The 65,435-nt window shown below is 36.4% G+C and overlaps 3 protein-coding genes across 7 annotated transcripts; 2 read left to right on the top strand and 1 right to left on the bottom strand.

The window, feature by feature from the left end:
• Positions 1-7,119: 7,119 nt before the first annotated feature.
• LOC128681865 (uncharacterized protein) lies at positions 7,120-50,927 on the bottom strand. 5 transcript variants are annotated; one of them, XM_053766133.2, is made up of 28 exons: positions 50,739-50,927; positions 39,444-39,718; positions 38,841-38,965; positions 37,508-37,657; positions 34,184-34,216; positions 33,409-33,585; positions 32,691-32,798; positions 31,511-31,645; positions 31,035-31,211; positions 29,677-29,828; positions 29,380-29,482; positions 28,887-28,994; positions 28,046-28,251; positions 26,982-27,148; positions 26,578-26,654; positions 25,689-25,829; positions 23,657-23,821; positions 23,327-23,470; positions 22,313-22,482; positions 21,951-22,090; positions 20,993-21,152; positions 15,218-15,263; positions 14,088-14,193; positions 12,734-12,815; positions 11,214-11,304; positions 10,210-10,387; positions 9,592-9,734; positions 7,120-8,341 (listed from the first exon to the last, which is right to left on the bottom strand). In XM_053766133.2, the coding sequence occupies exons 2-27, from the start codon at positions 39,709-39,711 to the stop codon at positions 9,631-9,633; spliced, it is 3,513 nt and encodes a 1,170-aa protein (XP_053622108.1). In that variant the 5' UTR covers positions 39,712-39,718; positions 50,739-50,927; the 3' UTR covers positions 7,120-8,341; positions 9,592-9,630. The 5 variants fall into 5 exon arrangements, with proteins under 5 accessions (XP_053622108.1, XP_053622106.1, XP_053622105.1 ...); XM_053766131.2 differs by having other exon boundaries at positions 7,120-9,734; positions 50,662-50,927; XM_053766130.2 differs by having other exon boundaries at positions 7,120-9,734.
• On the top strand, positions 17,247-20,741 carry LOC128681866 (uncharacterized). The gene is made up of 2 exons (XM_053766136.2): positions 17,247-18,048; positions 19,165-20,741. The coding sequence occupies exons 1-2, from the start codon at positions 17,854-17,856 to the stop codon at positions 20,362-20,364; spliced, it is 1,395 nt and encodes a 464-aa protein (XP_053622111.1). The 5' UTR covers positions 17,247-17,853; the 3' UTR covers positions 20,365-20,741.
• A 3,075-nt stretch (positions 50,928-54,002) lies between the features above and the next one.
• On the top strand, positions 54,003-64,755 carry ND-49 (NADH dehydrogenase (ubiquinone) 49 kDa subunit). The gene is made up of 11 exons (XM_053766129.1): positions 54,003-54,162; positions 54,650-54,765; positions 55,377-55,486; positions 55,964-56,165; positions 56,915-57,102; positions 58,282-58,445; positions 59,930-60,049; positions 61,695-61,824; positions 62,736-62,881; positions 63,536-63,707; positions 64,308-64,755. Exons 1-10 carry the CDS (start codon positions 54,068-54,070, stop codon positions 63,663-63,665), a joined length of 1,401 nt encoding a protein of 466 aa, XP_053622104.1. The 5' UTR covers positions 54,003-54,067; the 3' UTR covers positions 63,666-63,707; positions 64,308-64,755.
• The last annotated feature ends 680 nt before the right edge of the window (positions 64,756-65,435 follow it).

The raw sequence follows: 65,435 nt of genomic DNA, 5'->3' as shown, positions 1-65,435 counted from the left end.
TTCGGTTGCGATTGTTGACCGTGAACTACCAAGGCTATGTGTCACTGTCATCTTACGACATCCACCACAACTCACAGATAAGATCATGTGTTTGCCGGCTGTTAGTGCTGTGTGTAGCGCATTTTTTTAATAATAAATAAACTATTTTTATATGGTGTCTTCTCCATAGTCGTATTCCCATAGCCGAGGTTCGCCGTGGTCGTAGTCATTACTTTACACAACAAATTTCTTGGCACTATTAATAGAGCGATTTGCTATTGCCATTTTCATTTCGTACACAAGTTAATAATCAACCAGTGTGCAGGTTTCCTCACGATTTTTCCTTCACCGGAAGCAAGTGGTGGTCTATGAAAACTACCATAGATGAGTTAGATCAATCAAAATGACTCATGTATGGTAGTTCTTGGCACGAATATACTTGGAACCTAGTACCATTCTATCCACAAACACCATTACACCACCGTCGCTTCTTATATGGTGTACTGTACTGACTTCATAAATTCTTTATTACAATTTGAAAAATATATAAAATAAAAATATATTTATAAAATAACTTTATAAATTGTAGGTGACACTCGCCACTTCACTCGCCCAATGTGAACATAGACGCTGACAAGTTACATACCCGTGCAATGTGATGCGTGCGAATTATAGTTAGCTACAAGTACAAGTACTTACTGGGCGATAGACAGTATGTTATTAAAATTTCTGAGGTGGTCTCAATACGGTATTTAGTTCAAGCTGCTATATTATGGCAAGTAACTAACTATATATAGGCTGAGTCGTGGCCATTACGTGGAATGAAATTCGCACAACAACTTTCTTGGCAATATGTGATATTACTTTCATCTCTGCATCGACGGCAACCAGGTTGCGAAGCCGCGAAGCCCGGGGAGAGCTAAAAAACTTTATAATTTTTACGATGGTTTGAGTTTATTTTTATAATTTTATTATTTTTTGAAATTGACTTTCTAACCAAATTTACATCTTCATATCATATGATCCAGCGCCATTGTTACCAGTCTATGAATTATCACAATGATCTTAAAGTTAGACATATTATGAAGAATGTAATTAAACACAAAATAGAATTGACAATAAAACACAAAAACCTTCCTCAGGAATCACTCTATCTATTAAAAAAACTCGTATCGAAATCCGTTGCGTAGTTTTAAAGATCTAAGCATACATAGGGACAGACAGCGGGAAGCGACTTTGTTATATGTGAATGACGTCGACCACATATTTTTTGTTCGCTCATCCGTCCTAATATTTGCGTGGCCTGTACTGTTATCAGTCTTTGTCTATTATTATCCCAATTTTTTTATTGTAAAACAATGTGTAAAACATTATATTCTATAGGAAATACATTTATGTTTATATATTAGGTGTGTTTTTTATTTATTTAACATTTATTTAAGCAAGTTACTTATCCTACTAATATCCATATAAGCATCTGAATTATAACCTAGCGTACCAGCTTCGCTGGTAAAACCGAAATAAATTATACACGTAAACCTTCCTTAAGAATCACACGATCTGTTGGTGAAAACCATACAAAAACCCGTCTAGTAGTATTTGAGTTTATCGCCTACAGACAGACTCGACCGGAGGACTCATTTTATAATTTGACATTTATGGATGATAAAGTCTGTTTCAGCTAAAGTTCTGAAACGATTTTTATGAAAATTGGTATATATATAGTTAAAGAGTCGAGTTCAAATATGGTCTACTTATTTTAAATTACTTTCTCGAGGGAAAAGAAATTAAGGGTTAAATTTGTATAACTAAAAGTACCCTATACATTTTGCCGCGGCCGGAGATTTACTACACGTTTATAAAACTTCAAGACGTGGGTCCTCAGACCAATTTTGATAGAATTTGGCACACGGGCAGATCAAAACCTGGAATAGCACATAGTGTACTTTTCATTCCGAATTTCCCATGGGGGCAAAGCTCTAGGGCGCAGTTAGTACATAATAGTTTACGATAGTTTGTTTTACCTTTTTTAATTATAATAATATTTAAGTATTTTGCAAGTTTAATATATTTTGTAAGTTTTATATACTTTTTGCGTTGCATAATTTATTTTTCTGTTTGTCCTAATAGTTATAGCTGGGAGATAATGTTTATATTTGTTTACAAGAATTTTTTTACTTGGAACAAAAAAGTTTAATATATAAATAATAGTTTATACTTACGTATTTTTTGTTTACAAATGGTTTTTCCAACGAATTTGGAGTCATAACAAAATGTACACGTTATCTTTATAGCAAATTATTGTAACAATGAGAGGAGATAAACAAAAATAATAATAAATACTTCCTATGGGAGTTCATTTCATTCATAAAAAAAAATTATCTATCGTGCAATTGAGGCGCTCTCTACGATAACGATGCATTCGATGCCACCAATATTCATTATTAATATTGTATTATTAATATTGTTCAATATTCATTATTAATATTGTTCACAGTCAATCATTTTCAGTGGCATCTCAGCTCCGAAAGGAACAGGGAGCATGCGAAGATATGTTGGAGAAAGCGATACGTAAAGCTCATCTCAAATGCCTTTAGGCGACTTGACAGTGTCTCGACTAATACTATAATACTATCTACTCAACCAATCTTGAAATTTTGCAAACATGTAGGTAGTTTGAAGAATGGAGAATGATATAGGGTACCTTTTAATTAAAAAAATAACTGCTTCCTTTGGAAAATCATGCGGGTGAAGCCGCGGGCAATAAAGGGAATAGGTAAACCTCTTTTTTTAGTGGAGGTCGGTTGACATATAAATAACATAGTCACAGTCAAAATTTTAGTTTGGTCGTTGTTATTATTCAGATACATAAAACATGAGGACACTGGTCTAATTTTCTGAACAACTAGAACGATTGATTAAAGAAGTTAGTTTCTTGATCCTACGTCTAAAAATATGCTTGAAATCAGTAGTATAATATGCTTTATGACAAGGCGGGAAAGATGTAGCACATTTTGGACGTGTTGTCGTATAGAGTGCAGAGTTCAGTATTATACCTATAAACACTTTAATTTAAAGTGTCTCGATGTCTGTCTAGCATTCGGCCAATTCAACTACACGTTTTTCTACATGTAAAACTCTGAAAGTAGTTTATGAAACGATGGTGGTTCAGTGGTTAAGACCGTCCGCCTGTGATCGAAAGGTCCCAGGTTGTGTACCAATCTGACTCATGTATAGTAATATTCATAGACTTCCACTTGGTTCCGATGAATAAAAACGTCGTGAAGAAACCAGCCCACTGGTTGACGGTTTTAGTTCACTAGTGTGTATGCAATAGATAAAATTAATAATGTCTTTTCTATCTAATGGTGTATGCGAATTGCGATTACCTGCCACTAGATATCGGTAGATAGACATAAAATTTATTATATCTTTTACGACATCTACCGATGTTCGTTGACATTCTTATGTCGAAACTTCATACAATTTTAATCCACACAGTCGCCGAACTCAGACTGACGCCGCCGACGCGAATACGTGAACATTGCGCAGTTAGTATGAGTGTTTTTTTTTAATTCACCGCAATAAAAAACCTGCAATGTGTGCCGAATTAGCTAAAGTTTGGCACACTGTTCGACGACATTGTGGAGCTGGCATAGCGTTGTTTTGCGTTGCTTTTAGTTTTTATTATTTAAAAGAAGTTGATTGAACCGTGATGTGGCGTTAGTGAGCACAGAGCCTCTGAAACAAAAAATAACAGTACAAAAGGGTTCCAACTCAATGCAATTTATCAGAATACCCCGCTTCTGGCTTCCGAATGAATCCTATCTTATCGGCCCTTTGGACAATTGTTACAGCGATGTATGATAACAGACAGACAACATAGCAGCGTGTGGCTCCCGCCCTAGAATAGAATTCCGTGATCTATGGATGGCTTCATTCATAATCTAGATTGACTCCTGTGAGCTTGTGTGTGTTTTTTTTACATGTAACCACATCTTGGTAATATTCTTGTTGTCTAAAGGATATTTTGTCTCTACTCAGGGGAGTGAAGGATAAAATAGGATTAAGTATTTGGTTTGATGTAAGCAGGCAGCTCACAGAAGCTTGCGACTTTCCCCCTTCAGATGACTCTAATTTGGTAATAGAGTTCTCATAATGTTTTCCGGTATTTCAACGAATTTTGAAAATTAACTACCTATATAGTCTTGAAATCTGGGATCCATTTTGTCAGTCATTGACTTTGTGAAAAAAAATAACAAGGTTATAAAATGATGACCTCACGACCCTGTCGTGATAAAACCCCAATTATTATTTCGTCAGTACCTAGCTAAATACGATCAAAAAATTAATTCACAATGGCGAAATAATTTGGAATGTTTTTTTTTTACAAAAATGACTTTTTTGTTTAGCATCTTTGCCATGAACTGTTATTGTCGTCAGAGACATCTTGTTGCATTCAACGCGTGTCAAAAAATCTGTGGAGTTCCCTCGTCGGGAGCCGATCCTGGATGCAGCGTCATGTATACTCTACATAACCTCCCGTGGATATCGTATGAGGCGATTAAGGGATTCGAATAGCCTTGACAAATGATAGACAGCAACATTATTCCTAAACTATATCTTGCCTATATCACAGATTAAATAATACAGATTAAATAATACGCCTATATTACTATATCTCGGGTTTTAAGCAACGAATCTCGATGAAACCTATTACCAGATTTTAAGTTGGATCTTCCGCTATACAACTGTAAAAACAGCATCAAATTACATCCAGTAGTTTCTGCGTGATATGCGAACAAACATACAGACAGATAAAAATTAGAAAAAATATTGTTTTGGCTTTTATTAGTCCTAATAATCCTATAAAAAATATCCCATAATTTAACTTTTATACAACATCGATATCAAGTTAACTTTTGAGTACACTTTTGAGTTAATATTTTGAGTACACTTTCAGGAACTCAAAATATTAACTCTACCATCATTATACATTTATGAAACTGTTTTATTTGTAAAAAATAACATTAACTTGTTTCGTCGAGTAGAGTCAACGTCGCTCAGACAAACTGCATTTATTGCCAACGAACACTGTATTTCTCCATAGAAGTGTGTATACAATGGCTCCTAAACTGTTCAATAAATTGCCTAGAAATCTAAGAAATACAAATAACTTACATACCTTTAAGAGAGAACTATCAAAGCTACTTATCAAAAAAGCTTATTATTCTGTTACTGAATATCTAAAGGACAATTTCAATTAATTTAATTATGTATTTGATCTTTTAATGTATACCTACCTGACAATTAGATAAATTATGTAGACACTTTATAGAATAAATTATTGTATAAATATTATGTACCTAACTTCAGTTGTAAAACCTATGACAAAAATTTCGTATGCCTTATGGCGGGACATAGAGAAGCTCATTCCAATGTATCATACATATTATGTAACCTGTGTTCACGAAATAAACGAATTGAATCGAATTGAACTTTTATTGAGTTTGCTCTTTCTTTTTACTTTTTGGACTCGTCCAAACGCTCCATGCGATTGGACGAGTCCAAAGAATTAAATCGTGCCACTCTAGTAATATCTTAATGAAAAAAGCTATAGCTACTTGTACGATAGCTACCTTAATTATTGCGTAGCTATAAACTGATAAAAATTTGTTTAAAAAAAAATGTTTTTTTTTTACGATGGTTGAGTTATTTTTTATAGTTTTATTATTTTTTTGAAATGGACTTTCCATGATGATCCAGTAGCATCGTTACATTTTATAACGATTTAACTATCTATTTTATCTAGAGCATACATATTTTGTACAATTTTCTGACCTTGTCACATATATTACGAATTTGGTTACTTCGTATTTTAACCAGGTAACTAAAATGTCTTGGTTTCGGGCCCTGCTAAAATAAAAACATACTTACCTACATACTTAGGCGCCATATTGTATACTCGCGGATATTATTCTCTTATTATCTTAACAAATCTAGACAAAACATTTTTATAACTGCACGACTATAACCAGATTCCAGTTAAATCTAATTAGGTACACATATCTTCAGATAATTTTGACCTTTGACTGAAGATAAGTCGATGCTGAGACCAATTTGTTGTTTCCTATATTATTGCAGTCTGATTATTTGAAATACACATGTTTTTTGCTGAGTACTTGGAGGTTAAAAATTAGTAACGTATAAAGTACTTTTCTTCTTCTTCATAGTCGTATTCCACATGGCTGAGGGTCGTGGTCATTACTTGGAATGAAACAAACACAACAACTTTCTTGGCATTATTAATGGAGTGGTTTGCCATTCCCTTCTCCATTCCACACACAAGTCAATAATAACCAACAACAGTGTGCAGGTTTCCTCACGATGTTTTCCTTCACCGGAAGCAAGTGGTGGTCGATGAAAACCACTATATATGAGTCAGATTTGTATACAAAACTCATGTGGCACGAGTAGGATTCGAACCCGTTTCCTTTCGATCCACAGGCGGGCGTCTTAACCATTATACCACCACCGCTTCGTAAAGTAGGTACTAACAATATTCAAATAAAAAAAGGCTCCGGCAAAAGCTAAATGTTTAAGCACTGTCCTTGGTCCTGAGCATATATAAAAGAAATATATATAAAATCTATAGTCCTGTGTCCGTCATAGGCAGGAGCACATACATTCTCACAAACTTTCGCATTTGTAATACGCGTATTAGTAGGATATGTTGTCGTCTGTTGACTGTTACCAGATCAGATGGTGGTAAAGCAGTGATGAAACATTCTACAACGGTGGTGACAAATTAACATCATTTGATTATTTAATTTGTAATGAAACCGGGAATATAAAGTCTAGATGCTAAAGTTGGTGGAAGACTAAAGGGCTTGGCTCGACACCATTGTATTATCCCACTCGACGCTCGAGGTAGTGACCGCTCGATCAATGTTGTATTTTTTAAGTGAGGGTAACTGCACCGGACACTTATCTAAGGAACGCAAATCTGTACGCGCATACCGGACATTGTGATATTGTTATTTAGATTTATTTGTGTTGTTCTCATGTGAAGTGAATTCTTAATGAGAATAAATATCTTAAACCTTAGATTATATACTAGATTCAAAATAAAACACAATAATATTTTAACAATATTTTCATTTCACGAAAATAATGAGTATTACAACATTTTCAATTGGTAGGTACGTTACTTATATTAGAAATTTTACTAGCCTATTCTAAGAACCAAATAGGTATTTAATTAACTTTACAGACCTATTCGTAAGAATTACATGATTATAAATAATTTTACATAAACTTACAATAAAACATATGAGACAAAATAATTCAAATATATATTTTCATATCTTTATGTGTTATTAGGAAATCTAATATCACATGAGGACAAACATTTACTAAAAGTAAGTATTTGTGAATTTCACACCACAAAATAGGAAAGTCTGCCACACTGATCCAGAATGTTAAGATCGTAAATCGAAGCATTTTATGCGAGGTATACTTACTCGTACATATCATATCCACACAACCGTAAGCGATAAATCGTAGTGATTAGGTATATCCTCTTTGGGAAGCGAGGGTGGATAGCTCCTCCGAGGCTGAAATGTCGATTTACGATCAAGGTATATATAAATTATAATATTCTTACGTAAAAAGTAGAGTTACGTTTTATATAAGAATATAATAAGCATTCTAATCGTGGCTCTAATCGTGGCTACCATGAAACATACAAAAAAACCAAGCACGTTGCTTTCAGCTTATGTATACGTTCGTGTTTGTATGTTTCATGGTAGGACTTGTGTTTGTCTTGGCCGATTAAATTACTGGCCACTTATTAGTTAATTAGACGAAGATTTTACTTTTTTGTTATCGAACACATTTAAGTTTTGTTTATTTTATTTTACGCTCTAGAGCATAAAATCATATTTTCAGCGGCTTACATCCAATTATAATATCAAACTTAGAACTTGAGAAGCGTGGATTAGTATTTTTTAATAATAAAATACTATAATTGTCTACTTTCCATATAGTGAAATCTATCGAAATACCAAATCATAAGAACACGATTCTTAAAAACCTTAAAAAAATACAATATCCTACAGATTTGTTGTCATTGTAATTATAATATCATTAACTTTATATGCTTATGTTACGGACCAATTAATTATTAGATAGCGGCTTTGCTATTAATGAATCGACACGAGCTAGCTCGTGTCTCTGTCTTTTGCTAAAATAAATAACCAGTTCGAAGTTCCTTGAGATATTGCCTTGACATTAAGAATATTATTAAGGCAATCAATCCAGTTCTCATTTTAGTTATGTTAGATCGTCGATTCTGTCCAAACTGAAAAACAAATTAAATCGTAACTAGGTGAAAAAATTTTGGTTTTAATTCCTCTGCACTTTATAATAGGTGACGAGCATGATATTGTTTGTTAGATAGTTTTGTTTGTAAAATCTTTATTGCACAACGAAAAAACATACAAAGATAAACGGGAAAATAAATGAATATAACATGTTTTATAATTATTTTTATTACCTTCATTTTAACTCCCGACGACATCAAGTTTAAAGTGTCTGTGTATCTGTATGTTTGTCCGTGGCATCGTAGCAACCAAACGACTGAACCGATTTTGATCTAGTTTTTTAATACAACTTACTTCGATTGTGCCTAAAAATATCTTTGCAGCCTTATATATCTAAGAACATAGTAGTAAAGTTTTCATACATTGTGTACATACACACAATGTATGAAAACTTTTATGCATGGGTTAGATTGGTATACAAAGTCATGTGGCACGAGTAGGATTTGAACCTGGGACCTTTCAATCACAGGCGTAAGAACTGCACCACTACCGCTTCAGTAAGTTACCCATCAGACTGATTTCTCATAAAAGTATACTTACATATATAGGTAGTTACTTATAATACAAGAGACATTAAGATAAATTGTGTTAGATTGGAAATATAAATTTGTTTAGTATAAAGTTTAAAACTAACGTAAAGTTATTCGACTAAAGTTTTCATTTACATTAAATTTATGAGATTCCTTACTAAGCGTCATTTAAATATGCAATTACTCTGAAATGAAGTATCTTATTCGGTTACTTAGTTTTTAGTACCAAATTGCAAAAACTTTGCTTGCGCGTTCTAGAAAATTCAAGTGCCACCTATTCATGTGATCGTAGTTGTGTGGTATGTAGATGTGGCTAGTGCTACTCAATGAGACGGAGTACGGAGTCAACTAATCCCATTGTGGTGCAGTTGTGTGATTGGTCGACTGCATATCACTGGTCTCTATAGTCGAATGCGAGTTGCAACCAGACACTAAAGATGTGTGTAGTGTCAGAGTAACGTCTAGTGTCTGGATGTAGCGAGTGACATAGTGTCAGGAATATGATATACAGGTGTGTCTGTAGTGCTTGAGTATGGTTAGTGTCACTGTGTGGCTACTGTCAAAGTGTATACATTATTGGCTAGTGTCAGGAATGTGATACAGACGTGTCTAACGCCGAGTGTGGTTAGTGTCACTGTGTGGCTACTGTCAAAGTGTATTATAGACATGGAAATTAGTAGATACTTCGGAATATCTACTAATTCTGTGTGTCTGCTTTCAGAGTATGACGTTTAGTGTCAGAGCGTGCCCCGCGGCGAGACGGGTCGCTGCGCGACGGCGACGTGCGCGTCGAGCCCGTCCGACGCGCGCGACGCGCGCCGCAGCGCCGCGCCCTGTCTCTCTGGAACCAAACACAATACTGACATAGCGCGGTCCCATTGCTGTGTTGACTGGCGTCCGTCGATGGAAAACGCGGAATATTTTTACTCTAGTAGAATACTGTCCCTATACTATGCCACTAGATGGCGTAATTAGTGCAAACAAAGAATTCAGATAATAATTAAACTGAATGTACCTAACTAATTATTTTGATACACGTTTATTGAAGCTAGTAAATACAATAAGAAACTGGTTTCCTTAAAGTATGTTTTATATTTCTACATAACGACATGACGTTAATGAAATAGTCTACCTGTGTCTGCATGTCTGTCCTTTCTTATTTATCTAAAGCTCTAAGATAGCGTAAAAAACTCTTAAAATAATTAACGGTTTTTTTTTACATTTAGTCCTCGCTTGGCATCACAGCCCCGAATGCTACCACTAGAAGGTGAGAGGGAGAAAACGAGAAAGAGATCGATGAAGACAAAATTCCTTACCACCAGGCTCACTCTTCTGCGTGATAAGTTGTCTATATTCCGTAGACAATCTTCTCCTGCCGTGTTCGTACTTCGCTTCCTTCGCCAATAGGGCTTCCCTCTGCATCTGCGTGCGCAGTTCTGAAGGCACGTCAGGAATGAAGAGTTGCATGAGACCAGTCAGCCCGAACACCACGTGCTGTGAAAGAAGTTACTTTTTTATGCCACTGGGCAAACAGCTCATCTGAATATTTTTTTCTCTCAACAAACTAATTGATGACTTAAATAAATAAATAAATATATTTGGACAAATTACACAGATTGAGCTAGCCCCAAAGTAAGTTCTAGACTTGTGTTATGGGATACTAACTCAATGATACTATATTTTATAACAAATACTTATAGATAAACATCGAAGACCCGGGCCAATCAGAAAAAGATCATTTTACATCATGACCCGACCGGGAATGGAACCCGGGGCCTCTCGGTTCAGAAGCTAGCACTTTACCAATGCGCCCCCGAGGTCGTCAATGTAGTGTAAATCGTCAACTTAAATAAAGAGAAACAAAAATTGATTAAATTGTTTTCTAATACACTACTACATTAATATTAAATTATCATAATTATTTATTGGGTGTACGTAGTATGTTGCAAAGATGTAGTGAAACAGGTATTGCTAATTTCGATTCTTCATAGTCGTATTTTCATCATGGATGATTACATGGAATGAAAAAAACACAACGACTTTCTTGGCAATATTAAGTATTTTATAAATTTTCCGCTACCTTCTCCATTGGACACACAAGTTAATAATCAACTAGAGTGCAGATTTCCTCATAATGTTTTCCTTCACCGGAAGCTAGTGGTGGTCTATGAAAACTATATAGTCAGATCGGTATGCAAACTCATGTGGCACAAGTTGGATTCGAACCTAGGACCTTTCGATCCACAGGCGTCTTAAACATTACACCACCACCGCTTCTAATTGCGATAAGTGAATATAAAAAAGCTACAGAAAATACAACCTCAAAAACAACGACGAATGCCAGCCTGGCAGCGAACACGTGCCAGTAATGAGGGGAAAGGCCGTAGGGATCCGAGTGGTCCGGGGGGTTCCTGGAATAATAAATAAATATATTAGGACAAATCACACAAATTGAGCTAGCCCCAAAGTAAGTTCGTGACTTGTGTTATGGGATACTAACTCAACGATACCATATTTTATAACAAATACATATATAGATAAACATCCAAGACCCGGGCAAATCATAAAAAAGTCGTATTTCCTCATGTCTGAGGGTCGTGGTCCTTACGTGGAAACACACACACAACTTTCTTGGCACTATTAATGGAATGGTATGCCATTGCCTTCTCCATTGCACACAAAAGTTAATAATCAACCATTGTGCAGGTTTCCTCACGATGTTTTCATTCTGATAGGTTTCATTCTTCTCCTGCCGTGTTCGTACTTCGCTTCCTTCGCCAATAGGGCTTCCCTCTGCATCTGCGTGCGCAGTTCTGAAGGCACGTTATAACATTTAGTAACGAGGAATGAAATTCTGATATATTTTTAACATTTATCATAATATTTTTAACATAATTATAACATTCTTGTTATCTCACGACGCGACTACGATATAAAACCTCGATAGCTCGTCTGACTGCTGACGTCTCGCAGGTGCGGCCGATCCTTAAATCAATTTTTTTTCATTTTAAGACTTTTAATTGTACTGGGGCTTAGGGTATCTCAGCCGTGAATGAAACCGTAAATAATCACGGATGAGAGAAAGAGGGAGATGTTTAAACGCTACCGAGCTCACTGGAATTTGGATCGGTATCACAATCAACTATTAAAGTTAGATCCCCTTCGGGTAACGACTTCTTAGATATTTCAAAGGTCTTCGTTGGCTGACTTCAGTGCCACTTGCATTAAGCCATTTCGATCTTATATAGCATTTTGGAACCTTAGCTTGGAAGCACAGAAGGTATATAATGTGATTACATTACATAGTATACAAAAAGTTGCTTTTTGTTTGTCCCTATGCATGCTTAGATCTTTAAAACTATGCAGCTGATTTTATGGCGAGATTTTATAACAGATAGAGAGATTCAAGAGGAAGGTTTACATGTATATAACATGGTTAATATTGCACCAGTACGAAGCCGGGGCAGGTCGCTAGTATAATATAATAAATAGTTGTATAATTTCATTTATAGCGAAGTATTTCTGGAGCTAATGGACTTAATGAGAAGATAGTATATACAGTTGCAATAAATCGGTGTGATTACAGGGTAATGAGACAAAACACCCTAGGCTGTGGCCGAGGAACAACGCATGAAGGGCACTCATGTGTTGTTCCTCGGCTATTTTGTCTCATTACCCTGTAATCACACCGATTTATTGCAAACTACTATACATGAGTCAGATTGGTATACAAACTCACGAGGCACGAGTAGGATTCGAGCCTGGGACCTTTCGATCCACAGGAAACCTACATAACATCAAAATCACCTGCTTGACAGCCGTCTGTGGCAGCTTAGTTACCTGTAGCCACGGTACGCGCACGTGGGGGGATCAACTTCGCTGTCAGCGCCCCAGTCTTCTCTGTAATCTGATGTGTTGAACACTGAAATGTTTATGATGTGAGCTTGAATATTGATGCCAGCTCCACACTGTCGTCGAACAGTTTGCCAAACTTTGGTGGATTGGGTGTACATTGCTTGTTTTTCCATTCCACATGTCGCCAAACTCAGACACAATATAAGTGCTTATATTTACCGCAATGAAAAACTAGCAATGTATACCGAATCCGCCAAAGTTTGGCGAACTGTTCGATGTCAGTGGGTAGCTGGTATAAAACTAGTTGTCGGCGACTAAACCGATTTTGATGCCCCACGAACTTAAAAATTCTATTAGCATATCCTACATACCTTTTAAATTACATCAAAATCGGACCAACGGTTCCAAAGTTACAAACAAACATACATACATACAAAAAATATATTTTTGCCCCAAGTAGAAGTTTAGACCTTGCTCGCTCGGTCAGTTATGACCATGGTAACATCAGTCATTTGCTACAAAGTCCAAAGCATTTATTGCAAAATCTGTGTTAATACATACAAGAAAGGTAAATTTATGTGAAGAGTTTCAACAGATTGCCCTTTCATGCATGCAATATGTTTCAATAACAACATTAATTAATTAATTTATTTAAGTAGGTATCTCTCAAGAAAACTTACAATTAATTTTTGAACAAAAAATAAACGCTAAAATAAACAATTGTAAAGCCATTCGTTTACACTTTTAAATTTTCCATTCACAACATATTTCTTGTTTCGAGTTTCGACACATAATCTTAAAAATTAAATAGGTACGGCAAACTACTTAATTTATATTTTTTTAATCATCACATCACATCTTAATAAAATTACATTTACATAACTTAATGAATGTTTTTTAAGGAGAAAGAAAGAAAGAAAAATAGAAACTATAAACGCAAAATTTGGGCAGTAGCTTTAGGTTATTACGTAATATTCCGATAAGAAAGCAATTTTCAAAATTCGACCCTATGGGGGTAAAAATTGGGGGTAAACTTTGTATGAAAATCTTTACTGATGTACTTGAAACTTGGCACAAATGCTATGCAACAAAAATAATGAAATGCGTGTTTCAGGATTTTTTAAATTTGACCTTTACGGTAGTTAAATGAGGGTGAAAATAAATAACTAATAATCCCATTCAAACAGCTCAGCGGTAAACACCATTGAATTCACGTTGTTACTGTTGATGATTTGAATCCTGAACTTAATTTTGAAAGTTTTATTATGGTTTTACCCGAGCGAAGCTGGGACGTGCTGCTAGTATAGCATATAGATCTGAATACAATTTACAAACGTACAGGACAATGAGTGGTCGATGTATCCAGCCAGCGTGTTGTCAGGAGAGTACACGTACTTGTACACCATGCGTGGAATGAAATCGCTGGTGTAGGCTATCACGAATGCCTGGAAATCAAAGTAGACGCAGATTTTTTAACAACTTAAGCCCTGTTTCACCTCTAGCTGATAAAGTATCCGATAGCCTGTGTCGAAGAGATGCAGTTAAAAATTGTTTTTCACAAGTGTTGCTAAATGGCAAATAAATTGAAGTAGATTTATGGAGTGATTAAATTTATCTGTCAGATGACAATAATAATTATGATATTTCATCAGAAAGTGACGAAATATTTCCTTATCGGCCTACTTCCATCCATACTAATATTAAAAAGAGAAAAGATTTTTATTTTTGTTTATCTATACCATATATAGTGTTATTATAAAGAGGTAAGGGTTTGTGACTTTGTGAGTTTGTGTATGTTTGGGGCGGATAATCCCCGAAACTACCAAACCGATTTCAAAAATTATTTCACCATTAGAAAGGTACATTATCCAAGATTTGCTATATTTAATCTCAGACCATGGGACTAAAGTCCCGGGCAACATCTAGTATTGAATAAACTCAAAAACTACTGGACCAATTTAGATAAAAGGCACAGAGATAAACGAAGCGTTCAGTGGTAACATTGGCAACTTTTTAAATTATATACCCGAGCAAAGCCGAGACGGGCTACTAACAAAAAATAAAATCAAGACGTAACCACTTATTCCTGAACTTGGAACCTACTTCCACTCAAGCAGTCGTTACCAGGTCGGTTAATTTCTTTTGGACAAAAGAGTTATTATTGGATTTTCTATTTATTGATTACTAGCTGTCGTCTGCGGCTCCGTCCGCGGCAAAAAGCCTATGACACTCTCCAATTCTCCAACTATCCCCGCACCAAAAATCACCTTAATTCGTTGTTACTTTATGATATGAATGACGGAAAAACAAACACACTTTCACATTTATAATGTTAGCATGTTTTGTTGAATGTTGAGTGTTACCGGAAAAATTAAGAAATAGGTACACAAAAATCACTACATGTCTGAGGTTAAAGGTTAATTATGTAATGGTGTCAAAGAGGGGTCACCAGATATATCTATGACTTACATTAGAGACCACAGCGGCGTACGTAATGCCCCTTAAAATTCCATACCTGTAAGCAAATATCAAAGTTAGTATTTGAATAGTACATTATTTCTAGAGGTACGGGTTCCTCATGGTCACGCTTGTGGCCAACTACGACCTGAGGGTCGTGGTTCATGGATTAAAGTGGACATGAAAGTGGAAAAAGATCCATCAGTGGATCTTCAAGATGGATTTTAGTGGACGTAGGGGTTATTAAATAGAATGGATAGACACACGCAATTTTCTTCGCATATTTTGTCTTTTCTTCTTGTAACTACTCGCGTGTTGCATCCTCTGCAACCGTCGATTCGGAAATACTTTAAATTTTACTGATTTAAATTTTACAGATTTGGCTCTGATTTTATTGCCGCCTCAGATTCGGCTGTGATTGTGAGATCGACCGCCTGTCTAACGCAACCCTCTTTCTGGAATTCTGTAAATCTTCTTCGTTTAGAATAGAAATAGCAGAGAAATCATATCAATTTAGACCAGTAAGTAGACTTGTTATTTGCCTTAATGTCTTCTATAGTGCGGCAGGAGGGATAGTTCAACATAACGATAGATGAGATATAGATTTAATTGTTCTGCAATTATACTATTTATTACCTCGATGAGAAACTCCAATTCTGTTTTCTCGCCATCTTCCATAGTAAACATTCTCTGTTTCTCTCTCCTCTGAATGTTTTCCCGATTGCTTTTTCAAACGTTGGGCCTCTGGGGGTACCAACAATAAATTTAACAGATATGGAACCCTGCTGAAGGAAAACATCACGAGGTAACCTGTCTATCAACCAATGTCCTTACATGATTATAAAACAAAGTCCGCAGCCGCTTCTGTCTGTCTGATCGTGATAAACTCAAAAACTGATACATGGATCTTCATGCGGTTTTCACCAATAAATAGTGTGATTCCAAAGGAAGGATTTGATGTATAATTTGTTATGTTTTAATGATATTTATGTATATTTTAATGATTTCTTATCCCAGCACAAATTGCCGGGATTTCAAAAATAATAACTGGCATATTTGGCACAATATTTGTAGTAGTCCACTTCGACTTGGAAAATCTTTCATGTAGCCTATATGACTGATGGCGAAAACGAAACCATAGCGCGTTTCAAAATCGAAAATCACCATCTAGCGAAACAAAATTGAGGAAATGCACTCCATCTATCGAAAATACGAAGAAAGCGGCGAATATTTTTAATTGCAACTTTTTCACGCCGGCTATGTACTATATCGGAAAACTATGCAAATGGTGGCGTTTACGACATACATTTCTGGTTTTTCCTTGCGGTGATAAAAAGCTGTCATAGAAAACTAAGCAATGTGCCTTCAATCGCTTTGACATCTGTCTAATTATGGCGATAGTGCAGAGGTATCATATGCAATGCGATGACAACACTGTGACAATTACCAAATGTTATATTTATTTTCTAATAAATAAACAAATAACTATGTCTTTGCGGTAAATAAAAGTTCTCATACAAACTTCTATGTATACTAGATGAGAGAGAGAGAATGATAAGACTCGCCTGTGGATCGAAAGGTTCGAATCCTACTCGCGCCTCGACACATACTTAATAGTAGTTTTCATCGACCACCACTTGCTTCCGGTGAAAGAAAACATCGTGACGAAACCTGCACACTGGTTGATTATTAACTTGTGCGTGAAATGGAGAAGGCAATTGCAAACCGCTCCATTAATAGTGGCAAGAAAGTTGTGTTGTATGTGTTTCATTTCAAGTAATTACCATGATCCTCAGCCATGAGGAATGCGACTGTGAAGAAAATAGAAACTACGCAACGTCACGTCGGCGCGGCACGTGTCTGAGTTCGGCGATAGTAGAAACACGATACCGACTGAGACATAATAACCTATAAAGTTGTGTAAGCAACAACAAAATAAGGAGACGTCCGGTCGTAAAATCGATTTATTCCAGTCTGATACTACTAAGTTTTGATCCCAGTGGGATCACGATTATTTTATTTTTTTTTTTATTCCCGTCGGATACCACTTGCATAATATACCAGTGGGATCAACTTTTTTTAATTTATTATATATTCCATTCTGATCCTACTAGTGGTTTAAACATATTTTTAGTACAGCCAGTAACATAATTTCTACTATCATAATGATACTAATTTAAAAAAAGTAATAATAGCCATACATGCAGCTTTTTTACCTGCGAACGTAGTAGGCGCGCTTGTCCATCCAATCAGAGACAAGTATAACTAATATTTCCAGGAATTGTTTCATACTTAGAGCTAGTTGACCTTGAGAAAGGGGTTATCTTTATTCTAATTGCCAGTCGTCATTTTGCTTTCCAATGTGAAATTATGTGCATCTCATTGTACGTGACGTGTTGAAGTGAATTACTAGACAGTAAGTACGCATCTTGTAATATTAAACGATTGCTATAGATTTATTAAATTCTATTTTCATTTACAAAGTTTTATTGTTATAGAACAGTTAAGGCATGGCAGAGAATAGTTATATTTCGTTTATAGAAAAGATTAACGTTTATTTCAACACATCAATTTTATTATCATCATTATCCTAGAACTTTATGTTTTTAATTGATGTATAATAATGAAAATGTTATTCGTTTTAGGAAATGTCAGAAGGTAATAGCAAGCCCTCTACCTCTAATAACTCTGGTGGTGAGTTCACAATTATACAGAGGAACGGTGGTGCAGTTTTGTTGCGGGCTGGTTACCAATATACTAAGAAAATAACATTCAAAAGTGGATGTATTACGTGGAGATGCGTGAATTGGCGCAAAAAGTGCCCGGCATATATAAATATAAAGGTATGAGCTACTTTATATCCACATAAAATAACGAACTGACTTGCTTTAATTTTTTGGCTCATTCATTGATTCATTTTGACGACCTGAGTAGCGTAGTGGTCACCATGGCGGGTTTGCTATGCACGGGTCCCGGGTTCGATCCCCGGCCGGGCAGAAAATGAAATGATGAATTTTACTATCTGTGATGGGTCTGGGTGTTACTATGTATAATGTGTATATGTCGCAGTCATCTGGTTGAATCTGCTTTTTGATTAAATGACTAGCTCCTTTATTGAATGACGATATTCAATTGAATCACTAGGCTAAACGTTGATAGAACAAGCGTCACTCAACGTCCAACTAGTTAGCTGATTGTAACATAGCTCTTTGAACAGGGCGGACGTAAAATCAGTCAGGTGATTCAAATTTAGTTCATTTTTTTCCCACTGCAGCGCTAGTAGTCACCAAAACAAATGTGGCGTCAAACAGCTTGCACAGAAAGCACTGTATTGAAATTCTTTTCGATTAAATTAGCGTTAAAGTGCCTTATTTGTGATATCATAAATAAGGTGTGCCATATTATCCTGCAACATATCATGTCCTCATTTTTGTTATGTAAAGTAAGGTTACCTTTTTAATTTTACGAAATTAGCGAACTTATGTTCACCCTAATCAAATATTACAAAGTCGTACAGATTCTATTTAACGAGATATTTTATAATTAACTTATTTTTATTTAAAGTAAGGTTAACTTTTAAGTTGCGAACTCATGGTCATCCTAACCAAACATTACAAAATGGGCTATATCCCATTCAACGACTTCGCTAAATGACGTTCAGTCAAGACGTTAAACGTTACACGACTTGACGAATTGTCCTTTAGTCATTCAATTGAATATCGTCATTCAATATAGGAGCTAGTCATTCAATCAAATAGTAGATTCAACCAGATGACTGCGACATATATACAACAAAAAAAACTATTATAAATAGTAGGAATATCCGTTAATCTAGCACGCATAACATAAGCATTTAGTTGCTTAGCTTGGGGCTAGATGGCGCTGTGTGGATTAGTCTAACAGTATTATTATTATTCATTAAAGTGTGTAATCTAACTTGAAGTTTTTTTTTTCATCAGGAAAACAACATTATAAAAGAAAAAAGTCACCAATGTAAGCCGGACGAAATAAAAAATGTAGTAGATCAAAAATTACATGAATGCCGAGAAAAGGTTCTATCTTCGAATTTTTCACCAATACCCAATATTTACAACAACTTTATGTCAGAATTCGAAAATGCAGGCTTGGATCTCTTAAAAAAGCTTCCGTCATTCGGAAACATTAAATCTTCTTTATATAATGCCAGAAATAAGAAAGCCGGAGTGACAAAAATACAATGCAATTTGCCTGAAGAAGTTATAGTTCCTTTGCAGTTCAAGGAATTTGTTCTTGCCGACTACTATAATGAATCTTCCGAAACTCGAATTATAGTTTTTGCTGATAGCGAAGTCCTGGAACAAATTAAACATATCAAGATTTATTTTAGTGACGGAACTTTTGAGTGCTGCCCAAAACCATTTGTACAACTTTATTCTATACACGGCGATCTCGGAAGCAATGAAGAGCACACAAGAATAGTGCCTTTAATGTACGTGTTGCTGAATAGAAAAACTGAAGAAATTTACACAACACTTTTTCAAGTATTAAAGGAACATATTCCAGATTGGGAACCGTTGATATATGTGACAGATTATGAACAAGCGGCTATGAATGCCATATCAAAAGTTTTCCCTTCAGTCGAAGTAAAAGGATGTTACTTTCATTTTTCACACAACGTGTGGAAGAAGGCTAAAGCGCTAAATTTAACTAAAGAAAAGAGACTCCGAAAACATGTAGCGCTCTCAGCTCTCCTGCCGCTGCTACCTCGAGAATTCATCTCAGACGGGTGGTGCTATTTAATGGAAGACAGTCCTGAATCTAATGAAATTCAACAATTCAACGATTATATGGTGACACAATGGCTGGAAGACGAAAATTTTGTCAACATTTGGTGTGTTCATAATCAACGTCACCGCACAACCAATGCTGTAGAATCTTGGCATAAAAAACTAAACAGTACTCTGCCAAAGAAACCCAATTTATTTCAACTCTTAAAAGTTTTAAAAGATGATGCCAGTCTTCAAAAGGTTAACATTAAAAAGCATAATTTTGAGCTGCCGAACCCGAAGCGAAGACTAACCAAAGTGATTGCTAACGACAACTGGTTTAAACACGTAACTAATGAACTTTTGTCAGGTAAAATCACAGTTGGTCACTGCCTGGAAAAGTTAAGATTATGATTTCTTTTTATTTTATTTCCTTATTTTGTAAATTTTTATATACAGATTATATGAATGACTTATCTATATTTTTAGTTAAGATAACAAGTTGATTTGAAGCTAGTCGTTGTAATTAATATTTGATAGTTTTAATTTAAATGTAAAGTGTTTTCTGTGATGATTTATTTTTCTATGATATCTGTGATAATTGTTGTAAATAAATGAATGTTGATTTTTAACGAATGACTTTTTTCCTGACTGTACATACCCCTTTTTTAACTTTGCAAGAATGTAGTAGGATCCGTTGGGACGTACAAACTGCAAGTGGGATCAGACGAGAAATTGTTAATAATACTCACGGTAGGAGGATCACAAATAGTGGTATCCGACTGGAAATTACCGTAAAATCACAGCCAAAACTTCCGATTATAATAGTCGGTTTTTCACGTAACTTTGTGCGCTGATAAATAAACTATGAAATAAACTTCCCTTGGCGGTGTCTCTTATTAGCTTCGTCATATGGGACCTTCAAGAAAAGATTCTATCGCTTCCTCAAAAAGTCGGCAACTCACCAGTGATCCGTATCAGTGGTGGTGTCCATGGTGCTTTGCTTACCATCAGACAATAAAATGCTATTAAAAACACTCACCAAGCGCCAATGTCCTCGACCCTCTCGGCTAAAGGTCGCCGAGCCTGAGTCACCATCTTGTAAGCGTCCAGTCTAATCTCAGCTATGTTATTGAGGAGGGCAAACAGAGGAGCCAACGGGAATGCTGCCACGAAGAGAGTGACGAAACCATACTGCAGGACTGGAAAAGTAGAGATTTTTAGGGTTCCGTACGTCAATAAAACTGAAACCCTCATCGCGCGTTAGTCTGTCTGCCCTACTGAGGCAAATGAGCTGAAATTTAATAAGCATGCCTTTTACAGAACGATTCAAAAGCAGCAGTTTAGGAACCTGTGATCGCAATGAATCGCATCCTTACATATTATAAAACAGTAAAATTCTCTGTCGCGTCTGTCTGTTCGGGATATACTTACTCAAAAACTACTGCACAAAACAAGTGATAAAAAAAATGAACTGCACAAAAAAGATGGTCCGTCTTTGTTTCATTATACGTAACGTGTACTAAAAAATTCAATTGAAAGCCAATTGGTTGAAAGTTGCCCCGAAACTTCAGTAGTTTCGGGGCAACTTTCAACCAAGCTGTGGAGGTACGAGTGATTTTTATAAGGGTTCCGTGTTTTCCTGTTAGTTAAATAGTTGTGACCATATGCGCAGCTGTAGTAAGTTAATCAAATAACAGTTATTATATAGTAATGGGCCAATGAATAATCTCAACTCTGAAATAAGTTTTTTTTACAAAAATGACACATTACACAAGCTTTTACTGTCAGAAAGATCTTATTGAATCAATGCGTGACATAAAAATCCGTACAGACACGTTGAAGCCGTAGAACACGTTGCTATTGCTCAGTCGCGCACCACGTTTTAGCTACGTCGTGCTTCATTCACACAATTTCTACGTTCCCCTTTGATCCACCGACAGATGTTAACATGACAACGTCGCAGCGCAAGTGAGCAATGCGCACTCGCTCCGACTCACTCATCTCGAGGTACTCGTCGAAGAGCGCGAGCCGGCCCGGGTCCTGGAGATGGAAGTCCTGCTCCCACGCCATGTGCGGCTTGCTCAGGTCGCGCGTCACCGCGCGGTGCGAGCGCTGCCGCCACCAGTTATAGAATTTCCTGAAACATTATGATGTTTCACCACTTTTTAATGGAACAAGATTGACAAACTTACAGCCAGATAAATCTGTTGATGTCTGCCGCCACAATTAGTAGAATTTTCTGGAAGATGGATTCTGGATTTCTTGATTTCTTTTAAAGAAAATCGTCTGTTCCGTTTGCGCAGATAAATTCACGCGGGCGAAGCTGTGTGCAAGCGTATTTAATAAAAGTAATACGTACGGATAACCCAATTCCATGAAGTTGTTGAAGCTCTGTTTTCCAATCATGATGATGGCCAGCTGTATACACAGCTCGGACAGGCATCCCGCTGGATCACATATATCTCCTTTCAGTTTGAAGAATTCTGACTTGCGCGCTTGATCGTCGCCAGGGTAGTCGTAGAAGCGACCCTGGACAGGAACTCACAATTAAAAACTTTATTTGTTTACTAGATGTTGCCCGGGGGCTTCACTCCCGTGGGAATTTTGAGATAAATTATAGCCTAAATATTAGATAATGTACATTTCTAATGGTGAAAGAATTTTTGAAATCGGTTCAATAGCTTCAAAAGCACTTATTTATGTCAAATTTCGTAAATTTCCATGACCAACAGGATTGGGAGCAGTTCACAACACTACTGGAACATCACTTCACATCGCAAGTAACTGACAGAAGGCAAAATAAAGATCAAGGGCAAGGTCAGGGGAAGTGAAAATGTGACTTTCGAATTTTACATAATCGCAAAGCATGATCATCAAAGCTACGAACTGTATAAAATCTACAGTTATTTTGTTTTCTTGTCAGATAATGATAAACACTGCGGTTTAATTTTTGGTCTTACAAATAGCCTTGCATATCCCCCTCTCATCTGAGCGTATTCCCGATTTCTCCTCAGCTGTTGTGTGTCAGAGCCCAGGATCCGCTTCCCTACTTTTTTGTTTCCACTTCGCACGGTCAACATCCCTTGTTTACACGCATATATCATCCTTGACAACATCAAGCCAGCATTTCTTGGGTTTGCCCCTTCTGGACCCCTTCTCTACAGGGCAGCCTAGCCATGCAGTTTTACACTATCATATTGTATGTTGTTTAGTAAATTGTTGTGTGTACCATTAAATAAATAAATAAATCATATTTTTACCCCTTTACTATTTAACACTTAGTAGTAACTAACACAGAAAACTAACTAACACAAAAAAAATAAATATTTCTTTTAGCTTTTATAAAAGTTACAGATTAGAAAAAGTAACGAACCTTGAAGAAAGCGATGTAGATGAGTGATGAGTAGAAGTTCATGAACTCAAAGAAGAAGATCTTGAAGGTATACGAGTCCTCGTATTCTGTTTGGGTTCGCGGGTTCTCCATGTTGGTCAGGTAGACTGCCACTTTTGCATATATCTGAAACATTTAACAAGAGATGGTTGGCTAAACGGAAAGGCGAACAGTGGGTCACGGAGACCTACTGATGATGAAATATTTAAAACTATATTGCTTAGGTAGATTTACTCCAAGCGTCCGACTAATGCTTTCCTGGACTGGCCACTGATAATGACCAGTAATCGGGCTTATATAACCTTATCTCACCCTAGTCAGAATCATGATGATGGTCAAGTTGATCAGCGCAGCCGTCATGGACGTGAAGATCTTCGCGTGTTTCTTCAGGAAGAAGCCGCTGCCGCCATAGATCACGGAGACCATGGATATTCTGTATATGATGGTGCCTAGCACGGCGCCCATTACGATGGTTATCTGTGGAGAGAGAATGTTTTTTATTATTTTACCCACGGATTGGCTCACGTGAATTTGCGCCCATGGGAAATATGCTTGTTCTTGGAATAAAAAGTAGCAATGTCCTTCTAATATGTATGAGAAATTTCAAGAAGATAAAGCTTGAAGATGTAACATAGTTATTTTCGCATTTAGTTATATACTAGCGGTTAAATATAATAATGTCACTCTCCAGTTCTCCAACTAAACCCTCAACAAAAAAATACGTTGTTCAAAAAAAAAAAGTATATTCAGTTTTATTTATTGCGTCCAAGATTTCTAAAACGTCTAATAAACAAATGCATTGTTTCATAGGTACATATCTAACGTTTCGGTGAAAATAGCTTGAGTTTTGCAATAATATCCCTCGTAGAACTGCAAATCCGTAATAATATTAGCCGAATTACAGCACACGAAAAGATGAAGGTTCTGGTGAAGGAAAACATATTGAGGAAACCTGCACACTGATTGATTATAAACTTGTGTGTGAAGTGGCGAAGGCATGGCAAACCACTCCATTAATAGTGCCGAGAAAGTTGTTGTGAGTGTTTCATTCCACGTAATGACCACGACATAGGTACTTTTACGAGTGTATGTGTAAAGCTAGGAAAACTCACTGAGCTATGGCATCTCAGTGAGTTTTCTGCGCGTTAGTACAGAAACACTGATTTCCAGTTATTGCCAACACTATAGGTGCGAGTGCTTATCTTAAACTTAACAAGAAGATGTTATTGTGGGTTTGTAAAGTGAAAAGCATTTACGAGTGTTGTTTGGATGCATGTATGCACGTGTATAGTCCCTTACCTACTTATAAATTGTAATACTTAAAAACTCAGTCAAAGCTTTCGATTTCCCAATTATTTAGGCGCTATAACGTCGATGGAGGATAAACAAACACAGTCCATTTGTAGTATGTCCAAACAGCTATAGATAGCTGTTTGGACATACTTAATTGAATTCACCGCTACTATTACTGTAAATCAAATTTGTTTGAAAACAAACTATATTTTTAGTTGTATTGTATGGTATACAATAACATCCTTATAAAAACAAGTCCTCTGCCGCGTTTGACTGTCTGTCTGTTCGAGATAAACTCAAAAACTACTGCCCGGATTTTAATACGGTTTTCACCAATAGATAGTGGAGGCAGGTTTAGGTGTATAATTTATTATATTTTTAAACAAGTTTTATCCCATTTTTTTTAGTTTTTAGACAAACACAATCGTACTAATATTATAAATGCCAAAGTTTGATGTCAGTTAGGGGTTTATTGTGTGTTAGTGTTTAATTAATCAACATTAATTTGCAAGAATATAGGAGTCCGGACCCGTGCTTCACCAAAGTTCTCCACCTGGATGAAGCACGGGGACTACTAAGGTCCCGTGCTCCAACTGATGATGTTGTTGTCCCTTAGTACAGTCAAGTAAATAAAAAATACATAGTTTAACAAATATTTAATCAATAGGTACGATTTATTTTAACGCATTTTTTCGAAAAAATGGCGCAAGGAAATTTCGTTATGAATTAATTGCATTTGCGAATGTAATAAGTCAAAAAATATAGTTACTAACAAAAAAAAGCGTTTGTTTGTTTAAAATAATTTTATTGCATAAGAAAACAAACATACACAAAAAATAGAAAGAAAAAAACAACTTGCACTAACGGCGGACTTAGGTAAAATGGAATCCAATTTTAATTTTTAATTTCATGTAATGTCTTAATTTTATGATATTGGTCTAACCTGCAATAAATATATTTTTTTAAATTTAATTTTTAGGTACCTATCCCATGTGTTATGATTACGATCGAGTGTTGATAAAAAAACGTAGACATAAAAACTCTATCTTACCATAAACAGCACGGCAGAACTAGTGGCAACATATCGCATGGTCTTCTGCCACGTGGGGAGGTACGGCTCCTTCTCTCTGGTCACCGGATTGGTTCTGAAGGTTTTAACTGATGTCTCGAACTCTGGACGGGGGTCTTCGTCCTGGAAGATGATTGAGAATTATTTTTTTCAAGCGTTATGTAGAACAACGTGGCCGTCCAAATCAAAAGGGACCTTTATGGCGCCCGGCACTTAGTGTCATGAACAACGAGCGAGACACAAGCGCGCCGACGACGACACTTAACACTCACGAGCGACCGGCCAATCAGAGCGTCGGAATGCCGATTCGCTCACTAGTATACTAACGTGAATACGAGAATGTGAATAAAGATAGCGACATTTCTTGTTATGTCAAGTACGGTCCTTGCGACTGTCGCCATATTTTCCCCCGGTTAAGCAGTAAAGGTCGACGTAGCGACTAACTGCAAGTAGGCTTCGATTAAAAAAAACTATTATGTCAAGTCCAGTCGAGTTCTTTTAAGTTCAATTTGTAACTAGATAGAAATATAAATCTTGTGTTAAAAAATCGAAGAAGACCTTTTAGTATACAGTCCACTACACTTAGTTGAGCCATTATTGCAATTATTTTGTATTCGAACAACAACAATAAAGACCTAAGTGCCAGCCGCCATAAAGGCAAAACAGCCACCCGCGTCGGCAAAGTATTTAGGGCTGTCACAAAAAATAAAAGATTTGATATGTGTTATCTGTATTTAATTAATTTTCCGAAAGTTACAGCCTCAATGCGTCAAATCTCGCGCTCTGCGCTCATAATCACGGAGTTTACAGAGTTCTCTATTTAATACCGACACATATTAGTAAAATTCATAAATTTCAAAGAAGGTTTTACCTGATCCACACCACCAAGATCCCATTCCCATCTGAGAATAGACTGTTTGCGTTTCCATAACTCTAAGAATGTTGTGGCTGTAACAGAAGGAAAGGTGTACTGGTTATAGATATATATATAACCAATTAATTAAATATAATTTATAGATCAATAACTTGTCCTGATATGGAAATTTTTAAATAGTGAACGCAAACATTTTCTATTTTATAACTAGCAACACTAATTTCATATAATGGCTAAATTGTTACTGTTCCCGCCTATTCCGTCTGTCATTAAAGCGTCTCATGCAATTTTCATTGCAAATCTTTTTTTTTTTACCAATAAAGCCACTGAGGTAGCATTTTTTTTGGATAACGCTATCTGACCTTTTCCCGATGTCAAGAAGTATTTCTAGATGAACTCACCCCAGAAAGACATGAAGATAGCGAAGAAGACAGTCGCCGGGTTGTCGAAGAGGTACGTCAGCTTGGCGAAGAGACAGGAGTCTGATAGACTTTGGTACTGGCAGGCCTTGTCACAGAGAGGGCACAGTGTGGTGTTGCCGGGTCCACGGAGGTCACAGATTTCCTGGCTGTAAAGCAAATGTTGCCATAGATGTTATAATATGTCCAGTAACTTAATAGTCGTTCAGCTGGCTCAGATTCAAAATACTCTTAGAGTGCTTTATTTGCTGGTACGGTCGCGTATTGCATAAATGTCTGGCGAGGCTGTTTTTGCCTGCAGGCTTACTCTCGAATCACAATCCCAATATACGATCCCAATCTCAATGCAAGAAACGTCATTTGGCACTCTTGAATTTAACACTAGCGCCACATTGGTGCGGATATTGAGTGAACTAAATTTCATTGGGATTGAGTTTTGGAACTTGAGATCGTTACTCTTGACGCCACTTTGACAGCTCCATATTGCGTTGAAATTGTGTTATTATTGGATATTGTCTGGTCCTGGCAGGAGAAAAGCACAAGAAATGCTGGCTTAATGTCGTCAAGGATATGCCAGTAGTACTAATGATGCCGAAAACCGTGCGAAATAGAGGAGAATAGGTATGAGTGCGGGTCATTGGATCCGGCACTCTATGCCGGAAGAAGCAACCGAACCGTTGTTGTCACCCAATTCGACATCAAGTGGGAACGAGGGTATGCGTTTAATTTGCATGTAAACTGTAATGCTCAACTTCAAAGTTACTAATAGGCGAATGCGCATATTTCGTGTATACCTATGACTTGTAAATAAATCGAATGCAGGACTCTATTGGAATCACCTCTCATCAGCCGTATCATCATACTTTATGTAATATTCTAAGCGCCTTGAGGCTTCACTCCCATGGGAATTTCGGAATAAAACCGTGTACCAAATTTCATAACATTAGGCCCAGTAGATTTTGCGTGAAAGAGTAATAAGTAAACATACACACATCTCCTCACAAATTTTCGCATTTATAATTTAGCATGATTGAGTAGTTACATACCTAGGTATATTATCCTCGGACTCCATACTAGCCAGTCCATACAAGAAGCATAATGTCCCAACAATCGCGGGCGCGTACAGCATCTTGGTGTAGAACCCCAGCCAGCAGAAATACAACCCGATCTTGTCTCCGAAGTACCTCCTGATTAACCACAGAGGCTGCTTCTTGTACCATTTGCTCGGGCGTGCCCATTCTAAGTATAATAACTGGGGAAATATTGAATTTATTGGCCTCTTATCAACTTCATTCTTTGGTTTTGTGGTTTGGGGGCGAAGGAAACAGAATACCTATAGTCTGCTGCTTCGAGTCGACTTAGAACGCAATAATCTTGAACCGCGGTCCCGGTTGCTTAAGCGCTACTACTGAATGAGTTCTCTGGGATCGCGGTCCCAGTCACCTAATGTTTTATTTGGTATTTGATCAACCGAGACCGCATTTCTTATAGATAGTAGAACCAGACACAAAATAAGTAATTAGGTACTTGTTTATGATTTTTTTAATATTTACGAGTAAAGTTTAGTATGAGTTTTAAGTTGAATGTAAAATATTTGTGAACAATTAAGGATCCCCTCTTTGCCTAGTTTACATTGAGAACATAGCACAATCAATCGATAATGATAAAATCTACAGGAACAAATATCGTGACGAAGTTATGTAATGGAAAACCTATTTAAATAAAAGTTATCGATAACGTTAGTTCGAGGTCCGCACCTCAACCATTCCTCAGAGCACACATTTTAGTAATTAAAAGGCGCTCCGATGAATATAATAGTACGGTGAGCCTCAAAATTGTTGCGCTTCGAGGAATATCTCGTTTTGTCATCCCTAAAACAGAACTCACCCTCCTGTCAGTGACAGTACCATCAGATAGGTCCACGTCATATCTCCCTTCATGTAACGGGAAGCAAGCCAAGTAGGTCCCGTCGTTTATGAGTCTACGGATACCCATCTGAAAGTAACAGCATAGTTGAGATTCATACATTTGTTCGACGGTCTTGTTAAAGGCGAAAGAGCCGCCTGCGTCGACTCGCGCGATCAGGGTTGTCACAAAATATAAACCACGTGATATTGTAACAGAATTTATATAATTTTATTTACTATTGAAACTATTTTTTTGACTTGAAAATAAAATCTGACAATAAGCAATAACACACACGAAAAGATGGACGATTTTCCAAAAGTTTCAGTTTTTGATTAGCTACGCTAGGGTGGGCCCTCCCTCCCCGCACTTCTAAGCGGTATTAAATTATAAGTATTAAATTTAACTAGTTAAAAAATTAGGTCGAAAATGTCGCTTTGTATATTTTCATTTTTTGTTACAAACAAATACACACCTTAGTTTCCGTGTTGTCGTATCTGGCTCTGAGCAAGATTTGCATGACTAGAAGGCTTCTTTGGGCAGGCGAGAACTGTGTGTGTCTATCTTTGACTAGAAACCTATAAACAAAAAAAATATATCGAACAGTCCAAAAAACTATTTAGCTAAACGACGGATGGGTGCAACCGAATGGAGAATCTCATACAAAGTGGCAGTTCTCTCTTCTTATATGAGCAGACATCTCTTTCTTATATGAGCGAAATGGAAGACATGACGGGGTATATAGCTTTCTCTGTCAACAAAAAATGCTTACTGTTCTTCTCTCCTGACGCCTCGCTGGTCAGTGGCAGTGTAAAACGAAGGCTCAGGTTCGATTCTGCTGTGTTCGTACTCATACAGCTGTTTCCACCGCCGGCGCCATTTTGAATGCCATCTTTTGTCTCTTTCCGCTTGCTTTTCGTCGCTCTATAAAAAAGAAAGGAAAATATGTTAGACAAGTAAAAATAAATGCTGCAACAATGTTATAATATTATTATAACTAATAGTTAAACAAGAGTTCATCATGGAATTATATAAAAGGGGTTTGGATAATGTTTTCAGCCGACACGGATAATTATATAGAGTGGACTCTGGACTTCGTTTAGCGGTGGAGGAAGAAATGCGCTCAGGTCAAGAGAGAATTATATCCCTACTAGCTGCGGCCCGGGGCTACGCTTCCGTGATAATTTCAGTGAATAGTGGGACGGGATAGTGTAGTGGATTTTGTTGTATACAAGGGGCGGACTTAAAGACGGATTTAAAGGTATTCTCTACCAGTCAATCTTCAGGAAAAACTAAAAGATAGCTTTCGGTTTTTCCTGTTAACTTTTCCTAAGTTTTCCATTCCCCGAAGAGATGGTTCGAATCCTACTCGTGCACATCGAATATAATAACCTCTTACTGCGAAATTAAAGTCACCATTGATTGCTGATTTTGCATACCATTTTCAATTTTGCATGGATTTGTATTGGAGTAGCTATGAGCACATCAGGTGAGTAATATTGGCATATAAAATTGATTTGTATGGTTCAATGCTGATTCGATTCGGTGAATTTACGAGATTGCCAACAAACGATTTATTGAATGGTTTGTTAAAATCCTTTTGTATTTTAATATTTAGCTAAGAATATGGCTTCGACATAAGATTTGAATCTTGCCATAGATAATTTACTTTTTAATTTGTGTTATACCTAAATCTATCGAAACCATGCGTCACGTGTGTTTCCGCCCTAAAATAGGACCACTCCAGTTCCAGCCGTGGATGTCGTGCGAGGCGAGTAAAGGGCTCATTAACCTAGGCAGCTGATAGGCAACATTGCTAAAATATACCTATATATATACGAAATGGTATATTAAATAAACATGTCTAAAAAAGGGGCTGGGAAGAATGTTTTCTTATTCTTTAGATAGTTATGCGATTGGACGACTGATCGCATACAGGATCTACCAAAAGTACGGTGCTTTACCAGTTCATATGGATACATTATTATTTTTAAAACACTAGCAAGAAACGTTGTTATGTCTAGCCCTGCGAAGTTGATGGTATTTTAATAACAGCTTTGTATATCATTCCTGTATTTTGTATTTTTAAAGTAATTATGGATGCGCTCCTCTGATAGCAAAATAACTCACCCAAGCTCTGACAGAAATAGTGATAAACCGCTTGGTTGGAAGCTTCATGCCGATCACCTCGGCTAGCCTCATCTCCGTCTTCCAGGGTATGTGGATCTTGAGGAACCAGGTCTTCTCGTCGAACGACAGGATTTTGTTCTCCAGCTCAAGTTCCAGACCTTCTTTGATCAAGTTCTCCTGTACAAAGCGGTATTTTGTTAGTAAGAAATAGATCTGGAAAAACTAGGTGTGCAGATTTAGTTAGCCCAAAAGTTTAAGACTAGTGTTAGAGGATACTACTCTTTATTACCGCGTATTCCCGGTTGCTTCCTCACGTGTTATATATACAGATATATAGCGGACGTAATATGGTTGTCACGCGTTGAATGCAACAAGATCTCTCGACGACAATAAGAGCTTGTGACATACTTAAATGAGATTTTTCAAAATCTCATATTCGTTTTAATGAACGGGGCCCTAAAAAGCCACTGTCTTACCTGGAAGGTCCTCCGATGTTCCCTTTTCTTGGCTTCAGCTTCAGTCATAACGCCATAATCTTCTTCCTCGTAAGCCAACACCATGTCTATCCTTCGCCTCCCATCTCTAAACATCAGGGATTCTGGTTCCAAACCCTGGAAGATTTCATTTGAAGCGTAGACAGAGAAGACAGACTACATTGTATCTCTCGTTTCGCTCATACAAGAAAGATAATATGTAGTAGAAATATTCTAGAAGAAACGGGACGCTAATATTTTATGTCCCGCATCGTGTGCGGTTTAATAACGACCAATCCGCCGCTTTGTATGATGTGGATCGAGAAGTTGTATGGAATTTGGTTACTAGCTTTAGTTTGTTAATTATTTTTGTCTTTGATATTTATTTATTTATTTTATTTTTATTTATTTATTGTTATTTACATACAACGGTACATGTGTATCCTATTACAGTATTTATAAAAGGAAGAAAATAAAAAATCTTATAACAATATCACACTAAAAAGAAACATAAAAAAACGTTATTAAGTCTCAAGTTAACTTAAGTAAAGCTAAGAACGAACGTAGTCCTCGTGGCTGAGGGTCGTGACCATTATGTGGACTGTAACACAGAACGACGAACAGAGCCGTTATTAGAATGGTTTGCCATTGCCTTCTCCGTTGCCAACCTATGAGGAATATGACAATACAATACTCTTTATTTCACTAAAGAAATACACAAAATAATAAAGAACACGTCGAGTGTGTCAAAGTCGAGTGTGTTATTACTAACTCTGGTGTCAGATTTTATTCAAGTCGCCTAAAGGCATGTGAAATTACTTTTACGACTACTTACTGCCATCTGGGTCGGCAGTCGCATACACACTAGTGAACTAAACTGTCCACCAGTGTGCAGGTTTCCTCACAATGTTTTCCTTTACCGGTAGCAAGTGGTGGTCTATGAAAACTACTATATGTAGGTATATTAGTCAGATTGGTATACAAACTCATATGGCACAAGTAGGATACGAACCTGAGACCTTTCGATCCACATGCGGGTGTCTTAACCATTACACCACTACCGCAGAAAACAAGTAACAAAGCACAAAGACGGACTTATCGCTAAAGCGATCTCTTCCAGTTAACGTTAGCGTGGGAAGAAACGTAAATGATGAGGGGAAGACTATTAGGAAGTAACCCTCACCTCAGGATTGGTCTCGCCAACGTTTTCGTCCTTCTCATTAGGATACTGCGGCAGTGAGGGCTTCCTATCCTCCTTGTGGTAGTCTGACGACTTGCTGTCAGACTTCGACTGTAATAATGTAGACGGTATTCTAAATTTTATTTGGTTAACTGAAAATTCTTTCCGGCTTCAGTTTTTGTCATCTTCACTATTTTTCTTCATATTCAACAAACGTCAAAGTTTATTTATGTAGTTTAAAACTTTAATTATTTTGTGCATCGTTCGCATCGTTGCGCCGATTGGCAGGACCGCCATGTAAGGTAGGAGCCGTGTCGTAGTACGTTAAAACGAACACGTTATGAAGACGTGTTCACATGACTTAGGACTGTTAAAACACATGTTACAGACTCTTTATAGAAGTGAATAAAGAGTTTAACACATTACATAACTTAGGCTAACTTATAATAATACTACTACTAAAGACACTATATGTCTACGTACGTGTACGTCTCACGTATCAGTCACTATATGTTTGTACGGATAGTCTTGGATCTCAATTTTAAAGCAGATATCATGAACCGATTTAGCTGAAATTTTGTATACGTGATTTTTGTTTTGGCACGGGACCGTAGCAAGTGGCGCTAAAAAAATGGTTAACCCAGCAGTGGGTTATTTAGGCTGAAATGATGATGGACATGAATCACAGAGTCGAAACGCTAACAACTAAGAACTACTTCACCTGAAAGCTAGGTAAAGGTGTTCCAGGCAATGCTGGTGCCGTGGGGACTTCCTTATTTTTCGGGGAGAAGGCTCCAGCAGCCGATGTGACATTTCTCACGAAGCGCCAACCTCGCGACAGACGTTTGTCCTCCGAACTGTCTGAATGTATGGATTTGATGTCGTCCCGAAGGTGGATCTGGTGACAAGAGATGTTACAAAACTCTCTCTATGTCTTTCTCATATTCGCGTGTTCCGTAATCAGTGTAAGAAAATAAATCTTTACACATTTAACATTTGGCTGTGATTTTTCCATGGAATTAGTAGGTATACTCCGTTATCTCGTGCGATTCACGGGAAAATATGATGATTTTCTTCTTATATAGATACTATATAACTCTTGCGTTATTGAGTGACTGACTGACAGACAATGCACAGCCGAAACTACTGGGCGTAGAAAGCTGAAATTTGGTGTCTATGTATGACAGTGTAGGGGAGCACTAAGAAAGTATTTCCTGAAATTCAGATGACACATACGAAGTTGTGGGCAAAATAAAGTAAGATATAAGAAGAGATGTTAAATACAAACAACACATCGCCTTCGGCTCCCAATCCGGGCAGATTAGCCTCCACATTAATTTAAATAGGAAATATATTACACACACCACTCATTTCCAAGAAAAAGATACGTATTTATATAAATTCCGCTAATCGATACATCGAGTGCCATTGAGTCAGGTATTGATATACACCAAGCCGACAATACAAAGCTACACACGAACATAAGAAATAAGTACCTTTTTCTCGCTCGAATCTAACATTGGCTCGCTCTGAAACATTTTCAAATTATCTCAATATTTCAATAAAAAGTCGTACTAAAGTTTATTTGTTGACAAATTAAAAAAAAAACCGACTTTCAATATTCATTTACCGAATTTGATCAAACATATCTAAAAACCACCGCATAAAAATTTGTCATAGTACACAGACAGACAGACACACTTAGCGGTCAAACTTATAACACCCCTCTTTTTGCGTTGGGGGGTTAAAAATACACGTTTACAAGCTGTTATATTTAACTGGGTATCTAACACGATCCAGAACAGAGATTGCAATAGAATGTAGTAAACTAAATATTGTAGCCACGGCCACCTATATTATATATATATTTTATATTATTTACAGTTTACTATATATTTTATTTCAATTTTAAAGGCCCATTTAAAATCAGCGCTGTGGTTCCCGTCACAGCACACAGCTGAGCTATGGCAACGTTTTCGGCGACGACTTCATTTTTGTTACCTAAAAATTGTAATGTGTTCATAACTTTTTTCTTTCTTTCTGCCTTTCTTTCTATTTATTAATTTTTACTGAAAGTTTTACGCACCAAGTAATAATAAGGTAACCACTTACCAAACAATTACTTTAAAATAATTCAGGTTCGATATTTCTGTAAGTAATTAACGCCTACGCTTGTATTTGTAATTCATTGAGTGTTATTATGTTATATAATAGGATATTTATGGGACAAAATATGTTAGTTTAATCACTATTGATTGAATTTTCAATTTGAATACAACACTGACACATTTCTATATCCTAGTAATATTATAAACGCGAAAGTTTGTGAGGATATATGTGTGTATGTTTGTTATTCTTTCACGCTAAATCTACTGGACGGATTGTTATGAAATTACTTTTATACCGAAATTAACACGGGAGCGAAGCCCCGGGGCACAGATAGTATACTAATAAACGGCGCAATTTATTGTATGGTACAGTATTTTATTCCGCTTGGGTCGAGTTTGGTGAAAATTTAAATAGATTTAGTTATTTTGTTGCATATTGTATACTTGCATTGAATTTATAATTTCAATGCAATTTGACGACCTCGGTGGCGCAATGGTAAAGTTTTTGCCACTGAATCGAGAGGTCCTGGGTTCGATCTACTGTCGGGTCATGACCTTTTTCCGATTGACCCGGCTCTTGGATATTTATCTATATATGTATTTGTTATAAATATAGTATCGTTAAGTTAGTATCCCATAACTCAAGTCTGGAACTTATTTTGGGGCTAGCCTAATCTGTGTGATTTGTCCTAATATATTTATATATATTTTATTTATTTATTATTTAAATAAATAAATAAATAATAAATAAATAAATAAATAGGGACAAATGACACAGATTGAGTTAGCCCCAAAGTAAGTTCGAAACTTGTGTTATGGGATACTAACTCAACGATACTATATTCTATAACATATACATATATAGATAAACAACCAAGACCCAGGTCAATCTGTTAAAGATCATTTTTCATGTTGACCTGACCGGGATTCGAACCCGGGTTTCGAACCCGGGACCTCCACTGTAGCAGTCCGGCATGATGACCATTAAGCCACGGAGGTCGTCAAAATATTTAATGACAGATTAGGCAAAACTACATAAACAGTTTTTGTAGAAAGTATTATAGCTTTCTATAACACAATTAGGTCACAGTAGACTAAAAGGATTGTGTCCACCGTTTTCGATTTAGTCACTCAAATTCTTTAAGTATTGTGGCATAATCAGTTAAAATACTTTTATACGCAAATAAATAAAATAAATCAATAAAAATGTGAGGACTAGAGCTACCTCACATTTTTATTGATTTATTTTATTTATTAGCGTGCAGGGAGTAGGGGTGTTGTGTTCATGTGACATGGGTATTCATTCATGTTACGATTTCGACAGGTACGTGCGTAGACGTAATTATTTACCACAGTTATTTACACACGTCCTGTTAACATTGACGTCCCCTTGTTATTTTAATTCAAGGGTTACGCCATCATGTAATCTGCACGTGTTGACGTCTTAATAATGGGAAATCTAGATAATTATAAGTTATATCTTATGCTATGAGATTTTCTTTGTAATGGCATAGGATCAGCGTACATTCGCCACCAGCACGCTTCTCTCAATAGGCCCTTCAGGCACCTTGAGCAGTATACCGCTCTGCTGGGCTACCATCAACTTTTAAGTCAATGGTACTAATTTACGATGCAGTACAGTTTAGGTCCTGAACTGGATCGCATTAAAAGATGATGGTAAGCCCCAGGCCATTTTTGCAAGTTAAGCCCAAAGCCAGGGTTCGTTCAACCTGGGAGCCACGAACTTAAACCTCGCGAACACAATATTTTGAAACCGACTTAACTGTGATTTTGTTGCCTCGCGAACTTAAAAATTCTATTGACATACCTACATTTTAAAGCACCTTTTACACCTTTTAAAGTTATCGCGTTACATAGATATTTAAAAAATATATTCTTTTTGCCCCAAGTTGATTTGTAGTAACAATAATTTAATAATTATACAAAAAATGGTTTCTAACAAAGATAATGTATTTAAAAACGATACTGGAGTTCAAAAATAATAAAATGTATGGGATTTATGTAAGCCGCGCTAAATCACGTGATTAAGTTGGTAGCCGAATGTTCTAAATCTATGATTTTAATTCAGATCAAAAGGTACAGTTGTTGTATCATTAGTGCAATCATCAGTACAGTCGGGGGCAGATACAGCTAACCTGCACCTTAGTTAATGACTAACAGAAACTATGTTTTGCCTGCGGCTTCGCCCGCGTTTACTACGTGTATATTTACGTTAGTGTGCTTATATTCACGTAAGACTTTCTGATGAAATTTTTTGTCTAGTGTTACATAATACGTTGAAATACTGTTTAATTGTTTTCATAAATGAAAATGGCAATTAAAGGTGACGGTGCGGGCGGGGACATACCGCCTTAAATTTCTGACGATATCAACACACGATTCGAACTTTTAAGAATTTAGTTTTTCCCGTCCCGTTCATCTGGTCCTAGTGAATTGATATTTTCCACGTCTGTCGGTTCAGTTTTCATGCCATTGCATTGATATGAACGGCTCCCGATGAGGGAACTCCTCAGCGGCTTACTGCACTGCACCGACTTGACATTTTTGTCACTTGAATGCAATAAGATCTCAATGACGATTACAATCTCTGCGTTATCTGTCCACGGACGCCAAAAAAACGGAGCGCGACTGAGCAATGAGGCAATGGCTCTAATTTGAATAAACAATTTTGTGTTTTTTTTTTTCAAGTACCTTATTAGCAGGGCTTTCCATAATATCCGCCAGGGAAGTCCCGAATGCGGCGTCGGCGTTGATGCTGTCAGCCGACTTCCACGGCACCCTGGTGTGCAGGGGCGTGCCTGGTAAGGCGGACTCGTGGCTGCGACGTCGCTGGCCGTCATGCTGGTACACAAAGACGAGAGATATTAAGAGTGTACCGAGCGCACACTAGCGCCGCCATCATATGAGTTTCTTTTAAACAGAGGCAAATTTTAAATATCTGTCTCGGACTAATGATGCTTCCCTAGATAAAGGACTGCATTAAAAAGTATTGTAGTGTTATATTGGACACAGTTGCCGCAATCTACTAAACGGGAAACGGCGGCCACTAAAGTGCGTTCAGTAAATTGTGACTACTTACATATTGTACAATAGAAAACTATATTACTTTCTTATTAAGTCCTTTATATAGCAAAGCATAATTTGTCCAAGCTAGATTTTTAAAATTTGCTTTTATTTAAAAGAAATTGATGAAAGTAGGATGCTGGTGCTAGTGTGCGCTCGCTCGGTACACTCTTAAAGAAAAATCGTTATGGGACTAATAGAAGTCAAAACCTTTTTTTTTTCTATTTATTTGTTTCGCGAATCACGCAAAAAGTACTAGATGTAATTTGATGCGGGTTTCTTAGTTGCATAGCTGATGGTGTAACTTAAATCGTGTCTAGGTTTCATGACGATACGTTGCTTAGAACCCGATATGTTGACAATATAATATCTTTTTACAAAAATGTAATTTTTGGCACAAGCTTTTATTGTTATCGATGTGTGACAAAATAATCATTTCCGTGGAGTAAACCGTTGAGGAGAGGAGGAGGAGAGTGGAGCCATTCCTGGGTGCACTATCAGGTCATGCTAATTATTATCATGAATTGTCATCCAAACTAAACGTGTGTACAAAATTTCAGCTCAATCGATTGAAGACATCTGCTTCAAAATTAATTTGCAAGAATACACTTGAATAAACATAGGGACATTACTACTACTAAGGAGACAGATGAATGCTGAGCCTGTGATTATGAGCCTCCAGTGCTCCTATGCGTATATGGTTGAGGTACAAAAGTGTGTGGTACATACACACACATCCACATTGATTTTGAGCTTACTATTAGCTATGTATTCTTGGCAATAGGTATTCATTCGTTATTTCTCCGTAAAAATTATTAGCACTAGGTACTACGTAAATTTTTTGTCGTCGCTTTTAAATACACGTTATACTTTCTTGGAATTACATATTTTGACAATGATAAAAATTTTGACGATGCAATTAAATAACTCGTCTAATAAATATCATGATCGTTTTATTAACCTGATCTTCAGCTGTGTCTGAGAGGCTAAGCTCAGTCCTGGTGGTGGAAGTCGAACTGTCCAGGTTCTTCCAGAGGTTGTCATGAGCCACGCTCGCTGTAGGGGGCTCCGAGTTGGTGCCATCTGCTGTGAAGAAGATATTTGTTTATCCTTATATATAACAAAAAGAAGAATAAACGCGTTAATAACGCTCAAAAACTACCGGATGAAGTTTTATATGGTTTTCACCAATAGATTCCTAATAAGATTAATGATTGACAGACAAACAAACTTTCATGATTGCATAGGAGTGGAATAAATAAATATAAAAGGACAAATCACACATTGTGTTGGCCCCAAAGTAAGTTCGACACTTGCGTTATGGGATACTAACTCAACGATACTATATTCTATAATATATACGTATATAGATAGATATCCAAGACCCAGGTTAATCTGAAAATGATCATTTTCCATGTTGACCTTACCGGGGATCGAACCCGGGACCTCCAGTGTAATGCATGACGATCATTACGCCACAGAGGTGGTCAAATAAATATAGTTGCCTTTTTAATCTTTTGAATACGGAACCCATAAAAAACTATGTATCACAATTTTCACATACCTCTATAGCCGTCTCTTTTTCTCCCATCATCACTATTCCTTCTCGAAGAAGCTTCGCTATGACTTTGACTCAATCGATTCCTTTCACTCTCGTAACTGACTCTGTCCAACACCGAACGATGTTGGTCCAACGTTGGGCCAACCTTCAAACCTTGGCTGAACTTCTCCAAACCTTGGCCAAGCTTCTCCAATTGGTTAAAAGGCCGAACGCGATATGTAGTGAGCTTAGATACTGTCTTTTTTATGTCCTCTTCGTAACCATTTTCCATGTTTGTTCTGTGAAATAAAAATCGACTTGAAGTTATCTATACTATTATTATAAAGAGGTAAGCGTTTGTGAGTTTTTATATTTGAGACGGGTAATCTCCGAAACTACCGAACCGATTTCAAAAATTCTGTCACTATTAGAAAGGAGCATTATCCAAGATTGCTATAGGCTATATTTTATCTCAAAATTCCCACGGGAGCGAAGCCCCGGGCAACATCTAGTTGAATATAAAAATGAACAATGCATTTTTTTGTGGTTAATGAAAACTACGTCATGCCTTCCTAGTAGGCGCAGCTAGTCCATACTAACATTATAAAGAGGAAAGATTTGTATGTTTGTTTGTAAATAAATACAAAAACTACTGGGCCAATTTTGATGAAATTTGGCACAGAGATAGGCGAAGCCTTCAAGAGACTTAGGCTACTTTTTATTATGGTTTTACCCGAGCGAAGCCGAAGCCGAAGGGGCGAGACGCTAATACCTTATAAAAATGATAAATAATTGATGTTATTAACGTGAAAACCAATTTTTTGTTTGCTTAATTTTTACTTTGAGCTGGTAGAAAAAAATCTAATTGCAAAATGATCTTACGAATTTTTTGCACGTATCAAGTTTTGCTCATTCTAGTACCAATTTTATTAAATTGTCACGAAGGTTTTGTTTTCATTATTATAAGGACTATTTCAGTATGAATCGTACGTAATATACTTAATGTAATTTTAAATTAAGTACGCGGACAAAAAATTTTTCGAAATTCTTTCTTCAATTTAGGATGATATATACATATTGATGATACACACATGTACATAATACATATTATTCACACGTCAATACAACAGCTCTACTCCAGACTTTCAAAGTAAGACACACACAAGCGCAACAAACTTCACCGCAACCTTTTTTTTCAATGACCTCAATAACCAAAAATTGATTGTACATATATATAATGTCTTCAACAAGGGTCATCATCATATGGCTGAGGGTCGTGGTTAAAACGTGGAATAAAACACAACTTTCTTTGCACTATTGATGTTATTGGTATTAATGGTACTTATAAGTGGTATTTTACAAAATTTTACACACAAGTTAATAATCAACCAGTGTGCTGGTTTCCTCACGATGTTTTCCTTCACCGGAAGCAAGGGTTGGATTATGAAAACTAATATATATGAGTCAGATTGGCATGTGACACGAGTAGGATTCCAATTTGGCACCTTTCGGTTCACACACAGGTATCTTAATTACACCACCGCTCTAGACAGTAAATATAATAAACTAGTTGTTTGCCGCGAACTACTCAACCGATTTTGATGCCCAACAATCTTAAAAATTCTATTGAAAGATCCTACATACCTTTTTAATTTCATTAAAATCAGACCAATAGTTTGAAAGTTATCGCGTTAAAAACATACAAAAAAAATGAATTTTTGCCCCAAGTTAATTTATAGAATGATGAAAATTTGTTTTTAATATTTATTTCACGGAACCGCTGTCCACACAACCCTAACTTTATCATTCGATGACAGAGAGGTCGCCCATACACCTTCATTATATTGATCAACTGTTACCTCACAACTGCCCACTATACAGGTCAAATTTATAATTCCTGATGGTTGTAAAACTTTAGTCGTAGAAACCAGTCAATCCACAGTGGGCCCGCTTGGTGGGTCGTGGCCCAAACTCCTTATCCAGCCGTAAGCCAGGCTTGACTGAATGGCTGTTGATGATGATAAGAGTATTTGTTTCTACGAAACATGAGTACGTAATATAATACTGTTTAAAAGATTAGCTGAAATGAAATTAGAATATGTTTTTATTTCTTTCTGTTCCTCAGCTGTTGAGCGTCTGAGCTCAAGATCTGCTTTCATACTTTATCGCCTCAGACCGTGGTAATTTCGGGATAAAAAGCACCCTATGTGTTATTCCACGTAATATTCTACATGTGTACCAAATTTTATAACAATCCGTCCAATACATTTTTCGTAAAAGAGTAAGAAGCGTGTGTTTCTTGCACACATCACAAGCTTTTGCATCTTTTAATAAGTAAGTTAAAAGTAAATTTTAAAATTTATGAGAAACCAGCTTTTGTCCGCGTCTTCGTGATATTTCATGGGAGCAGTTATTTTTCCGGCATGTACGGTTGTACGGTGAAGGACATATAGGGTAATTACCTAGTCCTTCACCGTACTTCAAACTATGTGTACCTATGCAAAATTTTAAGAAGATTGGTTGTGTAGATAGAACGTGAAGAGGTAACAAACAAACTTACTTTCGCATTTATAATATTAGTTAGGATTAGGATTTAAAAGGCAAATAAATATTATTGTCTATGCTATTGTAGCTCCAAGAGTGGGAAAATTCTCCCTAGGGAACAAGCTACATGCTTTCTCATCAACCTTGACAGATTATAAATTAGCGTTAGGTAAAGCACAAACACACGCGGCCTGTCCCACGATGGGCGGTGAAATATTAATGACGATCGATTGGCCGGCTGAACAAATAGGGTTATTTTAGCGATTCTTCAGACTAAATGTTGTTTTTTAACGGCATTTATGTAGGGTTTATGAACTGCCATTAGTGCTGTTAGACTGTTAAATGTTCGTTTTCAATTCAAATAAAATCATCATTATTCAGAAATTAGGCCTTCACAGACACTTTTTCACGTCATATTTTAAATTAAATGATGTTTACCAAAGCTATAAAATATTATTCTTATGTAATTCTGGCATAGGTGGATTGGAAGAAATCTCGAAAATACCTACTGGGTGTTATCACATCTCTAATTCTACAGAACCTTTATTTTACCTACATCCTACTAACATTATATGCGAAAGTTAGTGAAGATGTAAGTGTCGTATGTTTGTTACTCTTTCACGCAAAATCTACTGAATAAATTGTTATGAAATTTGGTACACGGGTAGAATATTACATGGATTATCACTTAGGGTACTTTTTATCCCGAAATTCCCACGGGATCAAAGCCCCGGAGCGCGGCTAGTTATCTATAAATTAAACAATTTAATTATATTTTTTAAGTTATTAAATAGAATTACGAGTTTTGGGTTTTTATATACTTAGAACGTCAAATTGAAAATCCTTTATTTAACTTAAATGGTAATCTCTTATTGACGTCAAAAACTACCGCCGACTTCCAAAGCGCAGGTGAAGAAAAAGCGGCGCAAAGAACAGCAACACAGCCTTTTCTCTCCTTCTAAGACGTCACAAAAAAGGTATCTACCATAGATAAATTATATATTTTTAAACTTTAGGTGACGTATCCCACTGCTGGGCAAAGGTCTCCGCTTGTTTTTCCACCCGTCTCGGTCCATCACAAAGTCTAGACATTCTTTCTAAGTAAAGGTGATCTCAACATCGCCTCACCGAATGGGCTTTTAAAATTATAAAGCAAAATACAAATACATAATAAGAATATTTATACATTTTTAGGTATGTTTATACATTTTTTTCATTATTTATATTTTATTTATTTATGTTTAAAATCGACTCGAGTGCTGTACAAATATGCTGAATAGATCTTTGCCAAGAGAAACTCACAGCACATCATTTGAGACAATTCTGCTTAGTTTTACGTGAATTTATATCTTTCCTGTAATGTCCCACTATTTTGTTATTCTCATTTTGCTATCTGTATGTTTTTTTGTCTGTTTTGTATTGTGGTGTTTTATATTTTGGCAATAAAACATTTATATTTCGATGTAACTATAATCCATTCCAAGCGCCATTTTATTTTCGATCCAAAACAGATGCGTATTGCAGTTAAACACGCTTGTTCAACATCAAAGTGCGCGTTTTATTGGTTATTGTCGAAGGTAACGACTCAGTTTATTGATTTTTTGAGATACACCAATCGGAATGCTATTTTAGACTTCATTTTCAGCCTACATCTGCTGAGTCTAGTTTTTTTCGCGCCACTTCTTATGGTCCTGTGCCAGTCTCATCCATCGCTTTCCCGTGACCCGAACAACGTAATCTGACCAGCAGCTGGTGGTTTACCAATCGGTCTCTGTCCCTGTCTCGGCCTCCACTCCGTCACTACTCTGGTACATCGATAGTCTTTTCTTCTAACCGTTTCTACTAAACACCTATTACTTATGTTACGTAGGTACCATTTATAATATCCTGAGTTACTGGGGTATTATGTAATCTGTGCCTGAGTAGTTATTTATTTATTTTTTTAAATTCGAAATATTCTTTATAGCCTTGGCTTCCGGACACCAAGGATTGGGACGAAACCATAAAATTTGAAGCTAAATTTATATATTTATGACACTAAATGTATATATTTATGTTCGTACCATGTTTACATATCGTGTAATGTTATTTTATGACACGACAGAGAGCCAAAGGTTTCGCATATCTCAGGCCTACACATTTATAGAAGGGCCCCCGGGCGCGACCTTATCTCACAGGCTACATTTTGGTGACGGAATTTGAATTGTAGAACTAATTCTTTAAAATCGAAGATTGAAAACTAAATGACAGCCGGTGAACGTTATAATTGTAAAAAGTATATATGCTTATACATAACTTACACGCAATAGGCTACTAGTTACAGTCATATGTTGATATCTAAGTACCATTAGTTAAACGGACAGACGGACAGGATGTGTCTAGTTTTCTTTCATTACTTGGTCGATCGGAAGTTTATTACTGTTGTGTAACCAGTTCTTTTTTCAGTAGTATGAGTTTTTTGTATGCAATATATTATATGTATATGTAAACTACAAGTTAATGTACACTGATTAAGGTTAGAAGTATTTATTACTTGTTAAATTGTACACAAAATACTGAACGCGACAATTCGCATGATTGCGGCGGACGGAAAGTATAGAGACAAAAGTAGAAGTTAGTGATGTGAATACTGACGACTAGTGATGTTAATCATTAAGTTAGTGATGTGCATACTGACGACTGTGATGTTAATCGTTGGTGTAACACGTAATGACGTGTTACAAAATATTGTAATACAAAATGTTGTATTTGTAAACGTATTAAAAACCTCTCTATTTGTATGGAACTATTGCTATTTGTTTTACGAGACGTGGCATTTCTTCCGTAACTTAACAAAAGTCAATAATGAGTACTTTGACGATTGTTTAACATGTTCTCGGAAGAAAGAGCTTTACTTAGAAAATTGGGGGGCTACCATGAAACAAAAAACACACGTTCTCTCTTTTTTACACGATGCATATACACGATACGACAGCATGTGGGATGTTAGTGACGCGCTACGTGTTCGTATGTATCGTGTAGACCTTTTTTTTTACCAGCCATGTGACTTTTCTCACGGACACAATTATATTTTTAATATAAACAAGGAAAAGTTGAAACAAACTAATTAAGTAGGCCGACCAAACAAAGAGTTCTAGTGCATAATGAATATACACTTGTCATTCTTGGTCTAATTACAAGATCTGAAATTAAAATTTCTAGATTAACGTGATGGCGCCGCCGGTACGTACCTACCGTGAAAATACACACAGAATGGACCAGTCCTAAAACGACAATACTCAATCTCCTACAGCGTGTGTATCCGCCCTATAATAGGGCCACTAAATATTCTCTCGTGTGTGTAGCGCGAGGTCTTTTGGCAGCTGATAAACCGCAGCCTAGGAATGACCCTTACAAAGTCTTCAGAGTGAAATTTATGTACAGCTAGCTGCGTCCCGGGGCTTCGCTCCCGTGGGAATTTCGGGATAAAAAGTAAGGGTACTTTTTATCCCGAAATTCCCACGGGATGTGTTGTTCCAGGACATTTTCTACTCGTGTATCAAATTTCATAACAATCGGTCCAGTAGATAATGCGTGAAGAGGCAACAAAAAAAAATAAACTTACTTTCACATTTATAAATATTATTTGATGGGATTGGGATGAGCTACCTGACAACGACCACCCTCACAATATTCCAGAAATAACAATATTGACGTGAACTAGTTTTGAAAGGCATGTCCAGTTCCACCCACGCCTGATGGAAAGCAGGTCTGAGAATCATAGGAAATCAATATGTGATCAGGTGAGGTGGGGCCTCTGTGGCGGAGATCGGAATACGGTTTCCCGGAATTCCCACGGGAACGTAAAAAAGCGGAATATTCACGCGCGCAAATGTAATTATGATCAATAATTGCAAAAAAAAATCTAAGTGTTTTCCTAACACAAATCGTAATAACGAAGGAGATATGAATGGTCATCATGCCGGACTGTTACACTGGAGGTCCCGGGTTCGAATCCCGAATCAGGTCAACATGAAAATAACATTTTTCAGATTGACCTGGATCTTGGATGTTTATCTATACATGTATATGTTATAGGATATAGTATCGTTGAGTTAGTATCCCAGAACACAAGTTTCGAACTTACTTTGGGGCTAACTTAATCTGTGTCATTTGTCCCTATATAAATATATAGGGACAAATGACACAGATTAAGTTATAAATAAATATTTATATTTATTTAAATATATTTCACCAAGCTCTCAACTCTATAATTCTATTCATTTTATATATTATTTTATTTATATTACGTTTAAATGGTATGATAATTAAATGTTAGTAATAAGGAATTTATTAAAAAAGATATATTGATGTTTCTAGAATATTATTTTGTATATTTCATACCCCGTATGTGCTTAAATTCCGTTAGGTATTATTATTTCTAGGTATTTTTATTTTATAAAGCATGCAGGTCGTCTACTACTATGTACTATGTGCACTGACAGTAATGGCATTTGCTAGTCAAGTGTATTTTTTGATGAAATGAAAACGAATTAGCCATTTTTATGACGTAAGTATAGTGTACACGTGCGCCGCTGAAAGTGGCTCCCCAACACTTGCGTAGGCGTAAAATAGTAGTGAGATGGGGTATAACAAGGTAATATTAATTTAGAATTATTTATCGCGGGACAAAGCCGGAAAGAAATGGAGCAGTCACAATTATAACTTGCGGGGGAAATCGAATTAATTCGTAACCGTATAAAGAGAAAACTATAGTAAGCGGCCCGCCACGGCTTTGCTAGGGTAAAAACATAATACATTAAACCCCTAAACCTTCCTCGCGAATCACTCTACTTATTGGTGAAAACCGCCTGAAAATCTGTGCAGTATTTAGTTTTTATCGCAAACAGAGCAGACAGACGCGGTAAGGACTTTAGGATAAGGTTAATAGTATGGACGTAACGATATACACACAATTTCATTCATATACAGTCTGTCAAGAATGTAAAGAAAAAGAGGCTCTGTCTCCTGTTGGCTGGTAACACTGGGTGTTTATCAACCAATGTTGACCATTCTACTATCGGTTTTAGTAAAATAACAGCCGAAACTCAGGAATTAGTAGGTACTCCGTTAAATCCATGGCCGAAAGTTCATTTTAAGTTTTATTTTTAATGCTGTCCCCGGACTGCGCCTCGTAAGCATCCATCGTTCATTCAATTCAATACATTATTTCTGAGATTTTTCTCAGAACAATTGTAATAAACCATGAATGAACCATAGATTAACGTGACGTCACACGTTTTGGTCTTCTCTATGATAACCGGATTACCGGAGAACCGGATACTAATTCCGTGAGTGTAGTTTACATGCAATTCATGGCCTTTAGAGACAGACAGACATAATAAAATACCTCTTTCTTCATGTCAAAAACAACATTTTATATGGAGCTTGTATGAGAGTTAAGTGTTGTGACGTCACAAATTTAGGAGTCAAAAAGTATCCTTACATAATATAAAAGAGTATTCTATCGCGTCCGTCTGTTCCAGATAAACTCAAAAACTACTGCACGGATTTTCATGCGATTTTCACCAATCGCTAGAGTGATTCCTGAGGAAGGTTTAAAAGTATAATTTCTTATGTTACTCGAGCGAAGCCGGAGCGGGCCGCTAATTTCTAATATACCGAAAAAAATGTAAATCTCGTTGTTAATAATACTGCTCAAATAAAGTAACATTTAATTATTTATTTATTCATATTCATATTATTTACTCGCCAACCAAATGTTACAATGATCTTTAAATATCTTTATGCATTTTATTTTATATCCAGTCAGTACTACACAGGAAAATCTGCCAAAGTGCCCCCGCCAAGTCGAGCAAAAAAGCGGCACGGGCGTCCGAATATTTATATTAGGACAAATCACACAGATTGAGCTAACCCCAAAGTAAGTTCGAGACTTGTGTTATGGGATACTAAATCAACGATACTATATTTTAACAAATACATATTATATAGATAAACATCCAAGACCCGGGCCAATCAGAAAAAGATCATTTTCCATCATGACCGACCGGGGATCGAAACCATTTTACCACTGCGTCACCGCGGTCTATTTTTCGAAGTAATAATATTCAGGCCAATTTCAAACCCCAATAACTTCTTTGTGGACACGATGTGGTTAATAAATTTAAAATATCCACATCCGATTTGACAAGACAGGCGCGTTACCATAGTATATTATTTTCCGGAGAAATTTACACGAATTGTATTTATATATAAGGAGCTAGTGACGAAAAGTAAGACCAATGTGTTAATTTGTTAAACATTCTATTTAGTACTCAACTTCGTTATTCGATATAATTCGCACGCTAACGAATATCAACATATAAAAAACCGGTCTCGTGTGAAGAGGCTTATTTACGATTTTTAGAATTATTATATAGGTGGGCAATGGTATATTCTTATTCAAACTAGCGCCAATTTTAACAATTTTAACTTTTTTTATTGTTTGTTTTTTTACGCTGACACCGGCCCCGGAGCGCTACAGCCTCGATTGACACCGGGATCATGGTAATATAACATGTAGTACTACTTATGTGAAGCTGTGGTGGTGTAATGGTTAAGACGCCTGTGGTGGTGTAATGGTTAAGACGCCTGTGGATCAAAAGGTCCCAGGTTCGAATCCTACTCGTGCCACATGAGTTTGTATACCGATCTGACTCATGTTTTATAGTTTTCATATACCACCACTTGCTTCCGGCGAAGGAAAACATCGTGAGGAAACTCGCACACTGGTTGATTATTATTGACTTTTGTGTGAAATGGAGAAGGCAATAGCAAACCACTCCATTACTAATGCCAAGAATGTTGTTGTGTGTGTTTCATTCCTCGTAATGACCACAACTATGAAGAAGAACTACTTAGGTACTTTTTTATACCGTTTCGAACCGTGTTATCACGGGTCGTAACGTCCGATATAATAAAGTTACGTGCGCGTTTAATACCCGTTTTAAGTATCCCACTAATTTTATAAATGCATTTTAAAAGTTTGTGTGGATGTATGTGTGTATGTTTGTTACTATTTCACGCCAAAACTACTGGATGGATTATTATGAAATTTGGTACACGAGTAGAATATAACCTGGAATAATACATAGGGTACTTTTTATTCCGTAATTCCCACGGGAGTAAGCCCCTGGGCGCAGCTAGTATTTAACAAATATTAAATAAACGGAACAACGCAATTGCGACGTGAAATTAGTTATAAGAGAAAATATATACGACTAGTAAGATGTATTTTCCAATTTTGTCAGATTAAACAGATGGTTTATTTTATTATATAAACTGTACGTATCTGTTTATGTTCAGCGGACAATAACATTCATTGTTTGCTTTTATTTTCACATAAGCGAATGCATTAGATCATTGAAATGGTTTTTTATTAAATGTGGTTATTTATACTTGCGGTGGTGGTGTAATGGTTAAGACAACCGCCTGCGGATCCAAAGGTCCCAAGTTCGAATCCTACTCGTGCCACATGAGTTTGTATACGTTTGTAATCTGACTCATGTATAGTAGTTTTCATCGACCACCACTTGCTTCCGGCGAAGGAAAAACATCGTGAGGAATCCTGCACACTTGTTGATTATTAACTTGTGTGTGAAATGGAGAAGGCAATGGCAAACCACTCAATAAATAATGCCAAGAAAGTTGTTACGTGTGTTTCATTCCATGTAATGACCACGACCCTCAGTCATGACGAATACTTGATGGTAAAAACCGCTAAGTTGGTCTACTACATAACATTGCAAACACGTAGCACGTATTAACGTAAATGGAGAATGTGAAACAATGACGTGCTACGGTGAATTTGTTTCGTGGTAGCCCCCTAGTGTTTTATTGGTTAGAAAATGTGTTCTTTTGATTTCCGTAACTAATTAAAGAGATTGCGCTAGCGATAAGGGGCGCCTATTGCACATCTTTCCTGATGTCTTGTTCAAAACTGTATCTTGTATCATGATTTCGATACATTAAAGTGATTTAAAGATACTTAGAGGTACATCACATGGAAAATACGAGGTGAACTTAGAAGCATAGAAAAATTGACGATTGATTGACGTCGTCATAGTGATTTCTAGTCATGTATTTATTTTACAAAAACAAAAACATTATGTACCTACTCTTTTCAGTGATTAAGTAGTTTGTATAGCAATTTTTGAGTCCATTTCTTGGTGATTAAGTTTAAAAAGGTACCTAATTAGTATAGTCTTCATTGAACAACACTTCTCTCTCATCTGAGTATTTTTCCGGTTTCTTCTTCAACCGTAAAGCATTAGAGCTAAGGGTCCGCTTTCCTACTTTTCCTTGTCCACTTCGCATAACCTTCGGTATCCTTAGTAGGTAGACCATTGTCACGCATTGATATACTCAAGAAGAGCTGGCTTGATGTCAAGGATGATTCCTTGACATCAAGCCAGCACTTCTTCAGTTTACAGCTTCTGCCAGGTCCAAGACAACACAAGAGCAAATGTTCCAAAAGTGGCACAATCATAGTCAAAATTGAAACGGATAAAAATTTCGGATATTAAGCATTAATACATATAAGTAGGAATTATATAGTCTTAATTCTTGTTGCAGATTGTTTATTTACCTTGATGATGTATCTAATAAAAACTGATACCTAGATTTATGCTATTATATTCGTGCTTTAATTACTTACGTGGAAGTTACATCGAGGTAAAATCAATTTACTAACGCTGGGGATTATTATAGCTATACACAGTAATTTGGACTTACATGAATCGATCACAGCCATTTAGAATTAAAAATATAAACTCGCACGGTCACATAATTTTACACTTTAATACTGGCACTTAGGGTACATTTTTCTAAATTGCACTTAATGATACTGAAAAAAATAAATTATTGTCCATTCGCAAGATTTTCCCGCGCGACATCACAGGTGGAAACGCGCGTTTCCGCCGGCATTCGATTTTCAAATAATTCATCCAAAGATGGCCGCGGTATTCAGTAATGAGCTAGTGTTGCTAATGTATCGACATGGACTTTTATCGATTGGTTCTATACATTTGGATAAAAGTATATTATATTACATGGATACTTTTTTGTGTAAACAATATACGTAAATTACCTTTATATATAGTGTGCAAATAAACATGCATGCGGCTCACCTGATTGTTAGTGATCACCGCAGCCGCAGATCGAGATTTGTAAGTAAGTATTTTATTTACAACACTGGTATGTGTGTGTACAATTTATTAAATTAATTACCATTTGACTTAACTTCCGTACCTGGGTGGTCCTCAGAGCGTTTCGACTGGTGCAGCCACTCTGTCATGTCATTACAATTTTCAAAATTTAACCAGAAGACAAGAATTAGTTTTCCTATCTGATCATAAAATCATTAATCTGTACTGTGGCAATGTTTATTTTATGGATGACTAGCTTTCACCCGCGCCTTCGCCCGCGTCAAATTTGATAATATCGCGACTTTTAATGAACCTGCCGGCGCTTTTTCTTCTGACTTATTTTACAAATATCTACCATTTATTTAATTTACTACAACGATTATGTTTACCAATTTTCAGCTTCTTATCTTGAAAATTGTATTATGTCCCATACAATCTTTCACCCCCCTTTTGACAGGGTTTGAAGGTTAATTTTCAGAAAAATCGTAAACACGTATTCATTAATTTGTTGTAAACAACTAAAATCCAAATTTTCAAGTCACTAATAACTTCAACGGTGTAGAACTTTCATATAAATACTATATATACCTATTTATATATTGTTTAATTATTTATACCTTGTAAATTTTATTGCATTAAGCACTTAGATACAGTGTAGCGCCTCCCTAGTGTGCTTGTTTTATATTTTTGTTTTAAACTTTTAAGTAGTTATATAATTTTAATTTTGTAAAGGTGTCCTCGGAAGACCAGCGTTGTGGTTATCACCGCAACATTATGCTATGAGGAAGCCTTTTTGGTATACACAAATACGCCCAAATCGTGAAATCCTTTATATAAATACTTAAGTTTGTGATATCAAATAAAATATTTTTCTTTCTTTCTTTCTATAAAAGTATTGCACCCCCTTCGGGGTAAAATTTCCAGGGAAACCCACATGCCAAATTTCAGCTTCCTACGCCCAGTACTTTAAGCTGCACGTTGTCTGTCAGTGAGTCAGTCACTCGGTCAGTAACGAAAGAGTTTTATATATATTGATTGATTCTGGAAATGATTCCTTCCTGAAGAAAATTTACGGATTGTAAAAACCACTCACTTAGGTATACTTCCATTCACTGAGTACCTAACCATTACTTACACACTGGGCCTTCACACCCGGTATTTTAAGGTTGAAAAATAATTGTGTGATCAACTGAGTGACGAAAAATTCTGCCTGTCTGTTACTAGAAACTATCGATATTCATCAAACACTAGCTTGACCGCTGGAAGTACTGGGTGATGCGCTCATTACAGGTATACGTCATATGTCACTACTCACACGATAGTGACGATGGGGTGGAAGCCGTTTGGTTAAACGACCGGCCAATACGGGCCATTCTGAAATAGCTCTGTTTCAGTCCAACACGAGATTAGTCATCGTCATGTCCGTGACGTTGCAGGAATGAAATGCGATGCGTCTTGTATGTTTTGATTTATGTGCCATTATATTACTGAATGCAGAAGTTCTATTGGATCTTTTTTTATTTTATTCTGACCGGTACAAGATGTGATTCGGCCAGATCGATAAAAAAATACTAACTAATTTCTTTGGATGAATTATTTGAAAAAATAAACGTCGTAACAAAAAAAAAGTTGTACCTGATGAAACCATCGACCACTAGGTGCGTTCTTGTGAAAAACATATGTACAGAACTAAGACTTTTTAAATCCAATGATATTTTTAAAATTAAAAGTTGTTTTGTTTGAAATATTTATGCTGTCTCACATTTATAAGCAGGATGATGTTGTAATAAAAATATGAAAAACAAGAAATAAACTGTATAAATAAAAAACTAGTAACTAGGGGGTGTAAGAATCACACGCAAATAATGAAATATTCAACTACAATCCGCGCCGCGTGAATTAGATCAGACGGCGGCGCTACTATCGCTCACAACAACAAAGTAGCCTAACTGTTATTACTAGTTCTACATATTGCCGCGGGACTTGTTACGTGGCATGGTATTGACGATTCCAGGGATTATGAGTATTCAGTATTCAATGATGACGTCGTACAGCACACGTGCCAATCAATATTTCATTTCGCCTAAAATAGAAGAAATATTATTAGAAAATCTTCTATATTTGGTCGTAGACGTAGGTTACACCTGCATTATTGGTTTATTGATGTGTATCGCGTCTAAATTAATTTATTTGATTTAAAACACGGTAAAAAAGGAGTTACAGTACCTACCTTAGATTATGAGGTAAATGGCTAGTATTTGTATCAGATTCAAAGTTTGGAAGTTGACTGCACTTTCCTTTCTTTCTCTCATCTACATAAGCATATGAAAATTGCCAAGGGCGGCAAATTTTATGAAAAATAAAAAAAGACATTATCACAAAGTGCTTTGTGATAATCTCTTTTTTCATTATATTATATAGGATTATATAGAATTGTATAATATTTTCATTTTCTAAAACTGTAGAAGTGTACAAAAGGACATTTATTGAAAGTTTTTACGGAAAATTTGGATTTGAAAACAATTTTGATTATACCTGCCTACTTTAGAGCGGAAACGGAAACGAAGCGTCTCGAATGACGTGTGATCGTCTCAGTTTAGTGTTGCCTCTAGATCGATTCATTTGTTGTCAAATCTACGTACATATGTCTTTGTCGATAGTCTTTATAAATCGATGACATAAGTGGTCAAAGTCAAATATTTCTGTTTACCTATTATATTATGATTTAGATGTAATAACGATGTAAAAGAATAGAAATACTATTAATTCCTCACTGTAACCCGAAAGGAAATAATTGTATGCTTTTTTTTCTGAACGTACCTGGCGAAGTTCGATCAATGCTGACAGCTGACATTTGTCAAAAACTTATTGTAGTAATTTCAGGATAAAAAATACAACCTTATTTTCGGCCTGAAAATGGCCTCATTAATGAATGTTCTGTTGCGAAAATCAGCTAATTTTACCGCTAACAAGGCCCTGCTGAACAACATCCCAGCTATACATAATGTGAAGTGAGTACATTGTAGTAAATTTACATTTTAAACATTGTTGTGGTTCCAGTTACGTAATGTTCTATTTAGCTTTGTTATCGTTATTTAAATAAATAAAATATTACTTAAAATAGAAGTGAATATAACATTCTTTGAGAAGCGAGTATTTAAAAATTATTAATTTACCCACTGTTTGTGGAAATTGAATAACCTCAAACACTTTGACATTTTGTATCGGTTCTAATTAGTATTGAAAAACAGACACAAACAACTACATCTGTATATATTTGTGTATCGGTACCTAGCGGAGAGAAGCTGGTGTACTCATATATATGCTTTACTTAGTCAGACTCTCATATTCTTAGGTTAATATCTCAATTGTCATTTATTATTTGTCTGTTTGCTTATATATTTTATAGAGAAAAAATCATTTCCATTTAGTAATTTTTCAAGTAAGGTTATCATTCATTAAAGTTATACCTTGTAATAAAAAAATATGTCTTTCCAGCTCAAACCGCCAGGGCCACAGATGGTCGCCCGATGCGGAGTATGTGAAGCAGTTTGAAGGGGTTGTCATGTACCCAGATGACGTTACATCGCTCATGCAGCACCCACCATATAACAGTGAGTGTATAATCATCAGCTGCCGCAGCTGTAATGGGCATCTTGTGTAGTGATCCATCGTTAGATATTTTTAATTTATTAGTACAATTTGTAAAGCTCAGTTCCTCCGTCATTGCAGCCAGGAAATAATAATAACAAGGGCAATGTAATACAATATAATTTGTATTCTTTAAACTTGTTACTATGTAATTATAAAATAAATTACATAGTATACACACAAGTATCTTATCTTTGTACTTTACTAGGTTTGCCCACATTTAGGTAATTAAAAAACCAATGTTGATATGTTCTTTAGTTGAATTATTCATTTTCCACAACTACTTTATAATTACATAGTATACACACAAGTATCTTATCTTTGTACTTTACTAGGTTTGCCCACATTTAGGTAATTAAAAAACCAATGTTGATATGTTCTTTAGTTGAATTATTCATTTTCCACAACTAAAACTTAGCAAAAGAAAAATTAATTACATAATTCAGAACTTCAAAATGTACAATGTTTTCAACAGCATATATATCACCCGTATTGCCGTGAACTAAATATATATAACTTGACATATATACAGTTATACCAGTAACCCTAGAGTATTACAACTTGTGTGTTGCAGGTGTGATCACACCGGTCCAGAAGCAGGTCCGCAACATGATCCTGAACTTTGGCCCGCAGCACCCGGCTGCACACGGCGTCTTGAGGCTCGTTCTTGAGCTAGATGGAGAAGTATGCTTTATTGTTACTACCATGGCGTGGAATACCTCGGTGGTAAAGTGTTTGCCTCTGAACCGAGAGCTCCAGGGTTCCATCCCCGGTCCGGTTATGATGGAAAATGATCTTTTTTTCTGATTGGCCCGGGTCTTGAATGTTTATTTATATATGTATTTGTTATAAAATATACTATTATTGAGTTAGTATCGCATAACACAATTCTGGAACTTACTTTGGGGTTAGCTCAATCTGTGTGTCCTAATATATGTATATATGTGGGAATATGTGGGAATCTCATGCATATTTTTAAAAACCAAAGTTCAAAGCAAGCCTAGACTTCCTCATTTTAACAATTTGAATACATTAATTATTAATTTATACATAGAAGATCTATATATTTTCAGACATACTTCAAGACCAGATATAACTTGGCTTCTTTATTTTCAAAATTTGAATAAATAATTTATTGATTCATAATAATACATATTTCAGACTGTCCGCGCAGCTGATCCACATATAGGGCTCCTACACAGAGGAACTGAGAAGCTTATTGAATATAAGACATACACACAAGCGTTACCATACTTCGATCGCCTGGACTACGTGTCTATGATGTGCAACGAGCAGTGCTACAGTTTGGCAGTGGAGAAACTACTTAATATTGATATTCCACCCCGGGCCAAGTATATACGCAGTAAGTACATTCTAATTTGTGTTAGATTAAAAAATGCTCAATTCAATGAGGAACTGTAAGTCACATCCAAAATTTGCTCTAGTTCCTCTTTTACTATGATGGAATAACTGGAGAAGGAACTGTAGGTCACATCCAAAAGTTTACTGTAGTTCCTCTTTTACTTTGAATGACTGGATGAGAATTTGTAAGACACATCCAAAAGTTCACTGTAGTTTCTCCTTCCTTTACTAGTTTAGTGTCAGATTTTGTTCAAGTCTCCTAAAGGCATATAACATGGTTTATGATATATTATTTATCTTTGCAGCCCAAAGCTGGCGTAACTGAATTAGATAATTTTCCATACATAACTTCCCGGCTCATCCAACCCATCTCATACAAATTGGCAGATGAGGTGTTTCATACCTGGCATTGGATAAAGGACAAACTGATACGCATTTATCTTATACTAGCTATTGCCCGCGGCTTCGCCCGCATGAGTTATTCTGCAAAAGCGGAACACAAACTTTCACTTCCCATTATAGTCAATTGGATTTTTGAAAAAAAAAATCTACCCTACATTTGAACGGGAGCCTACCAAAGAGTATACCAAATTTCATCGAAATCGGTCCAGCAGTTTAACCGTGAAAGCAGAACAGACAGATAGATAGACTTTATAATATGAGTTTAAGTAGAGCTTAGCATTTATAATATTAGTTTAATTAGAGCGAAATGAAAGATAAAGGCTATAGCTGTCTCTGTCTACTTTGCAGCTTTATTTGCGGAAATCACGCGTATTCTCAACCACATAATGGCGGTGGGCACGCACGCGCTCGACATCGGCGCCCTCACCCCCTTCTTCTGGCTGTTCGAGGAGAGGGAGAAGATGATGGAGTTCTACGAGAGAGTGAGTGGCGCTAGGATGCACGCCGCTTATATTAGGCCGGGTGGAGTTTCCTTGGTAAGAGACGACTGACTCGAATGATTCTTGAACAGATCATATGTGCAATATTATCTGGGACATATTCTCTTTGCTGGTGCAGCGTTTCTGCATCAGGATCACCACTCATCATCACACATACAGGATAATAGTTTATATGTGAAACAAAAATGAATTTAAAAAATATTTATATGGTCGTTTTTTGAATTATTTAGGTACTTTTTTGACACAGACCTTTGAAAAAAAATCAATCCCCTTATTACGTTTATCTATAGATGTAATGTTATACAATATAGTATCGTTGAATTAGTGTCCCATAACACAAGTTTCGAAGTTAGTTTGGGGCTAGCACAATGTGTGATTTGTCCCTATTTATTTATTTTCATTCAATAGTTGCACACAGCGGTGTTCCTCGCGTAATTATTAAAAGAAAAATAGTTACGTTTCTGTGCACGGTAGCGCCATCTACTTTATAAAGCGCCATTGACTATCAGATCTATTGACCAAATCCTACGAAAATCGCGTAATTTCCCTAAAAAGAAAAGTACCCTGTGTGTTAATCCAAGGTATCAGCTGCCTCAATATTAAATTTTTATAAAATTTCGCCAGGCCGTTTGAGCGTGAAGAAGTAAAAAACTAAACTAACTGTATATGGGTATAATGGGATGGGATACATACAGAAATGGAAAAACCCGTTGATGAGTTCCCTCGTCGAGAGCCGATCCTAGCTGCGCCATGAGGTCATGCTTATCAAAATAACGCATCAGTTAAATGCCACAAGATCTGACTACAATAAATGCTTGTCTCGATTATATAAATGCACTCTGCTATTTAGACACTGAAAAACTATTGAATCCAATCAGCGAACCACATCCCTCAATTGGTATCCTATATACTAAGTATACCTAAGTATAAATATACATGATTACACCTTATTGTGTATATATATATATAGTTATATATCTATCATATCCCCCATTATTACATTACACACACACGTACGTACACTCATATTATACTAGTCTCTTCACAAAGTTAACACGCGACTCTTACTCTGTTCTCGCCTTGTAATTCATAGAAATAAGCACCTTATTTTGTGAAGAGTGAAACAAAAGATTTATTTGTTTATCAATTAATACATATATGTATTAGTGGCAAAAAATTAGAATTTTTGAAAAGAAAAAAGGATTCGTTCGTCAGGACATGCCCCTGGGCCTGATGGACGACATCTACGAATTCGCGGAGAAGTTCGCCGAGCGACTGGACGAGGTGGAGGACGTGCTGACCAGCAACCGGCTGTGGGTGCAGCGCACGCGCGACATCGGCCTCGTGTCCGCGCAGGACGCCCTCAACTACGGCTTCAGGTATGTCACATACCCACCACTCAAATACCTTCGCATTCATACCTACCACTACCATTTATGTATAAAAACGACTGAAAATACGTTTGTTGTATAATATAAATAATAATAATAACCTACACAACATCAAAACTCTCCAAAGGGCCTCTACGTGTTGGATCCATATCCCCACGCAAGCCTCTCAAAGGACCGGACTCAGTGCCGTGAATCCCAAAAGAAAATACAAATAATAATAATAATTATTAACCAAAAAAAGTACAATAGTACAAAATTAGTTAATACAATAGTTTATTTACAGAATCATTTTAGAGGGTAGATTTGCAATTTATAATTTAGTTGCACTGTGGACTCTGCACTAAGCGACGCTTGTGTCGCAGCGTCCAGAACGTTAATTTACAATTTACATTAAGATTTTTACATGTTCATCGTATGGAAACAAACATAATTTGAAGTAACAGAAGAAAGACATTGTGTTTTGCTGATTGTTGTATATTGCTCAAAATTGTAACTAGCGCCACCTACAATGATAACAGATGTCTTGGCCTATTAGGGTACCCTTTGCTTTGTCTATGTATTGAATGTGACAACACTGAATAAATCACTCTTCCGTTCCGCAGTTGAATTGTACACGTCGATTTATTTTTAAATTAATCGTTAGAATTATCACACTGATGTGTATGAATGTAATCTGCCAATTTAAAGTTTCAATTTAAAGTCATTTAAAAATAAAATTATTAATAAAATTGTTTCGACATCATCCATGTCGAGCGTGTTATTGCTAACACTCGAGTCAGATTTTATTCAAGTCGCCTAAAGGCATCTGACGTGACTTTTGCGACTACACACTATTGTCGCATACACACTAGTGAATTAAACTATCAACCAGTGTTCAGGTTTCCTCACGATGTTTTCCTTCACCGGAAGCAAGTGGCGGTCGATGAAAACTACTATACATGAGTCAGATTGCTATACAAATTCATGTGGCAAGAGTAGGATTCGAACCTGAGACCTTTCGATCCTTTGATTTTTATAATCCTACTATAATATTATAAATGCGTAAGTAAATTTGTTTGTTTGTTCCTCCACGATTTATCTACTCGATGTTGTTTGAAGTATGGAAGAAGGACATAGGGTACCTTTAAGGAGTGTGAAGAGGTAACAAACAAACTTACTTTCGCATTTATAATATTAGGATAGGATGTTATCTATACTATTATTATAAAGAGGTAAGCGTTTGTGAGTTTGTATGTTTTAGGCGGGTAATCTCCGAAACTACCGAACAAATTTCACCATTAATTAGAAAGGTACTATCCAAGATTGTTATAGGCTATATTTTATCTCAAAATTCCCACGGGAGCGAAGCCCCGGGCTACATCTAGTAAAATATAGTCTCGTCGAGTTAGTATCCCATAACACAAGTATCAGTCTTATAGGGCTTAATCTGTGTGTTTTGTTCATGTATATTTAAAATTATTTTATTATTTCAGCGGCGTAATGCTTAGAGGCTCCGGTATCAAGTGGGACCTGCGTAAAACACAACCGTATGACGCGTACGCAGACGTGGAATTTGATGTGCCCATCGGCACCAACGGAGATTGTTACGATAGGTCAGTTCAAATTCAAATTCGTTTATTTACAAATTTATTTGTTAGACAAATTAAAAAACCCCCGACTTTCAATATACATTTCACTACAACTTTTGAACGATTGAACCGATTGTCATGAAACGTGGCTAAGAACACTCGGGATAAAATTTTCTATGACAAAAAAAAAAACTTAAACGAAAATTGGTTCATCCGTTTGGGAACTACGATGCCACAGATACACAGACAGACACTTTAAACTTATAATACCACTCTTTTTACGTCTGGGGTTAAAATCGGTTGACATGTGTAGCGGGAGCCAGGTGATTATGCTCGACCGCTACAAAGGGAAGACCTTCCCGCCAGGCTAGGTGTTGCGCCTGGGGAACCGCACGCGGCAGACGGTGTCATGTCGGAGGTTGTATTTATGCTTCCAATAGAAATTCGAAAAATCGAAAACGTTCTCTGTCTGCGCGGTCTAGGCTACTAGGATCACTTGTGTGGCTTGTTATTAGTTGCGTTTGGTCGGCTTTTTATATCTGCGCCGTTGTGCATGTGGCGTGGTAGATGTTGCCACACATGTATTGCAATAACGTACACTAAGTCCCGCCACTGAGCGTACGAAATTAAATTACAAATATTGTATATTTACTTACATGCATTGACAAAAAATATTTGAAGTTATATTCATATATTAGTTACATCACATATCATCAGTTAACATATGTGTATGTATATTGCACTAAAAGTACTAAAAACTGATGGGCAATGTGAAACAATGAGAAACAGCACCTGGCGTTGTTAGATCTTTATTTATTAAATATTACACATGAATCTTATAAAAACATGTTTATTTTTCAAATAAATAAAAACCCCAGGTGCAGTTTCTGTAGAAAGTGCGGGAAATGCGCCTGCGTTTTATGGTAACACCAAACGTGATTTTATTTAACAAAGATTTTACATAACATCAGTGTCTACGCCAGTAGACAGCACCACAACACTAGGCGCGTCCCGCCCGCGACCCTCGCGCGGCAGCCAATGGCTATCGAACACGACAATTTAAATTTTATTCCTGCGCGCGCACTACAAATCTAGTTTTTTCTATTGTTTTTTTTTCCTGTCATTCGATTCGATTTCTGTTTTTCATTATACCAATTTGTAAGAACAAAGAAAAATATAATTATCTAATTCTTAGCTCCAAGTATTTTATTTTAACTACCTATTAGTTCCGTAACGAACAATCAGACAGTGAAAACTGATTTTGACATAGAGGAACTACTGACAGTGTTACCAAAAATCAGAAATTTAAAAAAATACTATTCCTACATACACATAGTCCATCAAGCGCGTAGTCCTGCGGCTAAGTGCCCAAAAGGCTGGCATGAATCTATTCTTATTTATGACAGTACAGTGGTCAAGATCTCTGTCCCGAATAGACAGTGCCTCCGGTTCAATTCCCGCTCGATTCCAGAATTTTTTTCATCTCTATATTATTTTCAAAAATGATGTACAATTTTTCGCAAAAAAAATCGGAATATAATAGAAATATGTTTATTTAAAACGTTACAAGACACACACAGAATAATAAAAAATATATTATTATACTTGCTTAATATCCTACATGGTAAATCATTAAATGCTAATTTAGTTTTAACTTCGCCAATTGCAGATATTTGTGCCGTGTGGAGGAGATGCGCCAGTCGTTACGTATTATCGAGCAGTGTTTGAATAAAATGCCTCCCGGTGAGGTGAAAACTGACGACGCCAAGCTCACGCCGCCTTCCAGGGAAGAAATGAAGGTAATAACAATTTAAAACTTCTTCTTCTTCGTAGTCGTATTTTCAACATTGATGCCAATCTAAAAAAAAATATTTTGATTAGCAAAATGAGTAATTTTCATTTGTTTTTTCGAAAATCAAGAATTCTTATTGCGAACACTAATTGAGTCTATTGCTTTTATTATGTAGTTACATAATTAAATGAGATACTTTTTCTAATGATAACAACAAAAAAAATATACATATATGGAGCTTGTATGACAGCGATGCTGTGACGTCACGATTTTTGGAGTCAAAATGCATTTCTAATTCTAATATTATAAATGCGAAAGTACATTTGTTTGTTATCTCTTCACGCTCAATCTACGCAACCAATGCTCTTGAAATTTTGCATACATGTACCTAGTTTGAAGTATGGAGAAAAACATATGGTCACATACCTTTTATAAACTTCCTCTGGTGCATGGCGCCATAAACATTGAATGTTGTCTATGGGTAATAGCAGACATGTTATATTGGCTCGACTTCATTTTTCTGGTTTGATTTTGTCAATGAAATAATTATTAAATGAATTTGGCTATTTCCTCTGGATTTGTTATACAGTGATCATCAACTTTAATTCGACTTATTGTTTCTTTTGGTATGTTTAGTCTTGCTTGATTTATAATTTGTCATGTGGCTTTTGATTTGTTCTCAAACGTCATTATCTTGTAATTATTTTGACTTAATTTTGTCAATTCATCTCGGAAAAATAATTGTTCTCGCGGAAATCTTTACGCGGGCGAAGCGCAAGCAACAGCCAGTATACTATAATAATATAATGACAATAAAAAAAATATATAAATTATGCAATCAATAGAACTGATCAATTAAAGTGTTTGGTAAAAATACCTTTGTACCAGCAAAGTAACGAATAGTAAATAAATTTACAGACTTCGATGGAGGCGCTGATCCATCACTTCAAGCTGTTCACGCAGGGCTACCAGGTGCCGCCGGGCTCCACATACACGGCTGTGGAGGCACCCAAAGGGGAATTCGGGATTTATCTCGTGTCCGATGGTGGTTCCAAGCCTTATAGGTAATTTATTATGTTTTTATATGTTATAGAATATAGTATAGTTGAGTTAGTTCCATAACACAAGTCTCGAACTTTGGGGCTAACTCAATCTGTGTGATTTGTCACTATATATTTATTTATTTATTATTACAGACCTCGCGAATAAACAGCTTATTTTTATAATTAACTAGCGGCCCGTCTCGCTTCGCTCGGGTTAAACATAATAAATTATACACCGAAACCTTCCTCAGGAATCACACTATCTATTGTAGAAAACCGCATGAAAATCCGTGAAGTAGTTTTTGAGTTTATCGCAGACAAACAGACTGACGCGGCAAAGGACTTTATTTTATAATATGTAAGGATTTTAGTCCGTATAATATAAAATCTTATTTTAGACTAAATTATTGTAGTCGCGGCTAGACCTTCTAATTTTGCAACTCATGGCTCTGTCAACTCCGCAAGGGATATAGACGTGATACTTTTATTTTGTTCTTCTACATTTGTTAATTGACGTCCTTGGAGAAAAGGCTGCGGTGAAGTTTGTTGCGCCGCTTCTTCTGCACCTGCGCTTTGGAAGCCGGCAGTAGACTTAGTTTAAGTAATTTTTTGTTCGTCAATAAGTGATGTATATCATCCTATATTGAATAAAGAATTGAATTTGCCTAATTCCAGATGCAAGATCAAGGCGCCAGGATTCGCCCATTTGGCGGCCCTGGAGAAAATTGGCAAGAACTCGATGCTCGCCGACATTGTGGCCATCATCGGCACCTTGGATGTGGTGTTCGGGGAGATTGACCGATGAACAGCCAGCTGTTGTGCGTAGAGCGAGAGGTGCGGTTTGCAGGTTGGTGTTTCATTCCACTACTAATGGGAACTAATATTACTGTAAAACATGTCCTCATCACTGTTGTTGGAACTCATACGAAAATTCGTCCGGTACTTTGTGAGCTTATCGCGTTCAATTGTAATTTTTTCAATATTAATAAAATTAGCTTTTGACCGCGGCTTCGCCCGCGTTTAGTACGTGCGTGCGCTAGTAATTTATTTTTGACAATATCTCAGGTTTTCAGCAACGTATCGCAATTAAACCTATACTAGATTTTAAGTTGGATCATATGTTATTTCCATTCAGCAGTTTTTGCGTGAACCCGATCGAACATACAGACAAAAAAAATGTATTAGTCCCATACTCCCATAATCTTTCACTCTCTTTTGTTTTGGGGTTGAGCATTAATTTTCAGAAAAATGTGAAACACGTATTCATTATTTTTTTGTAAACAACTCTCTTAGTGCTCCCCTACACTCCTCAGGGAACCCACGTGCCAAATTTCAGCTTCCTACGTCCAGTAGTTTCGGCTGACGTTGTCTGTCTGTCAGTCTGTCACTCAGTAACGGAAGAGTTTTATATAAATTGATAAAATAGTCATTTATTTTGTTGTTACAGATTTATCAAAGGGAACGGAAACCGGCAGCCACCTTGAAAATTTTCAAATTAAATTTATTATCAAAATCGGATCTCTCGCTCTACGTACCTACACTCCGATTTTTCTTACGAGTCCAACATGTAAAAAATCTTCACAGTACATATTGTTAAGTTTTGTTGAAAATTAAGGTATATTTGCTGCAACATCAAAAAAATACACATATATAATATATAAACGTACGTATTTATGACATAACTTGTTTGGACGATGACATAGTTTACATAATAAGGCTTGTAATGAAAAACCGGAGTTTACCTGTAATTTATAAGCGCAACCTCTGAACAGTAGTAAATTGTACATATATAAGTTATTTCCATTTAGATCTATATCTGCATTGAAATTTTCAACTAATTCAGTTCTATTGTAATACGCTACGTAAATACGGTATAATAAATGGATGTGAATGGACGTTTTCTTTTATTTCAAAATCAAATCTTTTATTCAGAAATTAGGCCTTTACAGGGACATTTTCAAATCAATCAATCAAGCAATCAAATCATTCAGAAATTAGGCCTTTACAGGGACATTTTCAAATCAATCAATCAAGCAATCAAATCATTCAGAAATTAGGCCTTTACAGGGACATTTTCAAATCAATCAATCAATCAAGCAATCAAATCATTCAGAAATTAGGCCTTTACAGGGACATTTTCAAATCAATCAATCAAGCAATCAAATCATTCAGAAATTAGGCCTATACAGGGACATTTTCACGTCATATTTTAAATTAAATAATGTTTACCAACGCTACTAAACTACTAGCAACCATTGCTGCAAACTACTAGCATTTCGGAACGACCACTGCTGAGAAGAAATGCCGAAAGAAACTCATTTAAACAGTGTCGATCGCTATCATGCCAGAAGGGCTTATTTGAACTACAGATATCACGTCTTTGTCCATAACGAGATAGACAGAGCTGAAAAAAACCTACTAATATTATAAATGCGAAAGTGTGTATGCACGTTTGTTACTCTTTCACGTAAAATCGTCCAGTAGGACGGATGATTATGAAATTTGGTACACGGGTAGAATATAACCTGGAATAACACGTTTTATCCCGAAATTTCAAATATCTGTGGCTTCAAAT

Source organism: Plodia interpunctella, chromosome 28, assembly GCF_027563975.2.
Source record: "Plodia interpunctella isolate USDA-ARS_2022_Savannah chromosome 28, ilPloInte3.2, whole genome shotgun sequence".
NCBI classification, from domain to species: Eukaryota; Metazoa; Arthropoda; class Insecta; order Lepidoptera; family Pyralidae; genus Plodia; species Plodia interpunctella.
This window is presented reverse-complemented; position numbering and strand designations above follow the sequence as displayed.

Bases quoted from the DNA above. Each gene is read 5' to 3' on its own strand.
- LOC128681866 (XM_053766136.2), top strand. From the start codon at position 17,854: ATGTCAGAAGGTAATAGCAAGCCCTCTACCTCTAATAACTCTGGTGGT. The intron at 18,049-19,164 runs GTATGAGCTACT...TTTTTTCATCAG, and splicing joins CGGCATATATAAATATAAAG to GAAAACAACATTATAAAAGA.
- LOC128681865 (XM_053766131.2), bottom strand. From the start codon at position 39,711: ATGGAAAATGGTTACGAAGAGGACATAAAAAAGACAGTATCTAAGCTC. The intron at 38,966-39,443 runs GTATGTGAAAAT...TCTTCTTCACAG, and splicing joins AAAAAGAGACGGCTATAGAG to CAGATGGCACCAACTCGGAG. The intron at 23,471-23,656 runs GTGAGATAAGGT...TAAATGTTTCAG, and splicing joins TCATCATGATTCTGACTAGG to ATATATGCAAAAGTGGCAGT.
- ND-49 (XM_053766129.1), top strand. From the start codon at position 54,068: ATGGCCTCATTAATGAATGTTCTGTTGCGAAAATCAGCTAATTTTACC. The intron at 57,103-58,281 runs GTAAGAGACGAC...TTCGTTCGTCAG, and splicing joins GGCCGGGTGGAGTTTCCTTG to GACATGCCCCTGGGCCTGAT. The intron at 58,446-59,929 runs GTATGTCACATA...TTATTATTTCAG, and splicing joins GCCCTCAACTACGGCTTCAG to CGGCGTAATGCTTAGAGGCT.